The sequence below is a fragment of the Triticum aestivum genome, chromosome 7D, assembly GCF_018294505.1.
Source record: "Triticum aestivum cultivar Chinese Spring chromosome 7D, IWGSC CS RefSeq v2.1, whole genome shotgun sequence".
NCBI lineage: Eukaryota > Viridiplantae > Streptophyta > Magnoliopsida > Poales > Poaceae > Triticum > Triticum aestivum.
The window spans coordinates 594082337-594154425 of NC_057814.1; the positions used below are offsets into that span (position 1 = coordinate 594082337).

General features: G+C 45.6%; 3 pseudogenes; all 3 read right to left on the reverse strand.

Moving 5' to 3' along the window:
• Window positions 1–17136: 17136 nt before the first annotated feature.
• LOC123168558 (uncharacterized) lies at window positions 17137–17829 on the reverse strand (annotated as a pseudogene).
• Window positions 17830–26268: 8439 nt separating this feature from the next.
• On the reverse strand, window positions 26269–27608 carry LOC123171367 (uncharacterized; annotated as a pseudogene).
• A 9454-nt stretch (window positions 27609–37062) lies between these two features.
• On the reverse strand, window positions 37063–37975 carry LOC123170502 (uncharacterized; annotated as a pseudogene).
• Between the last annotated feature and the right edge of the window lie 34114 nt (window positions 37976–72089).

The window sequence follows — 72089 nt, forward strand, 5'->3', positions numbered from 1 at the left end:
GCCGGTGACGATGGTGATCATGACGGTGCTTTGGAGATGGAGATCACAAGCACAAGATGATGATGGCCATATCATATCACTTATATTGATTGCATGTGATGTTTATCCTTTATGCATCTTATTCTGCTTTGATTCACGGTAGCATTATAAGATGATCTCTCACTAAATTTCAAGATGAAAGTGTTCTCCCTGAGTATGCACCGTTGCCAAAGTTCGTCGTGCCGAGACACCACGTGATGATCGGGTGTGACAAGCTCTACGTTCATCTACAACGGGTGCAAGCCAGTTTTGCACACGCAGAATACTCGGGTTAAACTTGACGAGCCTAGCATATGCAGATATGGCCTCGAAACACTGAGACCGAAAGGTCGAGCGTGAATCATATAGTAGATATGATCAACATAGTGATGTTCACCATTGAAAGCTACTCCATCTCACGTGATGATCGGACATGGTTTAGTTGATTTGGATCACGTGATCACTTAGATGATCAGAGGGATATCTATCTAAGTGGGAGTTCTTAAATAATATGATTAATTGAACTTAAATTTATCATGAACTTAGTACATGATAGTATTTTGCTTGTCTATGTTGTTTGTAGATAGATGGCCCGTGCTGTTGTTCCGTTAATTTTTAATGCGTTCCTTGAGAAAGCAAAGTTGAAAGATGATGGTAGCAATTACACGGACTGGGTCCGTAACTTGAGGATTATCCTCATTGCTGCACAGAAGAATTACGTCCTGGAAGCACCGCTGGATGCCAGGCCTGCTGCAGATGCAACTGACGACGTTAAGAACGTCTGGCAGAGCAAAGCTGATGACTACTCGATAGTTCAGTGTGCCATGCTTTACGGCTTAGAACCGGGGCTTCAACGACGTTTTGAACGTCATGGAGCATATGAGATGTTCCAGGAGTTGAAGTTAATATTTCAAGCAAATGCCCGGATTGAGAGATATGAAGTCTCCAATAAGTTCTACAGCTGCAAGATGGAGGAGAATAGTTTTGTCAGTGAACATATACTCAAAATGTCTAGGTATAACAATCACTTGATTCAACTGGGAGTTAATCTTCCGGATGATAGTGTCATTGACAGAATTCTTCAATCACTGCCACCAAGCTACGAGAGCTTCGTGATGAACTATAATATGCAAGGGATGGATAAGACAATTCCCGAGCTCTTCGTAATGCTAAAGGCTGCGGAGGTAGAAATCAAGAAGGAGCATCAAGTGTTGATGGTCAATAAGACCACCAGTTTCAAGAAAAAGGGTAAAGGGAAGAAGAAGGGGAACTTCAAGAAGAACAGCAAACAAGTTGTTTCTCAAGGGAAGAAACCCAAGTCTGGACCTAAGCCTGAGACTGAGTGCTTCTACTGCAAGCAGACTGGTCACTGGAAGCGGAACTGCCCCAAGTATTTGGCGGATAAGAAGGATGGCAAGGTGAACAAAGGTATATGTGATATACATGTTATTGATGTGTACCTTACCAGAGCTCGCAGTAGCACCTGGGTATTTGATACTGGTTCTGTTGCTAATGTTTGCAACTCGAAACAGGGCTACAGATTAAGCGAAGACTGGCTAAGGACGAGGTGACGATGCGCGTGGGAAATGGTTCCAAAGTCGATGTGATCGCCGTCGGCATGCTACCTCTACATCTACCTTCGGGATTATTTTTAGACCTGAATAATTGTTATTTTGTGCCAGCGTTGAGCATGAACATTATATCTGGATCTTGTTTGATGCGAGACGGTTATTCATTTAAATCTGAGAATAATGGTTGTTCTATTTATATGAGTAATATCTTTTATGGTCATGCACCCTTGAAGAGTGGTCTATTTTTGTTGAATCTTGAAAGTAGTGATACACATATTCATAATGTTGAAGCCAAAAGATGCAGAGTTGATAATGGTAGTGCAACTTATTTGTGGCACTGCCGTTTGAGTCATATTGGTGTAAAGCGCATGAAGAAACTCCATACTGATGGACTTTTGGAATCACTTGATTATGAATCACTTGGTACTTGCGAACCGTGCCTCATGGGCAAGATGACTAAAACGCCGTTCTGCGGAACTATGGAGCGAGCAACTGATTTGTTGGAGATCATACATACTGATGTATGTGGTCCAATGAATGTTGAGGCTCGCAGCGGGTATCATTATTTTCTCACCTTCACAGATGATTTAAGCAGATATGGGTATATCTACTTAATGAAACATAAGTCTGAAACATTTGAAAAGTTCAAAGAATTTCAGAGTGAAGTTGAAAATCATCGTAACAAGAAAATAAAGTTTCTACGATCTGATCGTGGAGGAGAATATTTGAGTTACGAGTTTGGTCTACATTTGAAACAATGCGGAATAGTTTCGCAACTCACGCCACCCGGAACACCACAGCGTAATGGTGTGTCCGAACGTCGTAATCGTACTTTACTAGATATGGTGCGATCTATGATGTCTTTTACTGATTTACCGCTATCGTTTTGGGGTTATGCTCTAGAGACAGTTGCATTCACGTTAAATAGGGCACCATCAAAATCCGTTGAGACGACACCTTATGAACTGTGCTTTAGCAAGAAACCAAAGTTGTCGTTTCTTAAAATTTGGGGCTGCGATGCTTATGTGAAAAAGCTTCAACCTGATAAGCTCGAACCCAAATCGGAGAAATGTGTCTTCATAGGATACCCAAAGGAAACTGTTGGGTACACCTTCTATCACAGATCCAAAGGCAAAACATTCGTTGCTAAAAATGGATCCTTTCTAGAGAAGGAGTTTCTCTCGAAAGAAGTGAGTGGGAGGAGAGTAGAACTTGATGAGGTAACTGTACCTGCTCCCTTATTGGAAAGTAGTTCATCACAGAAATCGGTTCCTGTGACACCTACACCAATTAGTGAGGAAGCTAATGATGATGATCATGAAGCTTCAGATCAAGTTACTACCGAACCTCGTAGGTCAACCAGAGTAAGATCCGCACCAGAGTGGTACGGTAATCCAGTTCTGGAGGTCATGTTACTAGACCATGACGAACCTACGAACTATGAAGAAGCGATGGTGAGCCCAGATTCCGCAAAATGGCTTGAGGCCATGAAATCTGAGATGGGATCCATGTATGAGAACAAAGTGTGGACTTTGGTTAACTTGCCCAATGATCGGCAAGCAATTGAGAATAAATGGATCTTCAAGAGGAAGACAGACGCTGACGGTAATGTTACTGTCTATAAAGCTCGACTTGTTGCAAAAGGTTTTCGACAAGTTCAAGGGATTGACTACGATGAGACCTTCTCACAAGTAGCGCTGCTTAAGTCCGTCCGAATCATGTTAGCAATTGCCGCATTTTATGATTATGAAATTTGGCAAATGGACGTAAAGATTGCATTCCTGAATGGATTTCTGGAAGAAGAGTTGTATATGATGCAACCTGAAGGTTTTATCGATCTAAAGGGAGCTAACAAAGTGTGCAAGCTCCAGCGATCCATTTATGGACTGGTACAAGCCTCTCGGAGTTGGAATAAACGCTTTGATAGGGTGATCAAAGCATATAGTTTTATACAGACTTTTGGAGAAGCTTGTATTTACAAGAAAGTGAGTGGGAGCTCTGTAGCATTTCTAATCTTATATGTGGATGATATATTGTTGATTGGAAATAATATAGAATTTCCGGATAGCATAAAAGGATACTTGAATAAGAGTTTTTCAATGAAAGACCTCGATGAAGCTGCTTACATATTGGGCATCAAGATCTATAGAGATAGATCAAGACGCTTAATTGGACTTTCACAAAGCACATACCTTGACAAAGTTTTGAAGAAGTTCAAAATGGATCAAGCAAAGAAAGGGTTCTTTCCTGTGTTACAAGGTGTGAAGTTGAGTAAGACTCAATGCCCGACCACTGCAGAAGATAGAGAGAAAATGAAAGATGTTCCCTATGCTTCAGCCATAGGCTCTATCATGTATGTGTTGGAAATATGCCCTAGAGGCAATAATAAATGGTTATTATTATATTTCTTTGTTCATGGTAATTGTCTATTATTCATGCTATAATTGTATTGTCCGGAAATCGTAATACATGTGTGAATACATAGACCACAACCTGTCCCTAGTAAGCCTCTAGTTGACTAGCTCGTTGATCAACAGATAGTCATGGTTTCCTGACTATGGACATTGGATGTCATTGATAACGGGATCACATCATTAGGAGAATGATGTGATGGACAAGACCCAACTTAAGCATAGCATAAAAGATCGTGTAGTTTCGTTTGCTAGAGCTTTTCCAATGTCAAGTATCTTTTCCTTAGACCATGAGATCGTGCAACTCCCGGATACCGTAGGAGTGCTTTGGGTGTGCCAAACGTCACAACGTAACTGGGTGACTATAAAGGTGCGTTACGGGTATCTCCGAAAGTGTCTGTTGGGTTGGCACGGATCGAGACTGGGATTTGTCACTCCGTGTGACGGAGAGGTATCTCTGGGCCCACTCGGTAATGCATCATCATAATGAGCTCAATGTGACTAAGGCATTAGTCACGGGATCATGCATTGCGGTACGAGTAAAGAGACTTGCCGGTAACGAGATTGAAGGTATTGGGATACCGACGATCGAATCTCGGGCAAGTAACATACCGATTGACAAAGGGAATTGCATACGGATTGATTGAATCCTCGACACCGTGGTTCATCCGATGATATCATCGTGAAACATGTGGGAGCCAACATGGGTATCCAGATCCTGTTGTTGGTTATTGACCGGAGAGGCGTCTCGGTCATGTCTGCATGTCTCCCGAAACCGTAGGGTCTACACACTTAAGGTCCGGTGACGCTAGGGTTGTAGAGATATATGTATGCGGAAACCCGAAAGTTGTTCGGAGTCCCGGATGAGATCCCGGATGTCACGAGAGGTTCCGGAATGGTCCGGAGGTAAAGATTTATATATGGGAAGTCTTATTTTGGTCGCCGGAAAAGTTTCGCGCTTTATCGGTATTGTACCGGGAGTGCCGAAAGGGGTCCGGGGGTCCACCAAGGGGGTCCACCAGCCCCGGGGGGCCACATGGGCTGTAAGGGGTGCGCCTTGGCCTATATGGGCCAAGGGCACCAGCCCCAAGAGGCCCATGCGCAAGAGATAAGAAAAAAGGGAGAGTCCTAAAGGGGGAAGGCACCTCCGAGGTGCCTTGGGGGGGAAGGACTCCCCCCTGGCCGCACCCTTCCTTGGAAGAAGGGGCAAGGCTGCGCCCCCCCCCCTCTCCCTTGGCCCTATATATAGTGGGGGGAAGGGAGGGCAGCAAAATCTAAGCCTTGGGCGCCTCCCTCCTCCCCTGCAACACCTCTCTCTCTCTCTCGCAGAAGCTCGGCGAAGCCCTGCCGGAGACCCGCTACATCCACCACCACGCCGTCGTGCTGTTGGATCTCCACCAACCTCTCCTTCCCCCTTGCTGGATCAAGAAGGAGGAGACGTCGCTGCACCGTACGTGTGTTGAACGCGGAGGTGCCGTCCGTTCGACACTCGGTCATCGGTGATTTGGATCACGGCGAGTACGACTCCGTTATCCACGTTCATTGGAACGCTTCCGCTCGCGATCTACAAGGGTATGTAGATCCACTCCTTTCCCCTCGTTGCTAGTATACTCCATAGATGCATCTTGGTGAGCGTAGGAATTTTTTTAAAATTATGCTACGATTCCCAACAGTGGCATCATGAGCCAGGTCTATGCGTTGTTACTATGCACGGGTAGAACACAAAGTAGTTGTGGGCGTTGAGTTTGCCAATTCTTCTTGCCGCTACTAGTCTTTTCTTGTTTCGGCGGCATTGTAGGATGAAGCGGCCCGGACCGACTTACACGTACTCTTACGTGAGACAGGTTCCACCGACTGACATGCACTAGTTGCATAAGGTGGCTAGCGGGTGTCTGTCTCTCCTACTTTAGTCGGAACAGATTCGATGAAAAGGGTCCTTATGAAGGGTAAATAGAAATTGGCAAATCACGTTGTGGTCATACGTAGGTAAGAAACGTTCTTGCTAGAAACCTACAAACCACGTAAAAACTTGCAACAACAATTAGAGGACGTCTAACTTGTTTTTGCAGCAAGTGCTATGTGATGTGATATGGCCAGAAGATGTGATGAATGATATATATGATGTATGAGATTGATCATATTCTTGTAATAGGAATCACGACTTGCATGTCGATGAGTATGACAACCGGCAGGAGCCATAGGAGTTGTCTTTATTATTTTGTATGACCTGCGTGTCATTGAATAACGCCATGTAAATTACTTTACTTTGTTGCTAAACGCGTTAGCCATAGAAGTAGAAGTAATCGTTGGCGTGACGACTTCATGAAGACACAATGATGGAGATCATGATGATGGAGATCATGGTGTCATGCCGGTGACGAAGATGATCATGGTGCCCCGAAGATGGAGATCAAAGGAGCATAATGATATTGGCCATATCATGTCACTATTTGATTGCATGTGATGTTTATCATGTTTTTGCATCTTATTTGCTTAGAACGACGGTAGTAAGTAAGATGATCCCTTATAATAATTTCAAGAAAGTGTTCACCCTAACTGTGCATCGTTGCGAAGGTTCGTCGTTTCGAAGCACCACGTGATGATCGGGTGTGATAGATTCTTACGTTCGAATACAACGGGTGTTGACGAGCCTAGCATGTACAGACATGGCCTCGGAACACACGCAATACACTTAGATTGACTTGACGAGCCTAGCATGTACAGACATGGCCTCGGAACACGGAGGACCGAAAGGTCGAGCATGAGTCGTATAGAAGATACGATCAACATGGAGATGTTCACCGATCTTGACTAGTTCGTCTCACGTGATGATCGGACACGGCCTAGTTGAACTCGGATCATGTTTCACTTAGATGACTAGAGGGATGTCTATCTGAGTGGGAGTTCATAATCAGATGAACTTCATTATCATGAACATAGTCAAATAGGTATTTGCAAATTATGTCATAGCTTGCGCTTTAGTTCTACTGGTTAAGATATGTTCCTAGAGAAAATTTAGTTGAAAATTGGTAGTAGCAATTATGCGGACTGGGTCCGTAAACTGAGGATTGTCCTCATTGCTGCACAGAAGGCTTATGTCCTTAATGCACCGCTCGGTGTGCTGAACCTCAGCGTCGTCTGTAGATGTTACGAAACATCTGACATACACGTTTTGATGACTACGTGATAGTTCAGTGTGGTTTAGAATTGTGGCACCAAAGACGTTTTGAAACGTCGCAGAACATGTGAGATGTTCCGAAGACTGAAATTGGGATTTCAGACTAGTGCCCACGTCAAGAGGTATGAGACCTCTGACAAGTTTCTTAAGCCTGCAAACTAAGGAAGAAAAGCTCAATCGTTGAGCATGTGCTCAGATTGTCTGAGTGCCACAATCGCTTGAATCGAGTGGGAGTTAATCTCCCAGATGAGATAGTGATAGTTCTCCATAGTCACTGCCACCAAGCTAGTAGAGCTTCGTGATGAACTATAACATATCAAGGATAGTTATGATGATCCTTGAGCTATTCGCGATGTTTGACACCGCGAGAGTAGAAATCAAGAAGGAGCATCAATTGTTGATGGTTAGTAAAACCACTAGTTTAAGAAGGGCAAGGGCAAAAGGGATACTTCATGAAACAGCAAGTCGTTTGCTGCTCTAGTGAAGAATCCCAAGGTTGAACCCAAACCCGAGACTAAGTGCTTCTGTAATGAGGGGAACGGTCACTGAAGCGGAACTACCCTAGATACTTGGTAGATGAGAAGGCAGGCAGGGTCGACAGAAGTATATTGGATATACATTGTATGAATGTGTACTTTACTAGTACTCCTAGCAGCACCAGGGTATTAGATACCGGTTCGGTTGCTAAGTGTTAGTAACTCGAAATAAAAGCTGCGAAATAAACGGAGACTAGCTAAAGGTGAGATGACGATGTGCGTTGGAAGTGTTTCCAAGGTTGATGTGATCAAGCATCGCATGCTCCCTCTACTATCGAGATTTGGTGTTTGCGTTGAACATGATTGGATTATGTTTATCGCAAAACGGTTATTCATTTAAGGAGAATAATGGTTACTCTGTTTATTTGAATAATACCTTCAATGGTCTTGCACCTAAATGAATCTCGATCGTAGTGATACACATGTTCATGCCAAAAAGATATAAGATAGTAATGATAGTACCACATACTTGTGGCACTGCCACTTGAGTCATATTGGTGTAGAACGCATGAAGAAGCTCCATGTAGGTGGATCTTTGGACTCACTCATTTTTGAAAAGATTGAGACATGCGAACCATGTCTATTGGTATATATGCATGAAGAAACTCCATACAGATGGATCGTTTGGACTCACCTGATTATGAATCACTTGAGACATGCAAATCATACCACATGGGCAAAATGACTGAAAGTCCTCGTTTTCAGTAAGATGGAACAAGAGAGCGACTTATTGGAAGTAATACATTTTGATGTACGCAGTCCAATGAGTGCTGAGGCATGCAGTGGATATCGTTATGTTCTTACTTCACAGATGATTTGAGTAGATGCTGAGTGTATTTACTTGATGAAACACTGGTCTGAATTATTGAAAGGTTCAAGTAATTTCAGAGTGAAGTTGAAGATCGTCGTAACAAGAGGATAAAATGTCTGTGATATGATCATAGAGATGAGTATCTGAGATACGAGTTTGGCACACAATTGAGACATTGTGGAAAGTGTTTCACAATTAATACTGCCTGGAACACCATAGTGTGATGGTGTGTCCGAACATCATAACTGCACCCTATCGGATATGGTGCATACCATGATGTTTCTTATCAAATTACCACTATCGTTTATGGGTTAGGCATTAGAGACAACCGCATTCACTTTAAAAGGGGCACCACGCAATTCCGTTGAGACGACACTGTTTAGAGAAACCTAAGTTGTCGTTTCTTAAAAGTTTGGGGCTGTGAAGCTTATGTGAAAAAGTTTCAGGCTGATAAGCTCGAACCCAAAGCGGACAAATGCATCTTCATAGAATACCCAAAACAGTTGGGTATACCTCCTATTTCAGATCTGGAAGCAAAAGTAATTGCTTCTAGAGACAGGTCCTTTCTCGAGGAAAAGTTTCTCTCGAAGGAATTGAGTGGGAGGATGGTGGAGACTTGATAAGGTTATTGAACCGTCGCTTCAACTAGTATGTAGCAGGGCACAGGAAGTTGTTCCTGTGGCACCTACACCAATTGAAGTGGAAGCTTATGATAGTGATCATGAAACTTCGGATCAAGTCACTACCAAACCTCGTAGGACGACGAGGATGCGCACTACTTCAGAGTAATGCGTGATCCTGTCTTGGAAGTCATGTTGCTAGACAACAATGAACCTACGAGCTATGGAGAAGCGATGGTGGGCCCATATTCCGACGAATGGCTCGAGGCCATGAAATCCGAGATAGAATCCATGTATCAGAACAAAGCATGGACTTTGGTGAACTTGCCCAATGATCGGCAAGCCATTGAGATAAATGGATCTTTAAGAAGAAGACGGACATGGACGGTAAAGTTACCGTCTATGAAGCTCGACTTGTGGCAAAGAGTATTTTCACAAGTTCAAGGAGTTGACTACGATGAGTTTTTCTCATCCGTAGCGATGCTTAGGTCCGTCGGAATCATGTTAGCATTAGCTACATTTATGAAATCTGGCAGATGGATGTCAAAACAAGTTTCCTTACCAGTTTTCGTAAGGAAAGGTTGTATGTGATACAATCAGAAAGGTTTTGTCGATCCTAAGCATGCTAAAAGGTATGCTAGCTCCAGCGATCCTTCCATGGATCAGAGCAAGCATCTCGGAGTCAGAATATACGCTTTGATGGGGTGATCAAAGTTTTTGGGTTTATACAAAGTTTGTTAGAAACTTGTATTTACAATAAAGTGAGTGGGAGCGCTACAACATTTCTGATAAGTATATGTGAATGACATATTGTTGATCCGAAATGATGTAAAATTTCTGGAAAGCATAAAGGGTTGTTTGAAAGGAGTTTTTCAAAGGAAGACCTGGATAAAGCTGCTTACATATTGGGCATCAAGATCCATAGAGATAGATCAAGACGCCTGATGATACTTTCAAAAGACAGCACACCTTGACATGATTTTGAAAGAGTTCAAAATAGATCAGCAAAGAAGGAGTTCTTGGCTGTGTTACAAGGTGTGAGTATTGAGTGAGACTCAAGACCTGACCACAGCAGAAGATAGAGAAAGGACGAAGGTCGTCCCCTATGCTTTAGACGTAGGCTCTATAGTATGCTATGCTGTGTATCGCACATGTAGTGTGCCTTGCCATGAGTTGGTCAAGGGGGTACAATGGTGATCCGGAAAGGATCTCATGACAGCGGTTGAACTTATCCTTAGTACCTAGTGGATTAAGGAATTTTTCTCGATTATGGAGGTGGAAAGGAGTTCGTCGTAAAGGGTTACGTCGATGCGAACTTTGACACTAATTCGGATAACTCTGAGTAGTAAACCGGATTCGTATAGTAGAGCAATTATTTGAAATGGCTCCAAATAGCGCGTGGTAGCATCCACAAGATGACATAGATATTCGTAAAGCACACGGTTCTGAAAGGTTCAGACCCGTTGACTAATAACCTCTCTCACAAGCATAACATGACCAAACCGGAACACATTGAGTGATAATCACATAGTGATGTGAACTAGATTGTTGACTCTAGTAAACTCTATAGATGTTGGTCACATGGTGATGTGACCAGTGAATGTTAATCACATGGTGATGTGAACTAGATTATTGACTCTAGTGCAAGTGGGAGACTGTTGGAAATATGCCCTGAGGCAATAATAAATGGTTATTATTATATTTCTTTGTTCATGGTAATTGTCTATTATTCATGCTATAATTGTATTGTCCGGAAATCGTAATACATGTGTGAATACATAGACCACAACCTGTCCCTAGTAAGCCTCTAGTTGACTAGCTCGTTGATCAACAGATAGTCATGGTTTCCTGACTATGGACATTGGATGTCATTGATAACGGGATCACATCATTAGGAGAATGATGTGATGGACAAGACCCAACTTAAGCATAGCATAAAAGATCGTGTAGTTTCGTTTGCTAGAGCTTTTCCAATGTCAAGTATCTTTTCCTTAGACCATGAGATCGTGCAACTCCCGGATACCGTAGGAGTGCTTTGGGTGTGCCAAACGTCACAACGTAACTGGGTGACTATAAAGGTGCGTTACGGGTATCTCCGAAAGTGTCTGTTGGGTTGGCACGGATCGAGACTGGGATTTGTCACTCCGTGTGACGGAGAGGTATCTCTGGGCCCACTCGGTAATGCATCATCATAATGAGCTCAATGTGACTAAGGCATTAGTCACGGGATCATGCATTGCGGTACGAGTAAAGAGACTTGCCGGTAACGAGATTGAAGGTATTGGGATACCGACGATCGAATCTCGGGCAAGTAACATACCGATTGACAAAGGGAATTGCATACGGATTGATTGAATCCTCGACACCGTGGTTCATCCGATGATATCATCGTGAAACATGTGGGAGCCAACATGGGTATCCAGATCCTGTTGTTGGTTATTGACCGGAGAGGCGTCTCGGTCATGTCTGCATGTCTCCCGAAACCGTAGGGTCTACACACTTAAGGTCCGGTGACGCTAGGGTTGTAGAGATATATGTATGCGGAAACCCGAAAGTTGTTCGGAGTCCCGGATGAGATCCCGGATGTCACGAGAGGTTCCGGAATGGTCCGGAGGTAAAGATTTATATATGGGAAGTCTTATTTTGGTCGCCGGAAAAGTTTCGCGCTTTATCGGTATTGTACCGGGAGTGCCGAAAGGGGTCCGGGGGTCCACCAAGGGGGTCCACCAGCCCCGGGGGGCCACATGGGCTGTAAGGGGTGCGCCTTGGCCTATATGGGCCAAGGGCACCAGCCCCAAGAGGCCCATGCGCAAGAGATAAGAAAAAAGGGAGAGTCCTAAAGGGGGAAGGCACCTCCGAGGTGCCTTGGGGGGAAGGACTCCCCCCTGGCCGCACCCTTCCTTGGAAGAAGGGGCAAGGCTGCGCCCCCCCCCTCTCCCTTGGCCCTATATATAGTGGGGGGAAGGGAGGGCAGCAAAATCTAAGCCTTGGGCGCCTCCCTCCTCCCCTGCAACACCTCTCTCTCTCTCTCGCAGAAGCTCGGCGAAGCCCTGCCGGAGACCCGCTACATCCACCACCACGCCGTCGTGCTGTTGGATCTCCATCAACCTCTCCTTCCCCCTTGCTGGATCAAGAAGGAGGAGACGTCGCTGCACCGTACGTGTGTTGAACGCGGAGGTGCCGTCCGTTCGACACTCGGTCATCGGTGATTTGGATCACGGCGAGTACGACTCCGTTATCCACGTTCATTGGAACGCTTCCGCTCGCGATCTACAAGGGTATGTAGATCCACTCCTTTCCCCTCGTTGCTAGTATACTCCATAGATGCATCTTGGTGAGCGTAGGAATTTTTTTAAAATTATGCTACGATTCCCAACAGTATGCAATGCTGTGTACCAGACCTGATGTGTGCCTTGCTATAAGTTTAGCAGGGAGGTACCAAAGTAATCCAGGAGTGGATCACTGGACAGCGGTCAAGAACATCCTGAAATACCTAAAAAGGACTAAGGATATGTTTCTCGTTTATGGAGGTGACAAAGGGCTCATCGTAAATGGTTACGTTGATGCAAGCTTTGACACTGATCCGGACGATTCTAATCGCAAACCGGATACGTGTTTATATTGAACGGTGGAGCTGTCAGTTGGTGCAGTTCTAAACAAAGCGTCATGGCGGGATCTACGTGTGAAGCAGAGTACATAGCTGCTTCGGAAGCAGCAAATGAAGGAGTCTGGATGAAGGAGTTCATATCCGATCTAGGTGTCATACCTAATGCATCAGGTCCAATGAAAATCTTCTGTGACAATACTGGTGCAATTGCCTTGGCAAAGGAATCCAGATTTCACAAGAGGACCAAGCACATCAAAAGACGCTTCAATTCCATCTGGGACCAAGTCCAGGTGGGATACATAGAGATTTGCAAGATACATACAGATCTGAATGTTACAGACCCGTTGACTAAGCCTCTGCCACGAGCAAAACATGATCAGCACCAAGGCTCCATGGGTGTTAGAATCATTACTGTGTAATCTACACTATTGACTCTAGTGCAAGTGGGAGACTGAAGGAAATATGCCCTAGAGGCAATAATAAAGTTATTATTTATTTCCTTATATCATGATAAATGTTTATTATTCATGCTAGAATTGTATTAACCGGAAACATGATACATGTGTGAATACATAGACAAACAAAGTGTCACTAGTATGCCTCTACTTGACTAGCTCGTTAATCAAAGATGGTTATGTTTCCTGGCCATAGAAATGAGTTGTCATTTGATTAACGGAATCACATCATTAGGAGAATGATGTGATTTACTTGACCCATTTCGTTAGCTTAGCACTTGATCGTTTAGTATGTTGCTATTGCTTTCTTCATGACTTATACATGTTCCTATGACTATGAGATTATGCAACTCCCGTTTACCGGAGGAACACTTTGTGTGCTACCAAACGTCACAACGTAACTGGGTGATTATAAAGGTGCTCTACAGGTGTCTCCGAAGGTACTTGTTGGGTTGGCGTATTTCGAGATTAGGATTTATCACTCCGATTGTCGGAGAGGTATCTCTGGGCCCACTCGGTAATGCACATCACTATAAGCCTTGCAAGCATTGTAACTAATGAGTTAGTTGCGAGATGATGTATTACGGAACGAGTAAAGAGACTTGCCGGTAACAAGATTGAACTAGGTATTGAGATACCGACGATCGAATCTCGGGCAAGTAACAAACCGATGACAAAGGGAACAACGTATGTTGTTATGCGGTTTGACCGATAAAGATCTTCGTAGAATATGTAGGAGCCAATATGAGCATCCAGGTTCCGCTATTGGTTATTGACCGGAGACGTGTCTCGGTCATGTCTACATTGTTTTCGAACCCGTAGGGTCCGCACGCTTAAAGTTCCGGTGACGATTGTATTATGAGTTTTTGTGTTTTGATGTACCGAAGGTTGTTCGGAGTCCCGGATGTGATCATGGACATGACGAGGAGTCTCGAAATGGTCGATACGTAAAGATCGATATATTGGACGACTATGTTCGGACACCGGAATGGTTTCGGGGAGTTTCGGACATATACCGGACTACCGGGGGGTTACCGGAACCCCCCCGGGAGTTTAATGGGCCAAGATGGGCCTTAGTGGAGAAGAGGAGGGGCGGCTAGGGCTGACCGCGCGCCCCCTCCCCCTCTAGTCCGAATTGGACAAGGAGGGGGTGCGCCCCCTTTTCCTTCCCCCTCTCTCCTTCCCTTCCTTTCCCCTCCTACTCCAACTAGGAAAAGAGGGAGTCCTACTCCTGGTGGGAGTAGGACTCCTCCCTGGCGCGGCCTCCCCTGGCCGGCCGCCTCCTCCCCCCTGGTCCTTTATATACGGGGGAAGGGGGCACCTCTAGACACAACAATTGATCTCTTGATCTCTTAGCCGTGTGCGGTGCCCCCTCCACCATATTCCACCTCGATCATATCGTAGCGGTGCTTAGGCGAAGCCCTGCGTCGGTAGCATCATCATCACCGTCACCACGCCGTCGTGCTGACGGAACTCTCCCGTTAAGCTCTGCTGGACCGGAGTTCGCGGGACGTCATCGAGCTGAACGTGTGCTGAACTTGGAGGTGCCGTACGTTCGGTACTTGGATCGGTCGGATCGTGAAGACGTACGACTACATCAACCGCGTTGTGCTAACGCTTCTGCTTTCGGTCTACGAGGGTACGTGGACAACACTCTCCCCTCTCGTTGCTATGCATCACCATGATCCTGTGTGTGCGTAGGAATTTTTTTGAAATTACTACATTCCCCAACAGAACCTTGGTTCTTAACTGTCGCAAATACTATCTGCTACTATACTATCTACCGTGGCGGGCAGAAAATGCCACCCGCCACTAGTAAATTCTTCCCGTCTTAGCCGTCGGAAAAATGTTTCAGTGGCGGGCATCTATTTGTGACCCGCCACTGCTAGGCCGTTCTGTAGTAGTGTATACTATTATGGAGTTTCTGGATCAATTATGCCAAACTTGTGTACAATGCAACTTCCTACGCAGTGGTGTAGGACAAAAGTTTATGAGAGACATTTACTTAGTTGCTCACTAGTCTGTGCGATATGGTAGACAAGTTAGGACTGTGTTGTCTTTCTTTCAATTTTAATTTGCAACATTTCATATCTTTGGTTTACTTAAAAAATTGTAACACCTTTGTGTTTGAGTAATATGTTTTCTCCCGGAAATAAATAATTTTGTTATTAGTACGCTATTATGCTAAATTTGAAGAACCACAATAGTGTAAAATATGTGCCAGTACAAAAATATGATGCCAATAGTATTATACAATGTATTGAATCATCAAAGTATATATCTGCCCCCGTGCGCGTGTGTGCATGTGTGTGTGTGTGTGAAAGCACAATATTAAAAAATTACATATGTCATATATTAGTTGGATGCATGGTTGGTACTGATATAAAGACAAAGCAACAAATCAGATGCGGAGATAATGCTCAAGAATGCACATGCTTTTAATGCGTGCTAAGTTTTTCACATAAAAATGAGTTTTCGGTTTCTAGGGTTTCCATCTAAATGACTTCGTTTGGCAACGGTATCCACACGTATGAAGCTTTCCGCAATTGAGCTTTTAGGGTTTTACACAATTGGTTTGTGTGGCAACAACCAAATCTATTGCCAAAAGTGGCATATGTAACTTATGACAAAGAAAGCAAAAGATACAAGAAAGATGCAATTTTAGGTATTTAGTGTAAGGTTAGCAAAATATTTGACCTAGTAACTATGTTATCTAGTAACCTAGCGCCAAATTCAAACATCTTGTTACTTCTACATACCCAATAGGGCTGAACCTTTCAAGAACATCATCGGTTGTCCTCTAAACTTATCTGAGACTCACAATACACAAGGCAAGTAAAAGACCTTTAGATGTGAGTCAGTACTAGAATGGACTACATTTGCAATCATTACCTGGAATAACCCAATTGGACAATACCTACAATCACTAGTAATTTCATGATGCAACAATATAATGTACATGGAAGAAAAATAAGGATATGCTATACGACATGCATACTGCTAATCCAAGATATAAGTACTACAACAGAATGCCCCAAATATTATTATAAAAATGTTTCATGTTAAGACAACTAATAAGTTTGTACTTCAAATATGGTCGTGCAATGGTTGCGCTCTACATTTTTTCAGATTATTCTTATTGAATAAAATTAATATACAGAAGACCGTCACTACTTTAGATATCACCAGACATGAGTTACTATAGTTTTCTATACATTTGGATACTTCTAACACTGTTAAGAGTGATATGTACCAGAATTCATGGCCGCGATCACCTGAGAAATCTTGATAGAGATTAATGTTCGTGCCGCCTTCAAGACAGAAACTATTAAAGCCGTCGGGGATTTTATTGTTGGTGGCCATTTAAGTTCAGTTCTAAAGGTTACAACAAACTTTGTTCATGATATACTACAACAACCGCGCGCTTGGATGACATCAGAGTATGGACTTTGATTATTTTTCAGCGTCCTTCGATCCTTTATCCTGATTTCCTGAATTTGAAATTTGCATATTTCATACTTCTTCTCTTTGCACTAAAAATTGTAACAACACTGGTGATTGAACAATATTTTCTCTCTTCACCTCAAAATAATTATCTCAAATGCCACACTAAACAACATATTGATTAACTAATGGCGTAAACTGATCACATGATTTCTACTTAAAATACATTATGCTAACATAAATCAAAAGTGCACCCACACCAAAACAAAACACACGACAAGATTGAAAAGTTTACATGATTGGTAAAAACAAACAACATGATGATAAACAACACCACAGTAAACCCATTACATGGTAGCGACACACAAGAACAACAGTGAAAATACATTTGTAATTAAAACTAATATGATAGATAGATTCAGATTGCATAGGATTATGATGGCACACGACTATGGGATCCTGGTGCATATTGCGCACGACCGAGGCTAAACAGCAGGAGAATCAGGGAAATACCACGGCTTGGTGAAATTGTCACCAGTCCCTTCTTTTGGAGTATTATGAGTGACTGGAACGACGAACAGCTTGGGTATCTTGAACACCAGGTGGCGAGACGGAGCCCCTAGGGGTTCTCTTGAGGAGCTTAAGCAGCTTTCCGCCTGCGCCACGATCTGCATCCATCGGATTGGCTGCTGTGGCTGTGGAGCAGGTGCGTGAACGTGTGCCGGCTGCAGGCTGAGACGTGCTCGTGTCGGAAGCGGGATGTGCAGGAACGGGTATGCAGGCACCGGTGGGGTGTCGCTGGCGGCGCTTCAAAGGGGAAGGGAAAGTAAACTACCAGCTTGGGCGGCGGTGGAGGCGGTCCTGTGGGGTCCGGTGGCAATGTAACGACCTGAAAGAGCAGTGCGTCGTGACCATGCCTGCGATGCCTCGGTGCAGTAATCACCTCCTTAACCAATATGGCCGGCGGAGGGTAGGGGAAGTTGAGCTTTGCCATTGTGCCCTTCAGCTCCCTAGCCGGGAGGTCATAGGCGCAAGCGGCGACCTCAGGGGACTGGTACGTCCCCAGCCACAACAACTTCTTCGTCACCGGGTGCTTGATAGCTGAGGTGAACTTGCCCACCCCCCTTCTTTCTCACTCGAGTTAACCTGCTGTTCTCACCCGCCGCTGCGGCTGCCATGGCCTCTACCACACTCGAAGAACGGAGGTGGATGCGCTTTGAGGTGGATGCCTGATGTGTGCAAGACGATGGGGGTTTAATAGCGGGTCTTGCGCAGCCCACCCGTGCGTCGTGTAACGTATGTTTCAGCTTCACTGGAATCACGCCGCGTCACCAGGAACGGGGAGTGGTTATTAACACTGACAGAATATATGTATGTGATGGCGTGCACGTAAAGAACCACGCCTTACAGCTTGCATTGTTCCTTTTCACTTTTGTTTAGTTGTATTTCTCCTAGCTTACACTGTTATACACGTTGTTGCTCACAGCTCTCTTGCTCGGCCGTTTCTATTGTGAGGCGACTGCTTTCCTGATGTGAACCACACTTTGTTGCTCACAGCTCTCTCAGTCGGCCCTTTCTAGATTACGATGCGCTTAGCTGATGTGAATCCACTAAAAAAAACTGATGTCAACCACACTTTTCTGCTGCTTATACATATATTGTGAAGTTTGTCTTTTCTTAAACGAAGGTTGTCTTTTCTTCCATGCATTTCTTTCGAACGTGGTTAAGCATCATCGTTAAGTTAGGAATTTAAGGGTTTAAGGAATTGCAAAATAAAATTAATTAATTTTTCTGACAAGAACACATCTGAAGTCAGATTGTTAGATTAATATTTGGTATTTCTATTTTTATCATGTCCGTAAAGGTATCTCCAAAAAATATTGTATCATTGTAGAGTTTTTCAAGAAAAGAGTCTTTATGGTATCTTCAACGCTATCCCCTAAAACGAACATAATATCGGTCCACAACAGTGATATAGGAGCTGGCCATCCAACCCTATCCATCAAACGTCCGGACACAACTTAAACATTATTTGAACAAACCAGACGATCATTTAAACCTGACCAATTTCATGACATTTTTAACATATTTCAGTTAACAAAAGTGTGCATGACATTTTTTAAACATAAAATGTTAACCTAGTCGAAATCTTCGCTAGCCGTGGAGGCGTCTGTGTTCCATGTCCTGTCTTCTCCATATCTGGCATCTTTGCCGGGCCTAAGTTCCGTGAAGTGAAGCCATGAGTCGCCGGCGAGGAAGAGTAAGACATGGGACACAAACATAAGGTCGATGTGAGGTCCATGATAGACGTGGACGAGCCAGACTCGTGGTTGTTGTGGCCCGATGTGAACCACGGGTGATGCGGAGCTGTCGATGTTCGTGTTCGCGATCGCCTAAGCCACCGCACCCGCCTCCACCATGATTGCATTGCAGCCGGCGCGAGCGCTGTGTGTGGTCTCCTAGAGCGCTCCCTGCTCTACAACGAAGTTTGGGTCCTTCGAGGCCATGGCTGCCGTGGCCTCCTCGCTCGCAAACTCACCGTAGATTTGGCTCTCAGCCAACCGGTGATGCGCGAGGAGGGCAAGATTGTCGTCTTGCTCTTCCCGCGCCAGCCAAAACGCCGAACCTAGCGGCCAACTGCTCCTCCGTCATGACAAAGTTGAAGTGCGGTTGCGCGCATTGACCGACGCGGGTGTGGGCGTCGGTTGATCGTTACGTCGTCGTATCTCACCTCTGGCATACCGGACTCTATCCGTCACACATGACATTGCTGCTAGCCGGCCGCAAGGCTTTGCCAACTCGTGCTTCTGCTTCAGCGAGAGGCTCTCCCACTTCATTCTAGAGGTCACCGTTGTAGAGGTGGTGCACGGAGGAGGAACAAAAATGGATGTGGTGTGGTGTGGATCATGCTATGCGCGGCCATAGTTAAATAACGGGCACTGACCAAACCAAACGTCGAGTTGCTTTAGTGCGGGCACCGGAGTAGTTTTCTCGGCTCTCCGGCCTGTTTAATATGTAAACAGGCAGATAGACGGGGAGTCGGCTTCAATGCGGTAGATAGTCGTCTCCTCGCCCCATCCGGTCAAATATCTCCGGCTTTGAATAGGTGTGGAGACCGGGACATGACGGGGCCGGTGCTCTCAGCCAGCGCTCCCATTCAATACCGGCTCCAGTGACCGGTCGCGTCCCCTCTAGGTTGGCATGAATGCAATGTGGAGAGTGGAGGTTGAGTTGCGCCGGAGATGCACGTGCTCGAGAGATTATTTGGGTGGGACCGGGGTGTCGAACGGGTACGTGGTAGCGGTTGGAAAGCCTGCCATCCCTCCCCTGCTATGCATCTGGTTTGCGGGATTTCACACAAGTGGACGTGTCCTCACATCCATGGGTACATCGTTGGATGGCTTACAGCGCCCAGAGACCTCGGTGCCCTTAGTATTTACAGATAGTCGATACACCAGCCAATACTTGTATTCACATTTTCACTCTTTAATCCATCCCAACGATAGATATCTGCCGTCAGTTCGAGTTAATATTCCATACCACATGAATAAGATGGCTTGCTAATGACATGAGTTTGTCTAAGATGCATGACTTCGATAAGCACATGTCTAATTATGATGTGGCAAACATGCATGACTTGGTGAGGTGGCTGAGTGCACGTTGTAAGAGTTAAGGGTTGTGGATGTGATGCATGACTGAAAAATAGTGCTAGTGAACGCTGACATGACACACTTGCTGAGGTAGAAGACTTTTTAAGAATATTTTGCTTGTAGTGGGGATGAACTTTTTAAGAGTATAAGATTTAGGAAGATAAAAAAATTGTGATTTTTTTCTCAAAGGTAATAGATTATTACCATGTTTTCTTTTCGATGACACTCACAAAGAGTCGCTCGCACATGGGAGGGCACCATCTTTACTGTGCTCAAACTTTGAAATGATTAACTTTTTTTTTATGATTTCCTCGATGTTCTCATCATGGGCTAGGAAACAATACCATTTTTGTGTTGAATTAAATATAACAATTATTGAAAAGAATTTAATTATGCCATTTTTAGGATCAAGATTTGGTAATTTTATTTGTATGAGCCATATTGGTAAACACTTCCTAGAAGATGAACAAATAACATTGTGCAATAGTACAATATTAAAAGGCTAAATCACATTGTACTCATTAATTTAAGAAGCACCCTCTAAGGTATTCAGTTTGTTTGCCACATCAAGAAGCCATAACATACAATAGTACTTGTGAAAAAAAAACCAGAACACTTCCTAGACAATACATATCAAAAATAAAATAAAATATTACAATTAATATGGGTATAAATAATATTTTCTTACTGCTTCGTCAAGTTATAGAGAAAAAACAACATCTTCCATAACATCCCCGTAAATAATGATGGAGAATTGAAGCATTATTCCACTGTGTAGATCAAACATAAACAACTGCCATGAACCTGCAAAAAGGTTATGAACTATAAATGGAGGATGGTTCAAAAAGGATCTTGATCAATTTTTTAAATCACAAAGTTTTTGGTCAATCCTTTCGAATCAATTAACTCATTACTCCTATAAAGGATGCTGGAATGCCCCCCCTTCCTGGGCTATTCGAGGGCGAAGAGAGGCTCTTGACCGTCCGTTGCCAATTGGCTTGCACCCGGTTTGCCCGATCTGCCCGGACGGCTCGCACTCGGGCGACCTAGCTGGAAGGTCGATGATGGGTGGCTGGAGGGTGAGCGATCACTATAGTCAGCGCGTATCCGTGAGTGTGGAACGAGTGTGCGTGATCTCTACAGTCGAGCGAAGAAAGCCTCCCAGCCGTCTGTTGCCTGGTGGACTGCGGCAGGAGGCTCTCACGGGCGAGGCGAGCTGTCCGATCTGACCGCACAGATCGCACCTAGGTGACCCAGCTGGAAGGTTGATGACGGGCGGACCCAGGGCGCGCGATCGTTACCGTCAGCGCATGTCCATGATGGGTGGACTGCGGGCGCATGATCGCTACAGTCGGTTCGTGTACATGACGGGTGTACTGAGACCGTTATTCGACGGACTTTGGCGTGGACGGCTTGGACACATACGCCCCGCCTGGACGGTCCGTGGCAAGTGGACCACAAGCGCATGCCTAAGGCCACTGTCATGCGACATCTCGTGTCGCGCCCACGCGCGCGCGTGACGGCCTTGCCAGATCCTCTTGTCGGTGCTTTGCCCCTGCTTGCTAGTTTAGTTGCTACAGCCGAGACGTGCAGTGTGCTCGCTTGTGCCAGGTCGTGTGACGCCCAAGTCCTCCGCGTCTATCGACGTGTCCCGCTCGGTGGACCACGGGCTCTGTCGGGGCCACGTCGTGTGGCGGCTTGCGTCACGCTCACACGTAACAAGGTAACTGCACCCGCATGTCGTCATCTTCGCCTCCACCAGGCTCGTTCGATCGCTACAGCTGGGGCGTGCGACGTGCCATTTGCGCCAGCTCACTTGATGCTTACGCTCGCTGCTCCAACGGTTGGGTTGGACTAGCCGGGCCAGGTAGGTCGCACCAGGCGGTCTCATGCGGGTGTATGCCCAGTCACCCCTCGCGCCAGTGGCTTTGTTGCTGGTTCGCTTGGGCCAACCAGGTGCTCGGTTGCGTCCGCAGTGTCGGCTCTCAAGAAGATGCCGGCTGTCAGCATCGTTCGCTCCATGTCGGATTGTTTTGGTCTCTTTAGTTGGCCATCCCTGTTGATGTCCTGAATTAGGGGGTACTTAGTAGGTCGGCCCACCAGTAATGGGCTAGGCTGAGGACCCATTGAAGACTGTTGATGTGGCCATACTAACCCTGGCCCTCGGCGCGATCAAGACACATATCTCCTGAAGACTTGGCGTTTACTTTAAGCATGTTTCCTTCGGCATGCTTATCTCTAGAGATTGTAACCATCCATTTGTTAACCCTAGGTATCCCCGATGTCTATATAATTGTGTGGTTTAGTCTGTAGAGACACACATTCACCTTTGCAAGGTTTAGAGCTTAGGTAATACTCATACGGTCTCGAGGTAGATCAATCTATACTCTGTACCCCATCATTATCAATAATGACAAGCAGGACGTAGGGTTTTAACTCCGCAAGAGGGCCCGGACCTGGGTAAAATATCATGTCCATACTTTCCTTTGTTACCATCTAGGTCAGACCATCTTGCTTGGGACCCCCTACCAGAGATTAGCCGGATTTAGCACCGACAACCCCGGGTAGGATTAATGGGCGTTTGGGTCTTTTCCTTAGGCCAGTTACATTTGGCTCCCTCCACTAATATATCCACTTATTTCTCTCACCGCATCTTTGATATGTCCCAAACGTATCTAAATTTTTTGATCGTTTTGTGCTATTATATTATCATTTTTATAGCATTTTCTATTATTTTTCTGCACTAACCTATTAATCTAGTGCCCGGTGTCAGTTCCTGTTTTCTGCATGTTTTATTAATATCTTGGAATGTCAAAACACAATGCCAATTTAACCTGAATTTTCTTTCGGGAAACAAGACCCACCAAGCTCCGGGAAGGAACAAGAGGAGCCACAGGGGTCCACACGGCCAGGTGGCACACCACCAGGGCGTGTGGAGCCCACCTACACTGCCTTACGTTGATTCAACCGCCATACAATCCTATAAATATGACAACATCTTATTGTTAGAAGAATTTTTCCGCCGCTGCAAGTTCCTTTTTAGCAAAGATCCAATCCGGAGGCCTGTTTCGGAGTTCTGCCGGAGGCTTCTTCATCAACCTTGCTGCATCCATGAATATGTGTGAGTAGTTCCATTAGGACCTTTTGGGTCCATATTAGTAGCTAGATGGTTCTCTCTCTTTTGGATCTTCGATACCATGTTCCCGTGAGCTGCCTGACATGATTGGATCAATTCGATATAATCGTTGGTGTGTTTGTTGAGATATGATAAATTGTCAGTTTAAACATGGTCATAAAGCGATTGCCACTCTATAATGTTTCTCATTGTTCTTGTTGAATAAAATAAGTATCTTCAAGGCCGTACAGTACTGTAGATATTACCTTACATGAGATACTATAAGTTTTTTAATCATTTTCATACTTCTGGTGATGTTAAGAGTGGCCGATGTACCCGAATTCAAGGATGCGACCACCCCTGAGAAATATGGATAGAGATCAACGTTCATACCGCGTTCAAGACTGAAACTAGTGAAGCCATAATCGATTGCTTGTTAGTGGTCATTTTAGTTCAGATCTAAAGGTTGAACCTTGTTCATGATATACTAAAACAACCTGATTATAACTATGAGAGTATGGAATTTGAAGATTTTTTGGTGCTTGAGCCTTGGCTCTTATTCTATTATAGTGGAAATGCTCCGAATGGATTAAATGCTTTCACTACTGGGAAAAGGCTTGTAGGTCACGTTAGTGGCAGGCACCGTTAGGTACACGCCACCACTATTTCGGCCAGACACCTGTCGTGGGTACAAAAGAGGGCTCACAATAGGTATTGGGTCTGTAGTGGCGGGCAAAAAATGCCACCCTCCACTGGTAAATTCTTACCGTGTTAGCCGTGGGCTAAATGTTTCAGTGGAGGGAATATTTTTGTCAACCACCACCGCTAGGTCATTTCGCAGTAGTGTATACTATTATGGAGTTTCTGGATCAATTATGCCAAAGTTGTGTACAATGCAACTTCACGGTTAGTGGTGTCGGACAAAATTAAGAGAGTCATTTACTTAGTTGCTCACGAGTCTCCTTGATATGGTATATAAGGCAGGACTATTTTGTCTTTCCTAAAATTTTAATTTGCAATATTTCATACATCTTCGTTTACTTTACGAATTGTAACACCTCGGTACTTGAGTAATTTGATTTTTAACCATCAAAGTGTAAATCTATGTGTGTGTGTGTGTGTGTGTGTGTGTGTGTGTGTGTGTGTGTGTGTGTGTGTGTGTGTGTGTGTGTGTGTTTTTGTGTGTGGAAACAGAACCATTCAAAACTTACATGTGTCATAAATTAGTTGGATGCATGGCCGGTACTGATATAAAGAACAAGCAACAAACCAGATGTGGATAGAATGCTCACCAATGCACATGCTTTTAATTTCTGCTAAGCTTTTCACATAACAATGAGTTTTCAGTTCTAGGGTTTCTATCTAAATGACTTTGTTTGGCACCGCTATCCACATGTGTGAAGCTTTCTGCAATTGAGTTTCAGGGTTCTACACAATTGGTTTGGGTGGCAACAACCAAATCTATTGCCAAAAGTGGACAAAAGTGGCACATGTGATTTATGACAAAGAAAGCATGAGATACAAGAAATATGCAATTTTATTATTTAGTGTAAAGTTAGCAAAGCTACTTTTGGGGGGGGGGGGGGGGGGGAGGTTAGCAAAGATTTTGACCTAGTAGCTATGTTATCTGGTAACCTGCTACCAAATTCAATCATCTTGTTGCTTCTCCATACCTAGTAGGACTGAACCTTTCAAGAACATCATCGGTTGTCCTCAGAACTTATCTTAGACTCACCTTACACAAGGCAAGTGTAATACCTATAGATGTGGATCATACTAGAATGGACTATGTTTGGAATCATACTTCTTCATGTAATTTCATGATGCAACAAGGATATAACCCAATTGGAAAATACCTACAATCACTAGTAATTTCATGACGCAACAAGATCATGTACATGCGGAAGAAAATAAGGATATGCTATACTGCAAATCCAAGAGATAAGTACTACAACATAGTGCCCAAAATATTACTATAAAAATGTTTCATGTTAAGACTACTAATAACTTTGTACTTCAAATATATTCGTACAATGATTGCTACTCCACATTTATTATGATCATTCTTAATGAATAAAATTAATATACCGAAGACAGTCCACTACGTTAGATATCACCACACATGAGTTACTATAGTTTTCTATAGATTTGGATACTTCTAATACTGTTGATCGATGTATCGAAATTCAGGGCCGTGATCCCCCGAGAAATCTGGATAGAGATAAATGTTCATGCCGCCTTCCAGACATAAACAAGTGAAGCGGCGGGGATTTGATTGTTAGTGACCATTTATAGTTCACTTATAAAGGTTACAACAAACCTTTTTCATGATATACTACAACAACCGGGCGCTTGGACGACAAGAGATTATGGACTTTTATGATTTTTTAGGATCCTTTGATCCTTGAGTCCGATTTCCTGAATTTGGAACTTGCATATTTCATAATTCTTCGCTTTGCACTAAAAATTGTAACAACATCGGTGTTTGCGCTATATTTTCTCTCTTCAGCTCAAATCAATTATCTCAAACACCACACCAAACAACATATTGATTAACTAATGGAGTAGACTGATGAAATGTTCTGTACCCAAAATATATTATGGTAACATAAGATAAGAGTGCACCCACACCAAAATAAAACAGAAGACAAGAGTTAACAGTACGTGATTGGTAAAAACAAACAACATGATGATAAACAACACCACAATACACCTATTACATGGTAGCGACACATGAGAACAACATTGAAAACATTTGTATTAAAACTTATATGATAGATAGATTCAGATTGCCTCTGGATTATCATGGCACATGACTATGGGATCTCGGTGCATATTTCGCACGGCTGCGGCTAAACAGCAGGAGCACCAGGGAAATACCACGGCTTGGTGAAATTGTCACCAGTTCCTTCTGTTGGAGCACTAGGAGTGACGGGAACGATGAACAGTTTGGGCTTCTTGAACACCAGGTGGTGAGAGGAAGCCCCTAGGGGTTCCATAGCTTTCCGCCTGCGCCACGATATGCGTCCGTCGGATCGGCTGCTGTGGCTGTGGAGCAGGTGTGTGCACATGCATCGGCTGCAGACTGAGACGTGCTCGTGCTGGAAGCGGGATGTGCAGGAACGGGTATGCAGGCACCGGTGGGGTGTCACCGGCGGGCGCTTCAAAGGGGAAGGGAAAGTAAACTAACAGCTTGGGTGGGAAAAAATCTTGTACGAGTCGTACGTCCCCGTCGTGAGACCCGCTCCCCCTGCTGACAGTTGGCAAAACGAATCCCAAAGCACCCTCCCCCTTTCTTCCACCTCTGACTTCAATCTCTCGTTTGATTTCTCTCTCTCCCCTCCCCTCGAGCAGCTAGAACCACCAAGTAGCACCAACAGGAGCCATAACACATGAGAGCACTCCCTCGCTGCAGTCCTACGCCCTGACATCTCCTCCCATGTCGCCCCCTTCCAGCACCAACCGTCCATGCTAGAGTCCCTGCCATGCTCGGGTCCAATGGCCACCATCAGCACGAGCTGCTCCGTCATCGCCGTCGAGGGCGAGCCCGTGCAGAGGTCGAGCGGGATCCGCAAGATCCCGACGCCACAAGATATGGAGTCCACGAGGAACCGCCACAGGGAGGTGGACGACCTTTTTAATGAAACTGCACGTCATCTACGCCCTCGGACCGACAGCGAGCCTGTGTAGAAGTCAGGAGAATAACGGCCACCGGTGAATAAGAAAGAGTAGAGAGCGAAGCCAGAGGTGGAAGAAGGGGAGGGTGCTTTCAGATTCGTTTGCCAGTTGTCAACAGCTGATGCGGGTCTCACGACAGAGGGCATACGACCCATGTCGTATAAGATTTTTTTCCCTTGGGCGGCGGTGGAGGCGGTGCTATGGGGTCCGGTGGCAACGTAACGACCTGAAAGAGCGGTGCGTCGTGTTCGTGGCTGCGGTGCCTCGGTGCAGCAATCACCTCCATTACCAGTTTGACAGGCGGAGGGTAGGGCAAGTTGAGCTTTGCCTTTGTGCCCTTCAGCTCCCTAGCCGCGAGGTCATAGGCGCACGCGGCGACCTCAGGGGAGTGGTACGTCCCCAGCCACAACAACGTCTTCGTCACCGGGTGCTTGATAGCTGCGGCGAACTTGTCACCCCCCTTCTTTCTCACCCCATTTAACCTCTTGTTCTCACCCGCCGCTGCGGCTGCCATGGCCTCTACCACAGTCGAACGTTGGTGAATGCGCTTTGAGGTGGACGCATGATGTGTGCAAGACGATGGGGGTTTAATAGCGGGTCTTGCGCAGCCCAGCCACCGGCATCAAGCCGTGCGTCGCGTACGTACGTTTCAGCCTCACTGGAACCACACCGGCTCAACATGAACGGAGTGTGGTTACTAACACTGACAAAAAAATACTATATATCATGGCGTGCACGTATAGAACCGCCTTGCAGCTTGCATTGTTCCTTTTCACTTTTGTTTGGTTGTATTTCTCCTAGCTTATACGGTTATACACGCACCGCTTTCTTGCTGATTAACACGACAAAAGATATATGCGATGGCCTGTACGTAAAGGGGTCAAGCACACTAGTACAGCTTTCATTGCTGATTTTACTACTTTCGATGGAGCGTCCTCGGTAGAAAAGCGCCGCATACGGGCACGTTACACGTCAGCCAAGCTTATCATCTGATGCACCAGATGGGACAGAGACCTAGATTACGTGCGCTTAGCTGATGTGAACCACACTTTTCTGCTGCTTATACATGTATTGTGTGAAGTTTGTCTTTTCTTAAACGGACGTTGTCTATTCTTCTAATGCATTTCTTTCCAACGTGGTTAAGCATCAATGTTAAGTTAGAAGTTTAACGGTTTACGGAATATTCAAAATAAATTAAATTATTTTTTCTGTTAAAAACACATCACAAGTCAGGTTGTTAGATTAATATTAGGTATTTCTATTCTTAACATTTCCATAAACATATCTTCAAAAAGTCTTGTAGCATTGTAGAGTTTTTCTAGAAAAAAGGCTTTCGGGTATCGTCAACGCTATCCCCTAAAACGGACCTAGTACCCAACCACGATAGTGATACAGGAGCTGGCCATCCAACCCTATCCATCAAATATCTGGTCACATATTAGATGGTATTTGAACAAACCGGTCGATCATTTAAACCGGACCAATTTCATCACATTTTTAACATATTTCATTTAACAAAAGTGTACATGACATTATTTTTAATATAAAATGTTAACTTAGTCGAAATCTTCGCCAGCCGTGGAGGCGTCCATGTTCCATGTCCGGTCTTCCCCATGTCCGGCATCTTTGCCGGTCCTAAGCTCCGGGGAGTGAAGCTGCTAGTCGCCGGCGAGCAGTGGCGTAGCCAGGCCCCAGGCTACAGGGTCCATGGCCTGGGGCGGCTAGAAAGTCCTTTGTATACTGTAGATAAATTCGGCACTGTAGCAACCATAATTACTGCAAAAATTCTACATCTACGGGCTGCAACCCATGGAAAACTCCATACGGACAGACTTGTCCACGACCTTCGCCAATCCCTTCCTCCCTGATTTTTAATTGTGGGTCTGCTGTTTCCAATTAATGTATGGCACATCAGCCTGTAGCACTTAGCCTGTAGCTTAGAAGGTTGGCCCGGGGCGTGGCCGAGAACTGGCTAGGCCACTGCCGGCAAGGAAGAGTAAGACATGGGTCACGGACATGCCCGCAAGGACACGGGCGTGTCCGTCTTTCATGTGCTACTTTTCTTTATCGAATTCCACCGCTTGGACGTGACTGGTCGATGTAAGGTCTACGATAGATGTGGACGGGCCGGACTCGTGGTCCTCAATGGGAACCGTGGGTGATGCGGAGCTGCCGCTGTTTCCGTCCGCAATTGCGTTGCAGTCGGCGCGAGCACTGCATGTGGTTTCGTAAAGGTATCAAGTACACTAAGACAGCTTGCATTGCTGATTTTACTGCTTTCACCGCTTTGCCGTTTCTGTTCTTGCGCGGATGCATGCGTCTCCTCGGCCGAGCGCGCGCTCTCGTACTAAAAGGCGCCGGATACGGGAGCTTATCGTCTGATGCCCCAGATGGGATGATCAGACCTAGATTACGAATGCTTAGCTGATGGGAACCACACTTTTCTGCCGCTTATACATATATTGTGTGAAGTTTGTCTTTTCTTAAACGAATGTTGTCTTTTCTTCCATTGCATTTCTTTCCAACGTGGTTAAGCATCACTGCTAAGTTAGGAAATTAACGGTTTAAGTAATTTTCAAATTAAATTATTTTTTCTGATAAAAAAATCTCAAGTCAAATTGTCAGATTAATATTCGGTATTTCTATTTTTATCATTTCCGTAAACGTATCTCCAAAAAGTCTTGTAGAATCATAGAGTTTTTCAAGAAAAAAGGCTTTAGGGTATCTTCAACCCTAAAATGGACATAGTATCTGTCCACGAACAGTGATACAGGGCTCGGCCATTCAACCCTATCCATCAAACGTCCGGACACACTTTAAACGGTGTTTGAACGAAATGGATGATCATTTAAACCGGTCTAAATTCATGACATTTTTTGCATATTTCATTTTAAAAAGTGTACATGACATTTTTTAACATAAAATGTTAATCTAGTATAAATCTTCGCCAGCCGTGGAGGCATCCTTGTTCCATGTCCCATCTTCCCGATGTCCGGCATCTTTGCCGGGCCTGAGCTCCGCAAAGTGAAGCTGTGGCTCACCGGCGATGAAGAGTAAGAAATGGGGCACATGCATGCCCACATGGGATACGGACGCCTTCGTCTCCCATGTCCTACTCTTCCTTGTCGAATTCCGTTGCTTGGATGTCGTCGGTCAATGTGGGGTTCAAGATGGACGTGGAACGGGCCGGACCCGTTGTCGTTGTGGCCCGATGGGAACCGCGGGTGACGCGGAGCTGTCGATGTAACCATTCCCGTTCGCGATCGCCTAAGTCGCCATGCCCGCCTCCACCATGACCACGTTGCAGCCGGCACGAGCGCTGCACGTGGTCTCTTAGAGCGCTACCTGTTGTTCGACGAAGTTCGGCTCCTCCGAGGCCATGGCCGCCGTGGTCTCCTCGCTTCAGAAGTCGCCATAGATTTTGGCCCTCAGCCAGCCAGTGATGCGGGAGGTTGGAGAGGTTGTAGCCTTGCTCCTCCGGCGCCAGACAAAACATCAACACTGGTGGTGTCGGCTGCTCCTCCGTCATGACGATGTTGAAGTGTGGTTTCGCCATGGACCTGTGCAGGCGGGGGCGCCGGCTCATCGTCACGTCGTCGTCTCTCACCTCCGGCAAACCAGCCTCTATTCGTCACGCATGACGGTGCTGCTAGTCGGCCCCAAGGCTGGCCAACTCGTGCTTCTTCTCCGCCGAGAGGGTCTCCCACTTCGCTCTAGAGCTTGTCGTGGCAAAGGTGGTGCACAGAGAGGAACGAAAAATGGACGTGGTGTGGTGCGGATCATGTTGTGCGCGGCCACGTATAAATAAAGGGCATCGACCAAACCAAACATCAAGTTGTTTCAGTGCAGACACCGGAGTAGGTTTCTCGGCTATCACGTCTGTGTAATGTCAACACACAGATAGATGAGCAGCCGACTTCAATGCGGTAGATAGTCGTCTCGTCGCCCCATCCGGTCACGTCTCTCCGGCATTGAACAGGCGCGGAGACCATGACGTGACGGGGGTGGCGCACTCGGCTAACACTCCCATTCAATGCTGGCTCTAGTGACCGGTCGCATCCCCTCTAGGCCGGCCTGAATGCAGCATTGAGAGTGGAGATGCAGTTGCGCCGGAGATGGCGCTTGCTGGAGAGAATATTTTGAGCGGACCGGGGTGTCGAACTTGTACGTTGTGGGGGTTCGTAAGCCTCCTAACCTCCCCCTGCTTTGCATCCAGTTGGCGGGATTTCGGACAAGCCGATGCGTCCGCACATCAATGGATACATCGTTGGATGGCTTGCAGCTCCAAGACACCTCGATGCCCTTAGTATTTACAGATAGACGACACACCAGCCAATACTTGTATGCACGTATTGCATTCTTCAATTCATATTTTCACTCTTTTATCCACACCATAACGATCAATATACACTGTCAGCTTGAGTTAGTATTCTGTACCACATCAATAAGATGGCATGCTAATGACATGAGTTTTTCTAAGATGCATGACTTCGATAAGCACATGACTAATTGTGATGTGGCAAACATGCATGTCTTGGTGAGGTTGGTGAGTGCATGTTGTAAGACTTAAAGATAGTTGATGTGATTCATGGCTAGAAAATAGTGAATGCTGACATTGAACACTTTTTGAGGTGGAGGGCTGCATGTTGAGAGAATTGCTTGTAGTGAGGATTATCTTTTTAAGAATATTTTTCTTATAGTGGGGATGAACTTTTTAGGAATATAGGATTTAGGAAGCCAAAAAAAATTGAATTTTTCTCAAAGGTAATAGATTATTACCAAGTTTTCTTTTAGATGACACTTGCAAAGTGTTCCTCACATATGCGAGGGCACCATCTTTAGTTATTGTGCTCAAACTTTGAAATGGTTAACTTTTTTATGATTTCCTGGATGTTCTCATTATGGCTAGTAAATAATACAATTTTTGTGTCAAATAAAATATCAAAATTGTAGAAAAGAATTTAATTATTATGCCTTTTTTAGGATCAACATTTCATAATTTTATTTGTATGAGCCATAATGGTAAACACTTCCTAAAAGACGAACAAAGAACATTGTCCAATAGAGTACAATTTTAAAAGGCTTAATCACATTGTACTCATTTAAGCAGCACCACTAAAGGAATACAGTTTGTTTGCCACATCAAGAATCCAAAACATACAATAGTACTTGTCAAAAAGAACGAGAACACTTCATAGACAATACATATTAAATTATATTGAAAATAAGATAAAATATAACAACTAATATGGGTATAAATACTATTTTCTTACTACTTCGTCAAGTTAAAGAGGAAAAAACAACATCTTCCGTAATATTCCCGTAAATAATGATGGAGAATTGACGCATTATTACATTGTATACATCAAACATAAAAAAAACTATGACGAGCCTGCAAAAACGTTATGAACTATAATTGGAGGATAGTCCAAAAATGTTTGTTATCAATTTTTTAAATCATAAAGATTCCGGTAAATCCTTTCGAATCAATTAACCCATTATTCCTATAAAGAATGCTAGAGTGCGCGCCTTCCCGGGCTTTTCGAGGGAGAGGAGAGGCTCCTGTCCGTCCATTGCCAGTTGGCTTGCGGCAGGAGCCTCGTGGGGCGGCTCCGGGCCATCCGATCTGCCCGGGCGGCTTGCAACCAGACGACCTAGCTGGAAGCTCGATGACGGGTGGCCCGAGGGCGCGGGATCGCTATAGTCTGGCGAAGAAAGCCTCCTAGTCGTCTGTTGCCGGGTAGATTGTGACAGCAGGCTCTCAGAGATTAGGCGAGCTGTTCGATCTGATTGCACGGCTCGCACCCAGGCGACCCAGCTGGAAGGTCGACGACGGGTGGACCGAGGGCACACAATCACTATAGTAAGCGCATGTCCATGACGGATGGACCGAGGGCGCGTGATCGCTGCAGTCGGCACGTGTACATGATGGGTGGACCAAGACCGTCATCTAGTAGACTTTGGCGCAAACGGCTTGGACACGGGCGCCCCACCTGGACGATCCAAGACAAGTGGAGCACGAGCGCATGCCCGGGGCCACAGTCATGCGGCGTCTCGCGTCGCTCCCGCGCCCGTGCGGGATGGTCATGCCGGACCCTCTTGTCGGCCTGTTTGCCCTTGCTTGATGGTTTAGTCGCTACAGCTGAGACGTGCAGTGTGCTCGCCTGTGCCAGCTCATGTCGGGGCCACGATGTGTGGTGGCATGTGTTGCGCCCAAACGCAAGAGGATAACCGCATGCGCATGTCGTCGTCTTCGCCTCCACCGGGCTAGTTTGGTCGCTATAGTTGGGGCGTGTGATGCGCCGTTTGCGCCAGCTTGCGCGCTGCTTACGCATGCTACTTGGACGGTTGGGTTTGACCAGCTAGGCCAAGTCTGTCGCACCATCCGATCGCGCGCGGCTGCCTGCCCGGTTAGACCTCGCGCCGGTGGCTTCGTGGCTGGTTTGCTTACGCCAACCAGGTGCTCGGTTGCGTCTGTAGTATCGGCTCTCAAGTCGGTGCCGGCTGTCAGTATCGTTCGCTCCATGTCGGGTTGTTTTGGTCCTTCTTCATTGGCCACCCCAGGTAGGATCAATGGGCGTTTGGGTCTTTTCCTTAGGCCAGTTACATTTGGCTTCCTCCACTCATATATCCTCTTACTTCTCTCACTGCGTCTTAGATATGTCTCAAACGTATCTATATTTTTTTTTATTTCGTGCTATTATATTTTCAATTTTATATATTTTATAGCATTTTCTATTATTTTTATGGACTAACCTATTAATCTAGTGGCCAATGTGAGTTTTTGTTTTCTGCATGTTTTATCAATATCTTGGAATCTCAAAAACCAGTGGAAATTTAACATAATTTTTTGGGCAACAAAGGACCCATCAAGCTTCGAGAAGGAAAGAGAGAGCCATAGGGGGCCCACACAGCCAGGTGGCATGCCACCAGGGCCTGCGGGGCCCACCTGCACCAACTTACATTGATTCAACCGCCATAAAATCCTATAAATATCAAAACCTCTTATTTTTAGAAGAATTTTTTACCGCCACAAGTTCCTTTTTAGCGAAGATCTAACCTGGAGGCCCGTTCGGGCGTTCTGCCAGAGGCTTCTTCCTCAACTTGGCTGCCTCCATGACTATGTGTGAGTAGTTCCATTAGGACCTTAGGGTCCATAGTAGTAGCTAGATGATTCTCCCTCTTTTGGATCTTCAATACCATGTTCCGGTGAGCTACCTGACATGATCAGAACAATTTGATATAATCGATCGGTGGTGTGTTTGTTGGGATTTTATAAATTGCCACTTTAAACATGATCATAAAACTATTGCTACTCTACAATGCTTCTCACTGTTCTTGTTGAATAAAATTAGTATCTTCAAGACCGTACAGTACTGTAGATATTACCTTACAGGAGATACTATAATTTTTTCAATCATTTTCATATCTCTGGTGATGTTATGAATGACCGATGTACCAGAATTCAAGGATGCGACCACCCCGAGAAATATGTATATAGATCAACTTTCATACCGCCGTACAAACTGAAACTAGTGAAGCCATCATTGATTGCTAGTTAGTGGTCATTTTAGTTCACATCTAAAGGTTGAACCTTGTTCATGTATATTAAAACAACCTATTTGTAAGTATGAGAGTATGGACTTGGATGATATTTAGGTGCTTGATCCTTGGCTCTTATTCTATTATAGTGGTGAATGCTCCAAACAGATTAAAATGCTATCACTACTAGGAAAAGGCTTATAGGTGGGGTCACATTATTGGCGGGCATCGATAGGTACATGCCACCGCTATTTCGTCTAGACAACAGTGGTGGGTACAAACGAGGGCTGACAACAGGTATTGGATCTGCACTGGCGGGCAAAAAATGCCACCCTCCACTAGTAAATTCTTACCATGTTAGTCGTGGGCTAAATGTTTCGGTGGCAGGCTATACTTGTCACCCACCACTGCTAGCTTGTTTTGTAGTAGTGTATACTATTATAGAGTTTGTGGATCAATTATGCCAAAGTTGTGTACAATGCAACTTCCCGCTTAGTAGTGTAGGACAAAATTAAGTGAGACATTTACTTAGTTTTTTTTTTACAAAACATAATGCTAATAATATGCAGCAGAGTCCTGCTATTTCCCTAAAAAACATTTACTTACTTCCTTACGAGTCTGCGCGATATGGTAGATAATTTAGGACTGTTTTGTCTTTCCTGAAATTCAATTTGCAATATTTCATACGTCTTCCTTTACTTTACAAATTGTAATACCTCAGTATTTGAGTAATTTGATTTCTCCAGGCAAGGAATACTTAAGATATTAATACGTTATCCTGCTAAATTTGAAGAACCAAAATAGAGTAGACTATGCTTCGGTACGAACATTTGATGGCAATAGTATAATACAATGTATTTAACCATCAAAATATAAATCCGCGGGCGCGGGCGCGCGTGTGTGTGTGAATGAAAACAGAACCATTCAAAAATTACACGTGTCATAAATTAGTTGGATGCAAGGCTGGTACTGATATAAAGAACAAGAGACAAACCAGATGTGGATAGAATGCTCACCAATGCACATGTTTTTAATGTCTGCTAAGCTTTTCACATAACAATGAGTTTTCAGTTCTAGGGTTTCTATCTAAACGACTTTGTTTGGCACCGCTATGCACACATGTGAAGCTTTCTGCAATTGAGTTTTAGGGTTCTACGCAATTGGTTTGGGTGGCAACAACAAAATCTATTGCCAAAAGTGGCCAAAAGTGGCATATGTGATTTATGACAAAGAAAGCATGAGATACAAGAAAGATGCAATTTTATGATTGAGTGTAAAGTTAGCAAAGCTTTTTTTTTTGGGGGGAAGGTTAGCAACGATTTTGACCTAGTAGCTATGTTATCTGGTAACCTGGTGCGAAATTCAATCATCTTGTTGCTTTTTTTTTAGGGAAACGGGAGGACTCTGCTGCGTATTTTTATTGATTTTCAAAAAAATTTTACAGAAGTGGATTGAACCAGAGGTTCAACTGGAAAAAAGAACTATACAGAATAAGAGAAAAATCATCTTGTTGATTCTCCATACCCAGTAGGCCTGAACCTTTCAAGAACATCATGGGTTCTCCTCTAAACTTATCTTAGACTAACGTTACACAAGGCAAGTGTAATACATCTAGATGTGGGTCGTACTAGATCAACTACGTTCGCAATCCTAATCCCTGGAATAACCCAATCGGAAAATACCTAAAATCACTAGTAATTTCATGATGCAACAAGATCATGTACATGGAAGAAAATAAGATATGCTATACTGCCAACCCAAGAGATAAGTACTACAACAGAATGCCGCAAATATTATTATAAAAATATTTCATGTTAAGACAACTAATAACTTTGTACTTCAAATATGGTCGTACAATGATTGCTACTGCACATTTTTAAAGATTATTATAATTAAATAAAATTAATATACCGAAGACCTTCCACTACTTTAGACACCACACATGAGTTACTGTAGTTTTCTATACATTTGGATACATCTAATACTGTTAAGACTGATCGATGTACCGAAATTCAGGGCCGTGATCCCCCGAGAAATATGGATATAGATCAACGTCCATGCTGCCTTCATGACATCAACAAATGAAGCCGTCGGGGAATTGAATGTTAGTGGCCATTTATAGTTCAGTTATAAAGGTTACAACAAACTTTGTTCATGATATACTACAACAACCTCGCGCTTGGATGACATGAGTATGGACTTGAGTACGATTTCCTGAATTTGGAATTTGCATATTTCATACTTCTTCGCTTTGCATTAAAAATTGAAACAACATCGGTGTTTGAGAAATATTTTCTCTCTTCACCTCAAATCAATTATCTCAAACACCACACCAAACAAGATATTGATTAACTAATGGAGTAAACTGATTATATGATTTGCATTCAAAATACATTATGGTAACATAAGACAAGAGTGCACCCACACCAAAACAAAACACAAGACAGGAGTGAACAGATTACTTGATTGGTAAAAGGAAACAACATGATGATAAACAACACCACAGTAAACCCAATACATGGCAGCGACACATGAGAACAACAATGAAAATACATTTGTAACTTATATGATAGATAGATTCAGATTGCCTCTGGATTATGATGGCACACGACTATGGGATCTCGGTGCATATTGTGCGCGGCCGAGGCTAAACAGTAGGAGAATCAGGGAAATACCACGGCTTGGTGAAATTATCATCAGTCCATTCTGTTGGAGCACTAGGAGTGACGGGAACGATGAACAACTTGGGTTTCTTGAACACCAGTTTGCGAGACGGAGCCCCTAGGGGTTCAGTTGAGGAGCGTAAGCAGCTTTCCGCCTGTGCCACGATCTGCATCCGTCGGATCGGCTGCTGTGGCTGCGGAGCAGGTGCGTGCACGTGCGCCGGCTGCAGGCTGAGACGTGCTCGTGCCGGAAGCGCCATGCGCAGGAACGGATATGCTGGCACCGATGGGGTGTCGCCGGCGGGCGCTTCAAAAGGGAAGGGAAAGTAAACTACCAGCTTCGGCGGCGGTGGAGGCAGTGCTGTGGGATCCAGTGGCAACGTAACAACCTCAAAGAGCGGTGTGTCGTGACCATGGCTGCGGTGCCTCGGTGCAGCAATCACCTCCTTAACCAGTCTGGCCGGCGGAGGGTAGGGGAAGTTGAGCTTTGCCTTTGTGCCCTTCAGCTCCCTAGCCGCGAGGTCGTAGGTGCACGCGGCGACCTCGGGGGACGAGTACTCCCCAGCCACAAGAGTGTCTTCGTCACCAGGTGCTTGATCGTTGCGGCGTACTTGCCCTCCCCCTTGTTTCTCACTCCAGTTAACTTGCTGTTCTAACACGCCGCTGCGGCTTCCATGGCCTCTACGACAGTCGAACGGAGGTGGATGCCCTTTGAGGTGGATGCCGGATGTGTGCAAGACAATGGGGGTTTAATAGCGGGTCTTGCGCAGCTTACCCGGCCGGCATCATGCCGTGCGTCGCGTACGTACGTTTCAGCTTCACTGGAACCACGCAGCCTTACCAGGAACGGAGAGTGGTTATGAACACTCACAAAAAATATATATGATGGCGTGCACGTAAATAACCACGCCTTATAGCTTGCAATGTTACTTTTTACTTTTGTTTTGGTTGTATATCTCCTTAGCTTATACTCGTATACACGTTGCTGGTCAGGCGACTGCTTTCTCGCGCGTCCTCGCTTCTAACGGAACGCTGATTAACACGACAAAAGATATATACCATGGCGTGTACGTAAAGGGATTAAGTATACTAGTACAGCTTGCATTGCTGATTTTACTGCTTTCATCGCTTTGCCGTTTCTGTTCTAGCGCGACTGCACGCGTCTCCTCGGCTGAGCGCGCGCTCTTGTACCCCAGATGGGATGAGACCTATCTGATACAGGCACATTACACGTCAGTCTAGCTTATCATCTGATACCCCAGATGGGATGAGACCTAGATTACGTGTGCTTAACTGATGGGAACCACACTTTTCTGCTGCTTATACATATATTGTGTGAAGTTTGTCTTCTCTTAAACGAACGTTGTCTTTTCTTCCCATGCATTTCTTTCCAACGTGGTTAAGCATCATTGCTAAGTTGGGAATTTAACGGTTTAAGGAATTTTCAAAATAAATCAAATTATCTTTTCTGATAAAAAACATCTCAAGTCAGATTATCAGATTAATATCCGGTATTTCTATTTTTATCATTTCCGTAAACGTATCTCCAAAAAGTCTTATAGCATTCTAGAGTTTTTCAAGTAAAAAGGCATTAGGGTATCTTCAACACTATCCCCTAAAACAGACATAGTATCTGTGCACGGACAGGGATATACAGGATCTGGCCATCCAACCCTATCCATCAAACGTCCAGACACATTTTAAACGGTATTTGAACAAACCGGACTAAATTCATGACATTTTTTGCACATTTCATTTTAAAAAGTGTACATGACTTTTTTTTTACATAAAATGTTAATCTAGTCTAAATCTTCGCCAGCCGTGGAGGCGTCGTTGTTCCATGTCCCGTCTTCCCCATGTCCGGCATCTTTGCCGGGCCTGAGCTCCGCGAACTGAAGTTGTGGCTCCCCGACGATGAAGAGTAAGAAATGGGAAACGTGCATGCCCACATGGGATACGGACGCCTTCGTCTCCCATGTCCTAGTCTTCCTTGTCGAATTCCATTGCTTGGACGTCGTCGGTCGATGTGAGGTCCAAGATGGACATGGACGGGCCAGACTCGTGGTCGTTGTGGCCCGATGGGAACCGCGGGTGACGCGGAGCTGCCCATGTAACCGTTCCCGTTCACGCAGGGCCGGTCCTGACATTTCGGGGGTCCGGGGCGAAAATAGAACATGGGGCCCTTTACTATAAAAATAAAAAATAGTGCTCCATATGTGTATATGTGAAATGTAAAGTGTATCAAGCTCACATAATCGATATACATGGACCTCCAAGTTTCTGTCTAACATTCATAGATGCGAAGTTGTGGATGATGTTATCGATATCAATCTCATTCAACAATTTATTCTTACTGTATTAAGTTGTCAACTATTTAACCTCTCTAGGAACATTTACAGCTCTCACATTGTTCTTGGTCAATATGCATATCTTCTTATAGTAGGACAAAGGCAGCATACCTCGAGCATCATCAACACACGGAGGGCCTCCTTATACATGTCATTTTTGATAAAATGTTTTTTTCTCTGAAGCATTAGAAATATATCTTGTAAGACCTAGAGATAAAACATATAAATGGGTGAAATGTCATAAACTATATGAAAAATCGTTGTACTGAAGATTCAGTATATATTACTTTATATCACCTGCAGGACCAAACGCATCTTTTTCTATCCACTTTGATCCCGGAGATGTAATCTAGATGGAAAGAACCATCAGTATGCTTTTTGCAGCATCACTACAAAACTATAACAATGATTATCGAGTTAATAAATAATTCAACGCAACTTACTGATTAATCTTGATTTAGGAGACATATGCATCCTCCTATATTCCAATTTTTGTAATCAAACAATGACATAATGGCTCCCAATTTTTGAATGCAGCGAAAATCCTGCTCGTGCGAACTGCAATTCTTTCTGCCGGGAGTAAGCAAGTTAAGATAGTATCTGAAGATCCAAACAACCGTACCGGATTCATCAGTTAGAAAGGAGCGAAGGAAACTGGAGTTTTGCGTGGACTATGGAATCCATATACAACCCTACCAGAATCAATCCCATCCTTACCAGAGCCTGACGAGCCTATTTGTATGCTCCTCCTCCGTCGCCGCGACATCGGCAGCTGTCGCCTTGACGCGGTTGCCGATTGGGACGGGAATTAGGCGTGGACTGCCGAAAAAACAAGACGGCTTCGGCGGCGATGGTTATGCCGCCCGTGCGCTCATCCAGGTCGAGTATAGATCTCTGCGGGGGTGATGTGTACCTACGACCGATCACAAAGGAAACGGCAAAAAAAGACTCGCGGTCATGGGCTGTTATCTGCTGCGTGCATTGCTACGTCCCTGCCTCTCCCTGGGCCATGTCACATAGGCTACGTGCGTACCTCCTGGGAGGGGGCCCCAATATTTTGGGGGCCCGGGGCGGCCGCCCCCCCTGCCCCCCCTCAGGGCCGGCATTGCCTAAGCTGCCGTGCCCGGCTTCACCGTGACCACGTTGCAGCCAGCACGAGTGCTACACGTGGTCTCGTAGAGCGCTCCCTTCTATTCGACGAAGTACGGGTCCTCCGAGGCCATGGCCGCCGTGGCCTCGTCGCTTGCGATTTGCGAAGTCCCCGTAGATTTGGCCCTCAACCAACCGGTGATGCGGGAGGTTGGAGAGGTTGTAGCCTTGCTTCTCCGGCGCCAGCCAAAACATCCACACTGGTGGTGTCGGCTGCTCCTCTTTCATGATGATGTTGAAGTGTACTTTCGCGATGGACCCGTGCGCGCGGGGGCGCCGGCTCGTCGTCACGTCGTCGTCCCTCACCTCCGGCAAGCCAGCCTCTGTACGTCGCGCATGACGGTGTTGCTAGTCGGCGGCAAGGCTGGCCAACTCGTGCTTCTTCTCCGCCGAGAGGGTCTCCCACTTCGCTCTAGAGCTTGCCGTGGCAAAGGTGGTGCATAGAGGAGGAACAAAAATGGACGTGGCAAAGGTTGTGTGCGGCCACGTATAAATATAGGGCATCGACCAAACCAAACATCAAGTTGTTTCAGTGCGGGCACCAGAGTGGGCTTCTCGGCTATCACGTCTGTTTAATGTCGACACACAGATAGGTGAGGAGACGGCTTCAATGCGGTAGATAGTCGTCTCGTCGCCCCATCCGGTCACGTCTCTTCGGCATTGAACAGGCGCAGAGACAGAGATGTGACGGGGGCGGCGCACTCGGCCAGCACTCCCATTCAATGCCGGCTCTAGTGACCGGTCGCGTCCCTCTAGGCGCCATGGCCTCTACCAGAGTCGAACGGAGGTGGATGCGCTTTGAGGTAGATGCCTGATGTGTGCAAGACGATGTGGGTTTAATAGCGGGTCTTGCGCAGCCCAGCCGCCGGCATCAAGCCGTGCGTCGCGTACGTACGTTTTAGCCTCATTGGAACCACGCCGCCTAACCATGTACGGAGAGTGGTTAGTAACACTGACAAAAATATATATATCATGGCGTGCATGTATAGAACCGCCTTACAGCTTGCATTGTTGCTTTTCACTTTTGTTTGGCTGTATTTCTCCTAGCTTATACTATACACGCACTGCTTTCTAGCTCCGTCGTTTCTATTATCAGGAGACTGCTTTCTCGCTGATTAACACGATCACCACCCAAAAGCAGTGGTTATTAACACGACAAAAGATATATGCCATGGCGTGTAGTGATTTCGCGCGCGTCCTCGATAGAAAATTGCCGGATACTGGCACGTTACACGTCAGCCTAGCTTATCATCTGATGCACCAGATGGGATGAGACCTAGATTACGTGCGCTTAGCTGGTATGAACCACACTTTTCTGCTGCTTATATATATATATATATATATATATATATATATATATATATATATATATATATATATATATATATATATATATATATATATATATATATATTGTGTGAAGTTTGTCTTAAAGGAAGGTTGTCTTTTCTTCTAATGCATTTCTTTCCAACGTGGTTAAGCATCATTGTTAAGTTAATACAGCGAAACATGGAACAGTGGCGTTTAGCGGGAGCCAAAGCTATAGAGACCCCATACGGGGATTTAGATGCGAGATATTTTTTTACCCCTTTTGTTTTTCTCTTTTCTCTTTAGTCTCGTGTTGCTCTTATCTTAGTCTTTGATCTTTCGATCAACTCTTGTAACCTGTCTGCTCTCTGCTAAACTATTGAAGCCAGCCAAGGTGGATCTTTCCAAAAAAATCATTGTTAAGTTAGGAATTTAACGGTTTATGGATTTTTCAAAATAAATTAAATTATTTTTTCTGATGAAAAGACATCTCAAGTCAGATTTTTAGATTAATATTCGGTATTTCTATTTTTATCATTCCCATAAACTTATCTCAAAGAGTCTTGTAGCATTGTAGTGTTTTTCAAAAAAAAAAAAGCTTTAGGGTATCTTCAACGCTATTCCCTGAAACAGAAATGGTATCCATCCACGACAGTAATAAAGGAGCCGGCAATCCAACCCCATCCATCAAACCTCCGGACACATTTTAAACAACATTTTAACAAACCAGACGATCATTTAAACAAGACCATTTTCAAGACATTTTTAACATATTAACAAAAGTGTAGATGACATTTTTTAACATAAAATGTTAACCTAGTCGAAATCTTCGCCAGTGGTGGAGGTGTCCATGTTCCATGGAATGTCTTCCTCAGGTCCGACATCTTTGCCAGGCCTGAGCTCCGTGAGGTTAAGCTGCGGGTCACTGGCGTGGAAGAGTAAGACATGGGACACGGACATGCCCACATGGAACGCAGATGCCTCCGTCTCCCATGTCCTACTCTTCTTTGTCGAATTCCGCCGCCTGGACGTCACTAGTCGATGTGAGGTCCATGATAGACGTGGACGGGCTGGACTCGTGGTCGTTGTGGCCCGATGGGAACCACAGGTGATGTGGAGCTGCCAATGTTCCCGTTCATGATTGCCTAAGCTACCACGCCCGCCTCCACCATGATTGCATTGCGGCCAACGCAAGCGCTGCACGTGGTCTCGTAGAGCGCTCCCGTCTCGTGGACAATGTTCAGCTACTCCGAGGCCATGGCCGCCGTGGTTGTCAACTCGCCGTAGCTTTGGTCCTCAGCCAGCCAGTGATGCGCGAGGAGGGCGAGGTAGTAGCCTTGCTCCTCCTGCGCCAGCCAAAACACAGACACTGGCGGTGCCGCTTGCTTCTCCGTCATGACAATGTCGAAGTGCGGCTGCACGCATGGACTAGCGCAGGCGGGGGTGCCGGATCATCGTCATATCGTCGTCTCTTACCTTCGGCAAGACGACTTCTATTCGTCACACATGGCAGTGCTGCTAATCGGCCGCAAGGCTGACCAACTCATGCTTTTGCTCCACTGAGAGGCTCTCCCACTTCACTCTAGAGCTTGCCGTGGCAGAGGTGATGCACGGAGGAGGAACAAAAATGGACGTGGTGTGGTGGGATCATATTGTGTGCGACCACATATAAGTACCAAGCACCGACCAAACCAAACATCAAGTTGTTTCAGTGGAGGCACCAAAGTGGGTTTCTCGCCTATCCCACCTATTTAATGTCGACGGGCAGACAGACGGGGAGCCGGCTTCAATGTGGTAGATAGTCGTCTCGTCACCCATTCGATCACTGATACTTCCCAAACGTATCTACTTTTCCAAACACTTCTGCTCTTGTTTTGAACTCTATTTTGCATGATTTGAATGGAACTAACCCGGGCTGATGATGTTTTTAGCAGAATTGTCATGGTGTTATTTTTGTACGGAGATAAAAGTTCTTGGATTGGGCTGAAACTTTAAGGAGAATATTGTCAGAATATATAAAAAATATTGGCGAAGAGAAATACCAGAGGGAGGCGACCACGGCGCCACAAGCCCGGGGGCGCGCCTGGCAGGCTTGTGGGCCCCTGGCAACTCCGGCAACCCTAACTCCAACTCCATAAGTACCTATTCATCCAAAAAAAATCAGAGAGAATGAATTATCGCATTTTACGATACAGAGCCGCCGCCACATCATGTTTTTCATCAGGAGAGCTGATATAGATGATGCCTTAGCCGTATCAACCTACTTGGTAGGTCTCCTGCTGAGAAAAGACAAATTGGTTTGAGCAAAAGTAAACAAAGTGTAAAGATGAGAAGTATAAGTTATCAATGTTAAACTACTGAAGTTACTATAGAACCACTCCAAAAATTACCATACAGTGATGTTGAAACTGAAAAGGAAAAAGAAAGACAACGAGAGGTCACCTGCGTGAATATTGCTTCTGTTGACTGAGGGGTGGAAGTTCTCACCGATGCCCTTATCGGTGAGCCGAATCCCAAGCTCTTGTACGACAATGTTGTTGATAGGGTAATCCGTTTTATCTTCTAATAGTATGGCAAAGTCAACTGGTGCAACTGGTGGTGGCGGAGAAGATACCTTCAATTTCTTGTGTCTTGTGTAAGTCTTATCCAAAGACTTCACAAGAGAAGCACCATATCCCTTGAAGGAAGATTATGTGCCCACCTCAACCCGCTTATCTGCCATATCTGGCTGGCTAAGCATGCCTTCCCCTCCATCAACTGATGTCGTGCGAGAAGGTTCAATAATCATAATTTGCGACTCGAGAACATGTTCATTCCTCACACTGATTGGCGTGCCTTCATCATTTGCTGCTCCGCTGGACAACACATCTGCATTTCTTGTAGCACTGTCCTGGACGTCTACATAGGCTGCCCTACTGCCTGAAGAATCATAGGGTCCTTCTTGAGCATGAAAAACAATTCAATAATCTCCATCTTGATCGGAGTAGCCGTCGTTATCTTCACCGTCGGCGTGGCTCTGGTCGTTGGTATATGACTCATGAACAAGTTGTTTGCCAGGAAGCGAGCTGAAAGAAGCCCTGTTTCTATGTGTGGGGGACTTCAACATCATCGAGGAAGCTACCTCCTGAATCGCTGCATCTTCTTTGTGTTTCCTTTTCATTGTGCCCTGTCGCATACAAGAGGAGGAATACAGTTAAAAATGTCCCACATTTAAAAAAAACCTAGAAATACCAGAGGGCATAGTAAACTCCATAATGAAAGTATGGGAACACCACATGAAAAATCGTACCACCCCTTTCAAATGTACATGATGAAAAATACCCAGAAACAACTTGGTGAAATTTGCTACTACATGCATGGTAATTCGAATACAACGCACATGGTAATTTATACACAATAGTGCTGGACGAAATTTACTTATGGAATATCAACACAAATGTGCTAAATTATCAATGAGAAAAAAGGAAGGGTAAATAATAGTACAACACACATCGGTTGGTAGACTTGCTAATACTTGACAAGAGTTTATATACATCAAGACAAGGCAATACTACAAAATAGTGATGGTAATTATGCAAAGTACAGAGTATAGCCATGAAACAAAAGTGCAGAAACACATCGTGAACACATAGCAACAAAAGAACTGCAGTGATGCGCGCTGACTAACAAAAATCAAACTAATTTTGACATGAACAAAAATTAAGAGACTAGTAATTTTGCTAAAGCAGGCACGCACATTTCCAAAGGAGAAATATGATAACTACTATATATCCGACAAGTTGAAGAAACAAATCCCAGAGCTTACAGATCTTGGTACATTAGAACAGCAATCACGGTAAAATAAAATAAAACTAGCATGGTGAAATATTAGGACATTGAGCACTATCTAGAGTGATACATTAGCCGGCCATCCAACCCTATCCATCAAACGTCTGGACACATTTTAAACGGTATTTGAACAAACTGGATGATCATTTAAACCGGACTAAATTCATGACATTTTTTGCATATTTCATTTAAAAAAGTGTACATGGCATTTTTTAACATAAAATCTTAATCTAGTCTAAAATTTCGCCAGCCGTGGAGGCGTCCTTGTTCCATGTCACATCTTCCCCATGTCTGGCATCTTTGCCGGGCCTGAGCTCCGCGAAGTGAAGCTGTGGCTCGCCGGCGATGAAGAGTAAGACATGGGACACGGGCATACCCACATGGGATAAGGACACCTTCGTGCCCCATGTCCTACTCTTCCTTGTCGAATTCTGTTGCTTGAACGTTGCTAATCATTGTGAGGTCCAAGATGGACGTTGACGGGCCGGACTCGTGGTCATTGTGGCCCGATGGTACTGTGGGTGACGCGGAGCTGCCGATGTTCCCATTCCCGTTCGCGATCGCTTAAGTTGCCGTGCCCACCTCCACTGTGACCGTGTTGCAGCAGGCGCGAGCACTGCACGTGGTCTCGTAGAGCACTCCCTGCTGGTCGACGAAGTTCGGGTCCTCCGAGGCCATGGCCGCCGTGGCCTCCTTGCTTGCGAAGTCGCCGTAAATTTGGCCCTCAGCCAGCCGGTGATGCGGGAGGTTGGAGGGGTTGTAGCCTTTCTCCTCCCTCGCCAGCCAAAACATGGACACTGGTGGTGCCGGATGCTCCTCCATCATGACGATGTTGAAGTGTGGTTCGCGATGGACCTGTGCGGATGGGGGTACTGGCTCGTCATCACGTCGTGGTCTCTCAGCTCTGGCAAACCGGCCTCTATTCGTCGCCCATGACGGTCCTGCTAGTCAGCCACAAGGCTGGCCAACTCATGCTTCTTCTCCGCCTAGAGGGTCTCCCACTTCACACTAAAGCTTGTCGTGGCAGAGGTGGTGTGATACGTCTCCAATGCACCTATAATTTTTTATTGTTCCATGCTATTATATTATCTGTTTTGGATGTTTTATATGCACTAATATGCTATTTTATATTATTTTTGGGACTGAACTTATTAACCCAGAGCCCAGTGCCACTTTCTGTTTTTCCTTGTTTTAGAGTTCTACAGAAAAGGAATATCGAACGGCGTCCAAACGGAATAAAACTTTCGCGATGATTTTTCTTTGACCAGAAGACACACACGGAGCTTGGAGAGGAAGGCAGGAGATGGCCAAGGAGGCCACAAGCCTGCTAGGTGCGCCCCTGGGGGTGCCCTGAGGGCTTGTGGGCCCCTCGGGGGTCTCCTAACCCTAATTTTTGGCCTATAAATTCTCAAATATTCCCGAACCATCAGAAACATCCACCAAAAATATTTTTCCGCCGCCGCGAGCCTCTGTTCCCTTGAGATCCCATCCTGGAGCCTTTTCCAGCGATCTGCCGGAGGGGAGTTCGATAACAGAGGGCCTCTACATCAAGCTTGCTGCCCTTCCAATGATGCGTGAGTAGTTTACCATAGACCTACGGGTCCATAGCTAGTAGCTAGATGGCTTCTTCTCTCTCTTCGTTCTTGAACAATGTTCTCCTCGATATTCTTGGAGATCTATTCAATGTAATACTTTTTTGCGATGTGTTTGTCGAGATCCGATGAATTGTGGATTTATGATCAGATTATCTATGAATATTATTTGAGTTTTCTCTGAACTCTTTTATGCATGATTAAGATATCTTTGTATTTCTCTTCAAACTATCGGTTTGGTTTGGCCAACTAGATTGGTTCTTCTTGCAATAGGAGAGGTGCTTACTTTTGGATTCAATCTTGGGGTGTCCTCACCCAGTGACATAGTAGAGGTAGCGAGGCATGTATTGTATTGTTGCCATTAAGGATAAAAAGATGGGGTTTTCATCATATTGCGTGAGTTTATCCCTCTACATCATGGCATCTTACTTAAAGCGTTGCTCTGTTCTTATGAACTTAATACTCTAGCTGCAGGCAGGAGTCGGCCGATGTGTGGAGTAATAGTAGTAGATGCAGGCAGGAGTTGGTCTACTTGTCACCGACGTGATGCCTATATTCATGATCATTACCTCAGATATCGTCATTACTTTGCGCTTTCTATCAATTGCTCAACAGTAATTTGTTCACCCATCGTATGATATCCTCAAGAGAGAAGCCTCTAGTGAAACCTATGCCCCGCAGGTCTATTTTCCATCATATATTTTCAAATCTATAGACCAAAAAACCAAAAATACCTTGCTGCAATTTATTTGTTTTTACTTTTTTTACATTTTAGTAATCTTTTATATCTATCTCTATCAAATCTCATCCTTGCAAGTGACCCAGAAGGGATTGACAACCCCTTTATCGCGTTGGGTGCAGGTGTTTGATTGTTTGTGCAGGTGCATAGATTGGAGACTTGCTTGTACCTCCCACTGGATTGATACCTTGGTTCTCAAACTGAGGGAAATACTTATCTCTACTTTGCTGCATCACCCTTTCCTCTTCAAGGAAATAACCAACGCAAGCTCAAGAAGTAGCTGGAAGAATTTATGGCGCCGTTGTCGGGGAGGTTCTACATCAAGCCTACAAGTACCCATCGCAAACTCTCATCTCTTGCATTACATTATTTGCCATTTGCCTCTCGCTTTCCTCTTCCCCACTTCTAAAGCATTTTCAGACAAAAAAAATATTTGCCTTTTTATTTGCCCTTCTTTCGCTCGATACTTTTTGTTTGCTTGAACTCATCATCATGAGTGACTTCGGTATGGCAGAAACAGATCATGGCCTAACTCCTAAAATTGGACGATCTGCCAATATGGATGCTAAAACATTTGTTTTGGGGCAAGGGAACATTATGGGAAAAGAGCATATCCAAGAATTTTTGAATTGTGTCGGCAACTTGCCTTTTGACGATTCTCCTATACTCAAAAGAACAAAGACTTATGCGGAGGCTATTTCAGCACTAGTTCTAAAATTTGAAAATAGATTTATCCGTACTCATCCTACCTTGCAAAGAATGATTTATGAGCTTCCCGTTATAAAATATCCCAAAGCTAAAAAGATAGCTACTCGTGTTCTTATGAATGAGTTTGATCACATAGTGCGGGAAGCTAGAGAATTTTTTGACTTTTATGGTATGAGCCGTGAAAACCCAGTGATAGATGAGATCCTTTACAATAGTGACTATACGTTGAGACATTTGCTTGGAAATAATCAATTTTTTATGAGAATCTTAAAAAGAAAATCCCCGTTTTAGATGTGATCCAACAAGTTTTCAATGATGTTAATCAACAATATTCTTGGATTGTGGCTGGAAATCAAAAGGGGTATGTGACGCCCCCGATTTGACCATACACTAATCATGCACGCAAATGTGTACGATCAAGATCAGGGACTCACGGGAAGATATCACAACACAACTCTAAAACATAAATAAGTCATACAAGCATTATAATACAAGCCAGGGGCCTCGAGGGCTCGAATACAAGTGCTTGACCATAGACGAGTCAGCGGAAGCAGCAATATCTGAGTACAGACATAAGTTAAACAAGTTTGCCTTAAGAAGGATAGCACAAAAGTAGCGACGATCGAAAAGGCAAGGCCTCCTGCCTGGGACCTCCTAACTACTCCTCGAAGCCGAACTCCATGTAGCATCATCCTCGGGATCTCTAGCTCCTGGACTCCAGCATCTGGTTGCGACAATCAGGTATAGAAAGGGGAAAAGAGGGAGAAAAGCAACCGTGAGTACTCATCCAAAGTACTCGCAAGCAAGGAGCTACACTACATATGCATGGGTATATGTGTAAAGGGGCATATCAGTGGACTGAACTGCAGAATGCCAGAATAAAAGGGGGATAGCTAGTCCTGTCGAAGACTACGCTTCTGGCCATCTCCATCTTGCAGCATGTAGAAGAGAGTAGATTGAAGTCCTCCAAGTAGTATCGCATAGCATAATCCTACCCGGCGTTCCCCTCCTCGTCGCCCTGTTAGAGAGCGATCACCGGGTTGTATCTGGCACTTGGAAGGGTGTATTTTATTCAGTATCCAGTTCTAGTTGTCATAAGGTCAAGGTACAACTCCGGGTCGTCCTTTTACCGAGGGACGCGGCTATTCGAATAGATAAACTTCCCTGCAGGGGTGCACCACATAACCCAACACGCTCGATCCCATTTGGCCGGACACACTTTTCTGGGTCATGCCCGGCCTCGTAAGATCAACACGTCGCAGCCCCACCTAAGCACAACAGAGAGGTCAGCATGCCGGTCTAACCCTATGCGCGCAGGGGTCTGGGCCCATCGCCCTATGCACACCTGCACGTTGCGTACGCGGCCGGAAGCAGACCTAGCCTAGTGGCGTTCCAATCCAATCCGGTGCGCGCCACTCAGTCGCTGACGTCAAGAAGGCTTCGGCTGATACCACGACGCCGGGATACCCATAACTACTCCCGCGTAGATGGCTAGTGCGTATAGACCAAATGGCCAGACTCAGATCAAATACCAAGACCTCGTTAAGCGTGTTAAGTATCCGCGAACGCCGACCAGGGCCAGGCCCACCTCTCACCTAGGCGGTCTCAACCTGCCCTGTCGCTCCGCCACAAAGATCCACTTGCGGGTACTCCTACGAGCCGACCCGACTTTAGTCATCACATGTGTCATGTATGTAGTATATAAGTATATACCCGCGATCACCGCCCAGGTGATCACGGCCCGATAGTATAGCACAGCAGACGGACAAGAATGTAGGGCCACTGATGGAAATCTAGCATCCTATACTAAGCATGTAGGATTGCAGGTAAAGGTATCAACAGTAGTAGCAAGGATAGGCTATGCATCAGGATAGGATATCGAAAAGCAGTAACATGCTACACTACTCTAATGCAAGCAGTATAGAGAAGAATAGGCGATATCTGGTGATCAAGGGGGGGGCTTGCCTGGTTGCTCTGGCAAGTAGGAGGGGTCGTCAACTCCGTAGTCGAACTGGGCAGCAGCAGTGTCGGTCTCGTAGTCTACCGGAGAGAAGAGGGGGGAAGAAACAGTAAATACAATGCAAACATAAGCATGACGATGCGCGACATGACAATGAGCGGTGCTAGGTGTGTCCTAACGCGACAGTAGGTGGTACCGGCGAAGGGGGGGAACATCCGGGAAGTATTCCCGATGTTTCGCGTTTTCGGACAGACGGACCGGAGGGGGAAAGTTGCTAGTTCGATAGGTTAGGGAGGTGTGGTGGACGAACGGACCGCGTATTCGGATTCGTCTCGTCGTTCTGAGCGACTTTCATATAGAAAGCATTTTCATCCGAGTTACGGTTTAAAAGATATGAATTTTCAAAGTTTATTTGAATTTCTGGAATTATTTGAATTAAGCAAAAATGAATTATGACGTCAGCATGAGGCAATGCTGACGTCAGCAGGTCAACAGTGCGACTGACCAGGTCAAACTGACCAGTAGGCCCCATCTGTCATAGACAGTGGGCTAACAGAAGATTAAACTAATTAATTTTTAGTTAATTAACTACTGTGCCCACCTGTCAGTGAGTGATTAGATTAATTAATTGGTTTTAATTATAAAAACATTTTTCTTTTCTATTTTTTTTAATTTTGCGGCGGGGCCCGCATGTCAGTGACTGGGCCTGCCCAGTCAGCAGTTGACTGGGTCAACCCAGTCAACTGGGACCCACGGGGCCCACTGGCAGTGGCCCTGGGGTGGCCCCAGGCCAGCCACGTCGGCGGCCGGCGCCGGAGCAACTCCGGCGACCAAAACAGCAGCGGTCCCTTGCCGGAGTTGGCCGGAAACGCGCGACGGGGCTCGGGGAGGAGCGGGGCTAGGCCCATTCGAAGGAGCTCGCAGCGCCGCATCCAGTGGTGGCCGGGGCTTCGCCGGACTTGGCCGGAATCGGCGCGCACGGGTGCCCGAAGGAAACGAGGCTACGGCGGGCTATCGAGCAAGCGGAGGGGCTGGGGGCTTCTACGCGAGGTGGGGAGTGCAACGGGCTTGAGCCCATGACCAAAAGGTCACCGGAGCCTTGCCGGCGGCGAGCTCCGCGGCGCGGCGTTCGGGCGCGCGTGGGGAAGCAGCTAGGGGGCGCACGAGAGAGAAAGGACAGGGGAGGAGGGGGAGAGGCTCACCGCGAGGCTGTAGGGGGACGGCAGCGTGCTCGGGGAGGCTCGTCGGAGGCGAAACGGGGCGGCGATCGACGGCGGCCGTGCGGGGAAGAAGAGCTCGGGGAGGTCGTTGCAGTGGCTCCGAGATTCAACGGAGAGGCGGAGGTGGTGTAGTCGAGGGCGGCGACGGCGCACGACACGGCGAAGTGGCGATTGGGGCACGGTGGCCGCGGGAACGACAGTGAACGGCGGCGACCGCGTCGGGCGTGGGGAAGGAAGGAGCGGCGCGGATCTGGGGGGGAGAAGAGAGAGGCGCAGAGGCCGAGAGGAGAGCGGGGGCGAGTGGGAGAGAGGCCCGAGGAGGCGGGGGGTGCTGGCGCCCTTATCCTCCCCGTCGCCGGCGAGGTGGTGCGGCGGGGACTGCCCCTGTTCCGACCCCGGTCGGGGGAACAGGGCAGGGGGGCGAGTGGGAGAGGTGGGCTGGGCCGGGGGTCGGCCCAGTTGGGCCAGGGGTGCTGTGGGGGGGGGGGGCTTCTCCTTTTTCTTTTTCTTTGTCTGTGTTCTTTTGCATTTTCTTTTTATTTGTTTATTTTCTTTTCTGTTTTATTTCATTTAAAAGTATTTAGGTATTTTATAACAATGTGTTTTCTCCACCATAATTACCAGTGTATTATTTGGCACCCACCGAACATTTTTGTTTGAATTTTTGAGAACTTTTATTTTCCACTTTAAATGTAATTGAAGTTTGAATTAGGAGTTTGAAAAGAAATGTGTTCCAAATGTGATCAAGCCCTGTTTAGCAACATGATTAGCTTAATCACAGAGGGTTACTGTAGCATGATTCTCGGGGTGTTACAAATCTCCTCCATTACAAGAAATCTCGTCCCGAGATTTAAGAGGGGAAGTAAGGGGGAAGGGGTTTGGTCGCGAAATTCTAACGAGTCTTCTCGGTCTTGGTTGCTATTCTCAAAGCGGTTGATCCATTACGTTGATGTCTTCATTTTCCTGCTTCAGGTCATCATGATGAAGCTGGCATCCTTCCTTCGGGAACTCCATCGTACTTACGAAGGACAAGGGGTAACTTCGGAATAACAGGCCTCTGAACAGTTGACTATCTGGTTGATAACATCGGGAAAGGTGGCGGAAAGTAACTCTCGAATGGAAATTTAAGACAATATCAAGAGCAAAGTAAGGAGGTATCGTGGGGAAGTTTCGATCGGGTAGGCAATCGTTTGATGCCTGAAGGGTTCTGAGCAACGGGAATAAGTATTGTGTCTGATACCAAAATTGATGATCTCACGAAAGGTGGCACATGAATTACATACGAAGCCAAGCGTGAGGAATAACCTTGGGAACAAGGGGTGTACAAGAGAGTCAGGTTTCGATCCTGTGGAACTGTGGGTTATGGGCCCACCATGTGGGTTAAAAATAGGAGCGGTGACATCTCGCACGGTCATGATAGCAAGGCATGTCAGGGAACACCCTGTCAGTTATGTCGGCAACACGTTGGTACCAAGGGCGAGGGACGAAGAGAACCATTTTCCTGCTCGTTCAAACGAGGCGGACCATTAGGCAAAGTTCTCGTCCATCAGTGGTTACCGAAATGTCACCAACAATAGTAACAGGGTCTTACTGACAGAGCTGTACACCAAGGTGTTTACATGAGCAGGAGAATATTACTGCTTAGATCATATAGATCACCAGAAAGGTTAAACCACACAATGGAAAGGAAAATATGATTATCAGATTAAACAGAAGAATGGAAAGGAAAATGTGTTTAAACACATATTTCAAGGTTATATCCTTCCCAAGGACAAGCTAAGCATGATATTCATGACAGGATATAATGTAGAAAACTCTTTAGGTAGGGGAGAGAAATTTCATGACATTACCCATACAACGGTGTTTGGATAATTGAGCAGGAAACATTTAGCATTGGGCTTCAAATGTTCCTGTTGAAAATCGGAGTACCATAGACATGCTTCGAGATAGCATTGACATGGTCAACAGGGGAAGATCAGACTTTGGAAACAAAAAGGATCCATCAGGAACAACTTATAGAATAAGTCTTACAATTTCCTCATGGAAGAACAGCTAACCTGGCTAAAAGGAAAAACTTATAACAATAGGGCCTCCCGCCAGGTGTGCTGGGTATCATCACCTTACCGGGTCATAAATAGGCCAATGTTATAACTCTTGGAAATATGTTCCAACCATCATATCTGACCGAGATTCAGATCTGATTGGTGTCAGGATAACTCAGACTTAGGAGGCCTGAGAAGAAAAGGTGCAACACAAATTGTCGAAACGACATCGAAGATTCTCGGGAGATGAACTATGGAAGCGAGTTCCGAACAAGGGTTCATAATTAAATCAAGGAGAGGTGAGGAGGTGACTGCTTGACTCAGCGACAATCCATTGAGATTTCCAAAAGATGGATTTCCACCACTATGTGAACAAGGAGATAACATTAGCTAGATCGAATGACTTAATGATGTATGCTCGAGGAAAACATACACAGTTAAACATTGGTTGAAATGTGCACCCGAAATATGGGCTAGGTAGCACAATCAATGTTCGAATGATGATTCATTAAGCCATAGACGTAGAATGAAACTATAGACCAATAACTTCAAAGCAATAGGGTTGCTAGAAGTTTAGAATTTACACATCACAGACCATTTGTTGGTATTCCTTTTAGAAACAACACGGGGACCAAGAAGAATGGTGATGGGGAGAAGTATCACTGTACCAAGATGTCATGCGAGGTGGTGAAATTCTTACGACATACTTGACATAAAAGATGGTAATACTCCAAGGTAAAGAAGAACAATTGCTGGATAGCAAGGAACTCAAGGTATAACACCAAACACGAACAAGCTTGTGTTGGTGGGAAGGCAATAAAGTGGTCGATGATAACACAGATCATCGAGGGCAAGGATGGTATTTCTCATCATGAACTCAATCGATATCCTGGAAGAGCGCATAAGGTTGATGATGATCACGACACATTTGTCGAGAGATTTCATGAAGATGTAATCAATCAGCGACGACATCAAGTCAAAGGAATGATGAAGCAGACGGTTATTGGAACCATGGGTAGGACACACGCTTGAAATCAAGCTTGTTGTTCCAGGTGAAATGGTATGAGAGGAAGATCGGCGTAAGCTTAGCTCATCATCGAAAGTTGTGCTCCGGGGTTAAGGACCAGGTAGCACAGTTAAAATTTAATACGATAATGATATAGCCGATCAGGCTAGGAATGACTTGAAGGATTAATAAACTCATAAGCAACGAAGATTACTTAGAGTTATTGAACCGTAGTGCGGACTCGGTTCAGTTATCAGTGTCTTTGAGTGTTTAATAACTCAGAACCCGAGGGGGATTGGAATCGGTGAGAATGTAGTACTTGATGAAGAACTCATAAGAAGTTATGTTGTTTCGTGATGATCTCGAGATACCAGGGGGTAATACTCGACGACAGATCAAAGTAGAGGTTGGACTATGGTATAGCTCTGTAGAAGACAAGTGCTCAAACTTGCACAGGAAATGGTATTTAAAGGAGAGCATGGTCGGAACCACGATTGCAAAAAGCCAGATCCCAGATATAAAATGAACTTATACCAAAGGAATAATTAATTTAAGAGAAGCTTTAATGATAAGATCTACATCGTGTCCATGGGCATGAACACAAAGTTCAAGGTCGACTCCCACTTCTCCAATGCATAACCTTTCATTCACTTCTCACTTTCAAAGAAGTTTTAGTGTTGAAATTTTATCTGGCAAAATACCAGAAGAGTATGACTCGTGAAAACTTTCGAGTTCACACATATTAAGGAAGGCATATGTTCAACCCATCGGGGTATCGTGAAAACATATACCACAAGCTTCAATAGTAAATATCACCAGCTCAAAAATAGAGCATGGTTGAGAAAGCAGAGGATACAATTTACCAAAGGCTTTATATATCCGTGGAAAGGCTCACAAGGTTATTTGAATATGGAGGACACTGTCGGATAAAATCCAACAAAGGAACCGATGGTCCACAAGGGATCTGATGTGAGCATCGGTACTCAACCAGAGGAAGAAGAATGCAAGGAGATCTGATTATAGAAACAACTGACTAACTCAAAAGCTCAAATGCAAAGGAATTATGAATTCCAAGACAAGGGATTAGAAGCAATGCTCTGATTAGGGATGGATAAGTTGAATAGCCTTAGGGGTACAATCGATGACGATTTGATTGGTCGAGATCCAGCTCATGTTAAAGATGTCTGAGCCGGAAAGAATGAATTCTAGGATCTGATTGAGGATTGCGAGCATTCGCAACATATTGAATCAATGGACTCAAAAAGGTAATGACAAAGGGTGCCAATAAGATTTCGAGACTTATGGGATTAATCATAATGCTAGTAAGCAAGAATTTCAAGAGCAATAGGCTCCTGAGATTTTCGGAAGATCGAATGGTATTCTGAACACTTTTGTGATATACTTGAATTCAACTGGGGATGAGCGGATACTCGGTAAGTGCGAGAATTATCCGTAGGGGTATTCAGGTGTCAAAGAACAGCATAGCAGTAAGCTCAAAGGATTCTTGGAACAACAGAGAGCATTACGGGGTATCTTGTAGTAACAAGATCAACTGGGAAACATTGTATGAATTGCGAGTATACGTGGTTATCCATAGGAGTTCATCGATGAAAGGGAATTGTAAAAGCGATGAACACAAGTTCTCGGGTTATCAGCGGAGAGTATCTTCAGGGTCTTCACGTGCAGCAGACGATCATCAGTAATAAGGGGCTCTCCGGGTGAAAGTGATAACGAGATCCTAATGTTAGATTTAGCAAAATCACTTAACCCGAATAGAAGAGAGATCAGAGTCCCAGAGTATAGACAAGGAGTAAAAGATCCTAATACCACCCAATGGCGACGTGGGCCCGTAAGCCACACAGCCATGTTAGTAAAAGTTTTTCAATGTCTAGACTCGACTTCGGCCAAGGAGTGTGGAAAGGGGGATTCCTACAGGCAGTCGGCTCTGATACCAACTTGTGACGCCCCCGATTTGACCGTACACTAATCATGCACGCAAATGTGTACGATCAAGATCAGGGACTCACGGGAAGATATCACAACACAACTCTAAAACATAAATAAGTCATACAAGCATCATAATACAAGCCAGGGGCCTCGAGGGCTCGAATACAAGTGCTCGATCACAGACGAGTCAGCGGAAGCAACAATATCTGAGTACAGACATAAGTTAAACAAGTTTGCCTTAAGAAGGCTAGCACAAAAGTAGCAACGATCGAAAAGGCAAGGCCTCCTGCCTGGGACCTCCTAACTACTCCTCGAAGCCGAACTCCATGTAGCATCATCCTCGGGATCTCTAGCTCCTGGACTCCAGCATCTGGTTGCGACAATCAGGTATAGAAAGGGGAAAAGAGGGAGAAAAGCAACCGTGAGTACTCATCCAAAGTACTCGCAAGCAAGGAGCTACACTACATATGCATGGGTATATGTGTAAAGGGGCATATCAGTGGACTGAACTGCAGAATGCCAGAATAAAGGGGGATAGCTAGTCCTGTCGAAGACTACGCTTCTGGCCATCTCCATCTTGCAGCATGTAGAAGAGAGTAGATTGAAGTCCTCCAAGTAGCATCGCATAGCATAATCCTACCCGGCGATCCCCTCCTCGTCGCCCTGTTAGAGAGCGATCACCGGGTTGTATCTGGCACTTGGAAGGGTGTATTTTATTCAGTATCCAGTTCTAGTTGTCATAAGGTCAAGGTACAACTCCGGGTCGTCCTTTTACCGAGGGACACGGCTATTCGAATAGATAAACTTCCCTGCAGGGGTGCACCACATAACCCAACACGCTCGATCCCATTTGGCCGGACACACTTTTCTGGGTCATGCCCGGCCTCGTAAGATCAACACGTCGCAGCCCCACCTAAGCACAACAGAGAGGTCAGCACGCCGGTCTAACCCTATGCGCGCAGGGGTCTGGGCCCATCGCCCTATGCACACCTGCACGTTGCGTACGCGGCCGGAAGCAGACCTAGCCTAGTGGCTTTCCAGTCCAATCCGGTGCGCGCCACTCAGTCGCTGACATCAAGAAGGCTTCGGCTGATACCACGACGCCGGGATACCCATAACTACTCCCGCGTAGATGGCTAGTGCGTATAGACCAAATGGCCAGACTCAGATCAAATACCAAGATCTCGTTAAGCGTGTTAAGTATCCGCGAACGCCGACCAGAGCCAGGCCCACCTCTCACCTAGGCGGTCTCAACCTGCCCTGTCGCTCCGCCACAAAGATCCACTTGCGGGTACTCCTACGAGCCGACCCGCCTTTAGTCATCACATGTGTCATGTATGTAGTATATAAGTATATACCCGCGATCACCGCCCAGGTGATCACGGCCCGATAGTATAGCACAGCAGACGGACAAGAATGTAGGGCCACTGATGGAAATCTAGCATCCTATACTAAGCATGTAGGATTGCAGGTAAAGGTATCAACAGTAGTAGCAAGGATAGGCTATGCATCAGGATAGGATATCGAAAAGCAGTAACATGCTACACTACTCTAATGCAAGCAGTATAGAGAAGAATAGGCGATATCTGGTGATCAAGGGGGGGCTTGCCTGGTTGCTCTGGCAAGTAGGAGGGGTCGTCAACTCCGTAGTCGAACTGGGCAGCAGCAGTGTCGGTCTCGTAGTCTACCGGAGAGAAGAGGGGGGAAGAAACAGTAAATACAATGCAAACATAAGCATGACGATGCGCGACATGACAATGAGCGGTGCTAGGTGTGTCCTAACGCGACAGTAGGTGGTACCGGGGAAGGGGGGGAACATCCGGGAAGTATTCCCGATGTTTTGCGTTTTCGGACAGACGGACCGGAGGGGGAAAGTTGCTAGTTCGATAGGTTAGAGAGGTGTGGTGGACGAACGGACCGCGTATTCGGATTCGTCTCGTCGTTCTGAGCGACTTTCATATAGAAAGCATTTTCATCCGAGTTACGGTTTAAAAGATATGAATTTTCAAAGTTTATTTGAATTTCTGGAATTATTTGAATTAAGCAAAAATGAATTATGATGTCAGCATGAGGCAATGCTGACGTCAGCAGGTCAACAGTGCGACTGACCAGGTCAAACTGACCAGTAGGCCCCATCTGTCATAGACAGTGGGCTAACAGAAGATTAAACTAATTAATTTTTAGTTAATTAACTACTGGGCCCACCTGTCAGTGAGTGATTAGATTAATTAATTGGTTTTAATTATAAAAACATTTTTCTTTTCTATTTTTTTTTAATTTTGCGGCGGGGCCCGCATGTCAGTGACTGGGCCTGCCCAGTCAGCAGTTGACTGGGTCAACCCAGTCAACTGGGACCCACGGGGCCCACTGGCAGTGGCCCTGGGGTGGCCCCAGGCCAGCCACGTCGGCGGCCGGCGCCGGAGCAACTCCGGCGACCAAAACAGCGGCGGTCCCTTGCCGGAGTTGGCCGGAAACGCGCGACGGGGCTCGGGGAGGAGCGGGGCTAGGCCCATTCGAAGGAGCTCGCAGCGCCGCATCCAGTGGTGGCCTGGGCTTCGCCGGACTTGGCCGGAATCGGCGCGCACGGGTGCCCGAAGGAAACGAGGCTACGGCGGGCTATCGAGCAAGCGGAGGGGCTGGGGGCTTCTACGCGAGGTGGGGAGTGCAACGGGCTTGAGCCCATGACCAAAAGGTCACCGGAGCCTTGCCGGCGGCGAGCTCCGCGGCGCGGCGTTCGGGCGCGCGTGGGGAAGCAGCTAGGGGGCGCACGAGAGAGAAAGGACAGGGGAGGAGGGGGAGAGGCTCACCGCGAGGCTGTAGGGGGACGGCAGCGTGCTCGGGGAGGCTCGTCGGAGGCGAAACGGGGCGGCGATCGACGGCGGCCGTGCGGGGAAGAAGAGCTCGGGGAGGTCGTTGCAGTGGCTCCGAGCTTCAACGGAGAGGCGGAGGTGGTGTAGTCGAGGGCGGCGACGGCGCACGACACGGCGAAGTGGCGATTGGGGCACGGTGGCCGCGGGAACGACGGTGAACGGCGGCGACCGCGTCGGGCGTGGGGAAGGAAGGAGCGGCGCGGATCTGGGGGGAGAAGAGAGAGGCGCAGAGGCCGAGAGGAGAGGGGGGCGAGTGGGAGAGAGGCCCGAGGAGGCGGGGGGTGCTGGCGCCCTTATCCTCCCCGTCGCCGGCGAGGTGGTGCGGCGGGGACTGCCCCTGTTCCGACCCCGGTCGGGGGAACAGGGCAGGGGGCGAGTGGGAGAGGTGGGCTGGGCCGGGGGTCGGCCCAGTTGGGCCAGGGGTGCTGTGGGGGGGGGCCTTCTCCTTTTTCTTTTTCTTTGTCTGTGTTCTTTTGCATTTTCTTTTTATTTGTTTATTTTCTTTTTTGTTTTATTTCATTTAAAAGTATTTAGGTATTTTATAACAATGTGTTTTCTCCACCATAATTACCAGTGTATTATTTGGCACCCACCGAACATTTTTGTTTGAATTTTTGAGAACTTTTATTTTCCACTTTAAATTTAATTGAAGTTTGAATTAGGAGTTTGAAAAGAAATGTGTTCCAAATGTGATCAAGCCCTGTTTAGCAACATGATTAGCTTAATCACAGAGGGTTACTGTAGCATGATTCTCGGGGTGTTACAAATCTCCTCCACTACAAGAAATCTCGTCCCGAGATTTAAGGGGGGAAGTAAGGGGGAAGGGGTTTGGTCGCGAAATTCTAACGAGTCTTCTCGGTCTTGGTTGCTATTCTCAAAGCGGTTGATCCATTACGTTGATGTCTTCATTTTCCTGCTTCAGGTCATCATGATGAAGCTGGCATCCTTCCTTCGGGAACTCCATCGTACTTACGAAGGACAAGGGGTAACTTCGGAATAACAGGCCTCTAAACGGTTGACTATCTGGTTGATAACATCGGGAAAGGTGGCGGAAAGTAACTCTCGAATGGAAATTTAAGACAATATCGAGAGCAAAGTAAGGAGGTATCGTGGGGAAGTTTCGAGCGGGTAGGCAATCGTTTGATGCCTGAAGGGTTCTGAGCAACGGGAATAAGTATTGTGTCTGATACCAAAATTGATGATCTCATGAAAGGTGGCACATGAATTACATACGAAGCCAAGCGTGAGGAATAACCTTGGGAACAAGGGGTGTACAAGAGAGTCAGGTTTCGATCCTGTGGAACTGTGGGTTATGGGCCCACCATGTGGGTTAAAAATAGGAGCGGTGACATCTCGCACGGTCATGATAGCAAGGCATGTCAGGGAACACCCTGTCAGTTATGTCGGCAACACGTTGGTACCAAGAGCGAGGGACGAAGAGAACCATTTTCCTGCTCGTTCAAACGAGGCGGACCATTAGGCAAAGTTCTCGTCCATCAGTGGTTACCGAAATGTCACCAACAATAGTAACAGGGTCTTACTGACAGAGCTGTACACCGAGGTGTTTACATGAGCAGGAGAATATTACTGCTTAGATCATATAGATCACCAGAAAGGTTAAACCACACAATGGAAAGGAAAATATGATTATCAGATTAAACAGAAGAATGGAAAGGAAAATGTGTTTAAACACATATTTCAAGGTATATCCTTCCCAAGGACAAGCTGAGCATGATATTCATGACAGGATATAATGTAGAAAACTCTTTAGGTAGGGGAGAGAAATTTCATGACATTACCCATACAACGGTGTTTGGATAATTGAGCAGGAAACATTTAGCATTGGGCTTCAAATGTTCCTGTTGAAAATCGGAGTACCATAGACATGCTTCGAGATAGCATTGACATGGTCAACAGGGGAAGATCAGACTTTGGAAACAAAAAGGATCCATCAGGAACAACTTATAGAATAAGTCTTACAATTTCCTCATGGAAGAACAGCTAACCTTGCTAAAAGGAAAAAACTTATAACAATAGGGCCTCCCGCCAGGTGTGCTGGGTATCATCACCTTACCGGGTCATAAATAGGCCAATGTTATAACTCTTGGAAATATGTTCCAACCATCATATCTGACCGAGATTCAGATCTGATTGGTGTCAGGATAACTCAGACTTAGGAGGCCTGAGAAGAAAAGGTGCAACACAAATTGTCGAAACGACATCGAAGATTCTCGGGAGATGAACTATGGAAGCGAGTTCCGAACAAGGGTTCATAATTAAATCAAGGAGAGGTGAGGAGGTGACTGCTTGACTCAGCGACAATCCATTGAGATTTCCAAAAGATGGATTTCCACCACTATGTGAACAAGGAGATAACATTAGCTAGATCGAATGACTTAATGATGTATGCTCGAGGAAAACATACACAGTTAAACATTGGTTGAAATGTGCACCCGAAATATGGGCTAGGTAGCACAATCAATGTTCGAATGATGATTCATTAAGCCATAGACGTAGAATGAAACTATAGACCAATGACTTCAAAGCAATAGGGTTGCTAGAAGTTTAGAATTTACACATCACAGACCATTTGTTGGTATTCCTTTTAGAAACAACACGGGGACCAAGAAGAATGGTGATGGGGAGAAGTATCACTGTACCAAGATGTCATGCGAGGTGGTGAAATTCTTACGACATACTTGACATAAAAGATGGTAATACTCCAAGGTAAAGAAGAACAATTGCTGGATAGCAAGGAACTCAAGGTATAACACCAAACACGAACAAGCTTGTGTTGGTGGGAAGGCAATAAAGTGGTCGATGATAACACAGATCATCGAGGGCAAGGATGGTATTTCTCATCATGAACTCAATCGATATCCTGGAAGAGCGCATAAGGTTGATGATGATCACGACACATTTGTCGAGAGATTTCATGAAGATGTAATCAATCAGCGACGACATCAAGTCAAAGGAATGATGAAGCAGACGGTTATTGGAACCATGGGTAGGACACACGCTTGAAATCAAGCTTGTTGTTCCAGGTGAAATGGTATGAGAGGAAGATCGGCGTAAGCTTAGCTCATCATCGAAAGTTGTGCTCCGGGGTTAAGGACCAGGTAGCACAGTTAAAATTTAATACGATAATGATATAACCGATCAGGCTAGGAATGACTTGAAGGATTAATAAACTCATAAGCAACGAAGATTACTTAGAGTTATTGAACCGTAGTGCGGACTCGGTTCAGTTATCAGTGTCTTTGAGTGTTTAATAACTCAGAACCCGAGGGGGATTGGAATCGGTGAGAATGTAGTACTTGATGAAGAACTCATAAGAAGTTATGTTGTTTCGTGATGATCTCGAGATACCAGGGGGTAATACTCGACGACAGATCAAAGTAGAGGTTGGACTATGGTATAGCTCTGTAGAAGACAAGTGCTCAAACTTGCACAGGAAATGGTATTTAAAGGAGAGCATGGTCGGAACCACGATTGCAAAAAGCCAGATCCCAGATATAAAATGAACTTATACCAAAGGAATAATTAATTTAAGAGAAGCTTTAATGATAAGATCTACATCGTGTCCATGGGCATGAACACAAAGTTCAAGGTCGACTCCCACTTCTCCAATGCATAACCTTTCATTCACTTCTCACTTTCAAAGAAGTTGTAGTGTTGAAATTTTATCTGGCAAAATACCAGAAGAGTATGACTCGTGAAAACTTTCGAGTTCACACATATTAAGGAAGGCATATGTTCAACCCATCGGGGTATCGTGAAAACATATACCACAAGCTTCAATAGTAAATATCACCAGCTCAAAAATAGAGCATGGTTGAGAAAGCAGAGGATACAATTTACCAAAGGCTTTATATATCCGTGGAAAGGCTCACAAGGTTATTTGAATATGGAGGACACTGTCGGATAAAATCCAACAAAGGAACCGATGGTCCACAAGGGATCTGATGTGAGCATCGGTACTCAACCAGAGGAAGAAGAATGCAAGGAGATCTGATTATAGAAACAACTGACTAACTCAAAAGCTCAAATGCAAAGGAATTATGAATTCCAAGACAAGGGATCAGAAGCAATGCTCTGATTAGGGATGGATAAGTTGAATAGCCTTAGGGGTACAATCGATGACGATTTGATTGGTCGAGATCCAGCTCATGTTAAAGATGTCTGAGCCGGAAGGATGAATTCTAGGATCTGATTGAGGATTGCGAGCATTCGCAACATATTGAATCAATGGACTCAAAAAGGTAATGACAAAGGGTGCCAATAAGATTTCGAGACTTATGGGATTAATCATAATGCTAGTAAGCAAGAATTTCAAGAGCAATAGGCTCCTGAGAATTTTCGGAAGATCGAATGGTATTCTCAACACTTTTGTGATATACTTGAATTCAACTGGGGATGAGCGGATACTCGGTAAGTGCGAGAATTATCCGTAGGGGTATTCAGGTGTCAAAGAACAGCATAGCAGTAAGCTCAAAGGATTCTTGGAACAACAGAGAGCATTACGGGGTATCTTGTAGTAACAAGATCAACTGGGAAACATTGTATGAATTGCGAGTATACGTGGTTATCCATAGGAGTTCATCGATGAAAGGGAATTGTAAAAGCGATGAACACAAGTTCTCGGGTTATCAGCGGAGAGTATCTTCAGGGTCTTCACGTGCAGCAGACGATCATCAGTAATAAGGGGCTCTCCGGGTGAAAGCGATAACGAGATCCTAATGTTAGATTTAGCAAAACTCACTTAACCCGAATAGAAGAGAGATCAGAGTCCCAGAGTATAGACAAGGAGTAAAAGATCCTAATACCACCCAATGGCGACGTGGGCCCGTAAGCCACACAGCCATGTTAGTAAAAGTTTTTCAATGACTAGACTCGACTTCGGCCAAGGAGTGTGGAAAGGGGGATTCCTACAGGCAGTCGGCTCTGATACCAACTTGTGACGCCCCCGATTTGACCGTACACTAATCATGCACGCAAATGTGTACGATCAAGATCAGGGACTCAGGGAAGATATCACAACACAACTCTAAAACATAAATAAGTCATACAAGCATTATAATACAAGCCAGGGGCCTCGAGGGCTCGAATACAAGTGCTCGACCATAGACGAGTCAGCGAAAGCAACAATATCTGAGTACAGACATAAGTTAAACAAGTTTGCCTTAAGAAGGCTAGCACAAAAGTAGCGACGATCAAAAAGGCAAGGCCTCCTGCCTGGGACCTCCTAACTACTCCTCGAAGCCGAACTCCATGTAGCATCATCCTCGGGATCTCTAGCTCCTGGACTCCAGCATCTGGTTGCGACAATCAGGTATAGAAAGGGGAAAAGAGGGAGAAAAGCAACCGTGAGTACTCATCCAAAGTACTCGCAAGCAAGGAGCTACACTACATATGCATGGGTATATGTGTAAAGGGGCATATCAGTGGACTGAACTGCAGAATGCCAGAATAAAAGGGGGATAGCTAGTCCTGTCGAAGACTACGCTTCTGGCCATCTCCATCTTGCAGCATGTAGAAGAGAGTAGATTGAAGTCCTCCAAGTAGTATCGCATAGCATAATCCTACCCGGCGATCCCCTCCTCGTCGCCCTGTTAGAGAGCGATCACCGGGTTGTATCTGGCACTTGGAAGGGTGTATTTTATTCAGTATCCAGTTCTAGTTGTCATAAGGTCAAGGTACAACTCCGGGTCGTCCTTTTACCGAGGGACACGGCTATTCGAATAGATAAACTTCCCTGCAGGGGTGCACCACATAACCCAACACGCTCGATCCCATTTGGCCGGACACACTTTTCTGGGTCATGCCCGGCCTCGTAAGATCAACACGTCGCAGCCCCACCTAAGCACAACAGAGAGGTCAGCATGCCGGTCTAACCCTATGCGCGCAGGGGTCTGGGCCCATCGCCCTATGCACACCTGCACGTTGCGTACGTGGCCGGAAGCAGACCTAGCCTAGTGGCGTTCCAGTCCAATCCGGTGCGCGCCACTCAGTCGCTGACGTCAAGAAGGCTTCGGCTGATACCACGACGCCGGGATACCCATAACTACTCCCGCGTAGATGGCTAGTTCGTATAGACCAAATGGCCAGACTCAGATCAAATACCAAGACCTCGTTAAGCGTGTTAAGTATCCGCGAACGCCGACCAGGGCCAGGCCCACCTCTCACCTAGGCGGTCTCAACCTGCCCTGTCGCTCCGCCACAAAGATCCACTTGCGGGTACTCCTACGAGCCGACCCGACTTTAGTCATCACATGTGTCATGTATGTAGTATATAAGTATATACCCGCGATCACCGCCCAGGTGATCACGGCCCGATAGTATAGCACAGCAGATGGACAAGAATGTAGGGCCACTGATGGAAATCTAGCATCCTATACTAAGCATGTAGGATTGCAGGTAAAGGTATCAACAGTAGTAGCAAGGATAGGCTATGCATCAGGATAGGATATCGAAAAGCAGTAACATGCTACACTACTCTAATGCAAGCAGTATAGAGAAGAATAGGCGATATCTGGTGATCAAGGGGGGGGCTTGCCTGGTTGCTCTGGCAAGTAGGAGGGGTCGTCAACTCCGTAGTCGAACTGGGCAGCAGCAGTGTCGGTCTCGTAGTCTACCGGAGAGAAGAGGGGGGAAGAAACAGTAAATACAATGCAAACATAAGCATGACGATGCGCGACATGACAATGAGCGGTGCTAGGTGTGTCCTAACGCGACAGTAGGTGGTACCGGCGAAGGGGGGGGAACATCCGGGAAGTATTCCCGATGTTTCGCGTTTTCGGACAGACGGACCGGAGGTGGAAAGTTGCTAGTTCGATAGGTTAGGGAGGTGTGGTGGACGAACGGACCGCGTATTCGGATTCGTCTCGTCGTTCTGAGCGACTTTCATATAGAAAGCATTTTCATCCGAGTTACGGTTTAAAAGATATGAATTTTCAAAGTTTATTTGAATTTCTGGAATTATTTGAATTAAGCAAAAATGAATTATGACGTCAGCATGAGGCAATGCTGACGTCAGCAGGTCAACAGTGCGACTGACCAGGTCAAACTGACCAGTAGGCCCCATCTGTCATAGACAGTGGGCTAACAGAAGATTAAACTAATTAATTTTTAGTTAATTAACTACTGGGCCCACCTGTCAGTGAGTGATTAGATTAATTAATTGGTTTTAATTATAAAAACATTTTTCTTTTCTATTTTTTTTAATTTTGCGGCGGGGCCCGCATGTCAGTGACTGGGCCTGCCCAGTCAGCAGTTGACTGGGTCAACCCAGTCAACTGGGACCCACGGGGCCCACTGGCAGTGGCCCTGGGGTGGCCCCAGGCCAGCCACGTCGGCGGCCGGCGCCGGAGCAACTCCGGCGACCAAAACAGCGGCGGTCCCTTGCCGGAGTTGGCCGGAAACACGCGACGGGGCTCGGGGAGGAGCGGGGCTAGGCCCATTCGAAGGAGCTCGCAGCGCCGCATCCAGTGGTGGCCTGGGCTTCGCCGGACTTGGCCGGAATCGGCGGGCACGGGTGCCCGACGGAAACGAGGCTACGGCGGGCTATCGAGCAAGCGGAGGGGCTGGGGGGCTTCTACGCGAGGTGGGGAGTGCAACGGGCTTGAGCCCGTGACCAAAAGGTCACCGGAGCCTTGCCGGCGGCGAGCTCCGCGGCGCGGCGTTCGGGCGCGCGTGGGGAAGCAGCTAGGGGGCGCACGAGAGAGAAAGGACAGGGGAGGAGGGGGAGAGGCTCACCGCGAGGCTGTAGGGGGACGGCAGCGTGCTCGGGGAGGCTCGTCGGAGGCGAAACGGGGCGGCGATCGACGGCGGCCGTGCGGGGAAGAAGAGCTCGGGGAGGTCGTTGCAGTGGCTCCGAGCTTCAACGGAGAGGCGGAGGTGGTGTAGTCGAGGGCGGCGACGGCGCACGACACGGCGAAGTGGCGATTGGGGCACGGTGGCCGCGGGAACGACGGTGAACGGCGGCGACCGCGTCGGGCGTGGGGAAGGAAGGAGCGGCGCGGATCTGGGGGGGAGAAGAGAGAGGCGCAGAGGCCGAGAGGAGAGGGGGGGCGAGTGGGAGAGAGGCCCGAGGAGGCGGGGGGTGCTGGCGCCCTTATCCTCCCCGTCGCCGGCGAGGTGGTGCGGCGGGGACTGCCCCTGTTCCGACCCCGGTCGGGGGAACAGGGCAGGGGGGCGAGTGGGAGAGGTGGGCTGGGCCGGGGGTGGGCCCAGTTGGGCCAGGGGTGCTGTGGGGGGGGCCTTCTCCTTTTTCTTTTTCTTTGTCTGTGTTCTTTTGCATTTTCTTTTTATTTGTTTATTTTCTTTTCTGTTTTATTTCATTTAAAAGTATTTAGGTATTTTATAACAATGTGTTTTCTCCACCATAATTACCAGTGTATTATTTGGCACCCACCGAACATTTTTGTTTGAATTTTTGAAAACTTTTATTTTCCACTTTAAATTTAATTGAAGTTTGAATTAGGAGTTTGAAAAGAAATGTGTTCCAAATGTGATCAAGCCCTGTTTTGCAACATGATTAGCTTAATCACAGAGGGTTACTGTAGCATGATTCTCGGGGTGTTACAGGGTACCTAGATGAGCAACTTGATAATGCCAAACTTTCTATGGATAATGTGTTTCAAGTTATCTTTGCAAAACCTCCTGGTGAGAACACACCCATGGAGAAAAATAACAAAGATGACAATACCTAGATCTATGTTTTATGCCTAGTTAGGGGCGTTAAACAATAGCGCTTGTTGGGAGCCAACCCAATATTATTTTTACGTTTTTTTGTTTTTGGTTCTATTTTTTAATATATATACACATTATTACCTCTGTAGTAATTGTGTTTTGGTGTTTTAATTAGTGTTTGAGCCAAGTAAGACCTTTGGGATGATCTATGGTGATAGTAGATTTGATTTTGCTGAAAAACAGAAACTTTACGTCCCGTAACAGAATTGTTTAAATTCACTGGAGCGTGATAAAATTCCGAATTTTTTACACATGATTGATATACAAATTGCCTTTGTTGTCCTAATTGTTCAGAATTTTTGGAGTTATAGAAGTATACGAACTTTCTATAGATTGCTACAGATTGTTCTGTTTTTGACAGGTTCCATTTTCTATGTGTTGTTTGCTTATTTTGATGAATGTGTGGGTAGTATTGGGGGGTATGAACCATGGAGAAGTTGGAATACAGTAGATATAACACCAATATAAATTTACAATGAGTTCACAACAGTACCAAAAGTGGTTATTTATTTGATTATACTAATGGAGCTTATGAGTTTTCTATTGAGTTTTGTGTTGTGAAGTTTTCAAGTTTTGGGTAAAGATTTGATGGACAACGGAATAATGAGTGGAAAGAGCCTAAGCTTGGGGATGCCCAGGGCACCCCAAGGTAATATTCAAGCATCTAAGCTTGGGGATGCCCCAGATGGCATCCCCTCTTTTTTCTTCAATACATCGGTAAATTTACTTGAGGCTATATTTTTATTCACCACATGATATGTGTTTTGCTTGGCGCGTCTTGTATGACATGAGTCTTTGCTTTTTATTTTGCCACAATCATCCTTGTTGTACACACCTTTTGAGAGGGACATGCATTAATCGTGAATTTATTAGAATACTCTATGTGCTTCACTTATATCTTGTGAGCTAAGTAGTTTGCTCTAGTGCTTCACTTATATCTTTTTAGAGCACGGCGGTGGCTTTATTTTATAGAAATTGTCGAACTCTCATGCTTCATTTATATTGTTTTGAGAGTCTTAATTAACATGATAATTTGCTTAGGTTATGAATTTAGTCCTAATATGATGGGCATCCAAGAGGGATATAATAAGAACTTTCATATAAAGACCATTGAATAGATGAGAAGTTTGATTCCTTGCATTTGTTTTGAGATATAAAGATGGTGATATTATAGTCATGCTAGTGAGTAATTGTGAATTGGTAGAAATACTTGTGTTAAAGTGTGTGATTCCCGTAGCATGCAGGTATGGTGAACCGTTATGTGATGCAGTCGGAGCATGATTTTTTTATTTTCGTCCTTTATATGGAGGTCGGGAGCACAAGATGGTTAACCCCTACCAACCTCTCCCCTAGGAGCATGCGCGTAGTACTTCGTTTCGATGACTAATAAATTTTTGCGATAAGTATGTGAGTTCTTTATGACTAATGTTGAGTCCATGGATTATACGCACTCTCGCCCTTCCACCATTGCTAGTCTCTCTAGGACCGCGCAACTTTCGCCGGTGCATTAAACCCGCCATATAACCTTCCACAAAACAGCCACCATACATACCTATTATGGCATTTCCATAGCCATTCCGAGATATATTGCCATGCAACTTCAACCGTTCTTTTTATTTTGACACGCACCATCATTGTCATCTTACTTTGCATGATCATGTAGTTGGCATAGTATTTGTGGCAAAGCCACCGTTCATATTTTTTATACATATCACTCTTGATCATAGCACATCCCAGTACACCGTCGGATGCATTCATATAGAGTCATATCTTGTTCTAGAATCGAGTTGTAATTCTTGAGTTGTAAGAAAATAAAAGTGTGATGATCATCATTATTAGAGCATTGTCCCATGTGAGGAAAGGATGATGGAAGCTATAATTCCCCCACAAGTCGGGATGAGACTCCGGACGAAAAAAAAGAGAAAAAAAACAGGCCAAAGAGCCCAAAATAAAAAAAAATGAGAGAAAATAGAGAAGGGACAATGTTACTATCCTTTTTCCACACTTGTGCTTCAAAGTAGCACAAAGATCTTCATGATAGAGAGTCTCCTATTTTATCACTTTCATAAACTAGTGGGAATTTTTAATTATAGAACTTGGCTTGTATATTCCAATGATGGGCTTCCTCAAATTGCCCTAGGTCTTCAAGAGCAAGAAAGTTGGATGCACGCCCACTTAGTTTCTTTTTGAGCTTTCATACACTTATAGTTCTAGTGCATCCGTTGAATGGCAATCCCTACTCACTTGCATCAATATCAATTGATGGGCGTCTCCATAGCCCATTAATTTTCCTAGTTGATGCGAGACTTTCTCCTTCTTTTTGTCTTCTCCACAACCACCATATTCTATTCCGCCCATAGTGCTATATCCATGGCTCACGCTCATGTATTGCGTGAAAGTTGAAAAAGTTTGAGAACATCAAAAGTATGAAACAATTGCTTAACTAATATCGGGGTTGTGTATGATGAAATATTTTGTGTGATGATTTTGTAGGGATAACTTTCTTTGGCCATGTTATTTTTAGAAGACACGATTGCTTTATTAGTATGCTTGAAGTATTATTATTTTTATGTCAATATTAAACTTTTGTTTTGAGTCTTATGGATCTGAATATTCATGCCACAATAAAGAAGATTGCATTGATAAATATGTTAGGTAGCATTCCACACCAAAAATTCTGTTTTTATAATTTACGTACTCGAGAACGAGCAGGAATTAAGCTTGGGGATGCTTGATACCTCTCCAAGTATCTATAATTTTTGATTGTTCCATGCTATTATATTATCTATTTTGGATGTTTTATATGCATTAATATGCTATTTTATATTATTTTTGGGACTAACTTACTAACCCAGAGCCCAGTGCCAGTTTCTGTTTTTTCTTGTTTTAAAGTTTTACAGAAAAGGAATATCAAACGGAGTCCAAACGGAATAAAACTTTCGCGATGATTTTTCTTGGACCAGAAGACATCCACGGAGCTTGCAGAGGAAGGCAAGAGATGGCCGAGGAGGCCAGAAGCCTGCTAGGCGCACCCCTGGGGGGCGCCCTGAGGGCTTGTGGGCCCCTCGGGGGTCTCCTAACCCTAATTCTTGGCCTATAAATTCCCAAATATTCCCAAACCATCAGAAGCACCCACCAAAAATACTTTTCCGCCGCCGCAAGCCTCTGTTCCCATAAGATCCCATCTTGGGGCCTTTTCCAACGATCTGCCGGAGGGGGATTTGATCACGGAGGGCCTCCACATCAACCTTGGTGCCCTTCCAATGATGCATGAGTAGTTTACCACAGACCTACAGGTCCATAGCTAGTAGCTAGATGGCTT